Source organism: Arachis stenosperma, chromosome 3 (assembly GCF_014773155.1).
Source record: "Arachis stenosperma cultivar V10309 chromosome 3, arast.V10309.gnm1.PFL2, whole genome shotgun sequence".
Taxonomy (NCBI): domain Eukaryota; kingdom Viridiplantae; phylum Streptophyta; class Magnoliopsida; order Fabales; family Fabaceae; genus Arachis; species Arachis stenosperma.
Window position 1 is genome coordinate 147815017 of NC_080379.1, and position 72089 is coordinate 147887105.

At 37.8% G+C, this 72089-nt stretch overlaps 3 protein-coding genes and 2 non-coding genes across 6 annotated transcripts; 4 read left to right on the top strand and 1 right to left on the bottom strand.

Annotated features, from left to right (window-relative positions):
• Positions 1–12442: 12442 nt before the first annotated feature.
• LOC130972027 (small nucleolar RNA R71) lies at positions 12443–12550 on the top strand. The gene has a single exon (XR_009083230.1). It is a non-coding gene; the product is annotated as a small nucleolar RNA R71 (small nucleolar RNA).
• A 7790-nt stretch (positions 12551–20340) lies between these two features.
• Positions 20341–20448, top strand: LOC130972009 (small nucleolar RNA R71). The gene has a single exon (XR_009083213.1). It is a non-coding gene; the product is annotated as a small nucleolar RNA R71 (small nucleolar RNA).
• Positions 20449–27969: 7521 nt separating this feature from the next.
• LOC130968846 (ethylene-responsive transcription factor ABR1-like) lies at positions 27970–29986 on the top strand. Of its 2 annotated transcripts, XM_057894322.1 has the most exons (4): positions 27970–28158; positions 28264–28569; positions 28988–29644; positions 29750–29986. In XM_057894322.1, the coding sequence occupies exons 2-4, from the start codon at positions 28317–28319 to the stop codon at positions 29902–29904; spliced, it is 1065 nt and encodes a 354-aa protein (XP_057750305.1). In that variant the 5' UTR covers positions 27970–28158; positions 28264–28316; the 3' UTR covers positions 29905–29986. The 2 variants fall into 2 exon arrangements, with proteins under 2 accessions (XP_057750305.1, XP_057750306.1); XM_057894323.1 differs by lacking the exon at positions 27970–28158 and having other exon boundaries at positions 28168–28569; positions 29754–29986.
• Positions 29987–30880: 894 nt separating this feature from the next.
• LOC130968845 (26S proteasome non-ATPase regulatory subunit 12 homolog A-like) lies at positions 30881–35870 on the bottom strand. The gene is made up of 12 exons (XM_057894321.1): positions 35686–35870; positions 35229–35423; positions 34560–34667; positions 34361–34465; positions 34205–34261; positions 33901–34097; positions 33076–33175; positions 32869–32981; positions 32633–32783; positions 32459–32536; positions 31269–31520; positions 30881–31161 (listed from the first exon to the last, which is right to left on the bottom strand). The coding sequence occupies exons 1-11, from the start codon at positions 35686–35688 to the stop codon at positions 31302–31304; spliced, it is 1326 nt and encodes a 441-aa protein (XP_057750304.1). The 5' UTR covers positions 35689–35870; the 3' UTR covers positions 30881–31161; positions 31269–31301.
• LOC130968844 (ubiquitin carboxyl-terminal hydrolase 27) lies at positions 35780–40006 on the top strand. The gene is made up of 11 exons (XM_057894320.1): positions 35780–36285; positions 36434–36696; positions 36819–36936; positions 37135–37235; positions 37320–37550; positions 37882–37947; positions 38069–38197; positions 38304–38441; positions 38543–38605; positions 38767–39087; positions 39230–40006. The coding sequence occupies exons 2-11, from the start codon at positions 36436–36438 to the stop codon at positions 39500–39502; spliced, it is 1701 nt and encodes a 566-aa protein (XP_057750303.1). The 5' UTR covers positions 35780–36285; positions 36434–36435; the 3' UTR covers positions 39503–40006.
• Positions 40007–72089: the final 32083 nt, after the last annotated feature.

Consider the following 72089-nt stretch of genomic DNA (forward strand, 5'->3'; position numbering starts at 1 on the left):
AACTTAAAAAAAGCAAACAATATATATATATATATATATATATATATATATATATATATATATATATATATATAATATAATATAATATAATATAATGTATTCATGTGAATATTAATGTAAATGTTAATCTATATATCTAATCTTAATATCAATGTACATATCTAATGTTAGTATTTTTATCTTATTCAAGATGGATTATCCCTTGTCCCGTTAGTCTGAGATGTTAATTTATATATCTGTTGGATATGTCTGGCTGCTGTTTTGTTCTAGATTCATAGTGAATGGAATCAGGGTATTTATTAAGATATTACGAACCCCAAAAAACACAGTGAATCGAAATTAATACACTGGATGAACAGAAAATTTGCATATATCAATATAGTAGAAAGCTAACCATAAAAAATGTTTCTATCAGTATTCCATTTTAGAAACACCTGAACTCTTTGACATAGCACAATAAATTCACTATTCAATAAAGAAAAAAAAGTAACTTTTGAATAAAGAATTTCACAAAACCTAATATCAAAAACAAAAAGTTACTATTCATTAAAGACTAACAACAGTAAGAAATTAACCATCCTATAACATCAGTGAACCAAAATTTGATCATGGATGAAAAGAAATTTATATTAATAAAAAGTAAAACTCGTATAATCCTCTCTTGGATAATTCATATCCGGTGCATTGTAAAGGCTAGAGCTTGACTGAATAGTTGATCTGCCGTCTAAAAGGTTCAACTGCAAAAGACATAATAAATCATATATTAGCAAAATGCACAAATGAATTTTTCCCTAATCGAAAGAAAATCAATTTTACCTCGCTTGGATCTGTCTTTTTCTTTTTCTTCGTGGTGTTTGAGATTTTTTTTTCCAGGTTTGATCCAAGTCTGTTCTTGGGTCGGCCTCTTGTTTTGATGCGCAGCGGGCTTTGAAGGTCGTTCATGTCACTCAACGTCGCTTCTTCGTGGGATAACGAACTTTTTTTTTGCTTCTCTCTTGATATTCTTGCATCTCGGCCATGACCTTGTCAAAAGTCCGGTGCAGAATTCCGGTCAACTCCTCGGACTTGGATTCAAATTCGCATATATTGTGCGACCAAAACACCAAATCGTCGAATCTCTTGCTTCTCGGCTCTAGTTGAGGCTCGTCTTGGCTACTCTTGATGTGTGTGTGCCTCCTCTTTATGTTCTTGCTCCACCGTTCCAGTATGTATTTCGGTGCCACGTTATCCACTCGCTCGAATCTTAGGACGCTCAGGGAATGGCGGCACAGTATGCCCCTTGACTCGAACAGCAAGCACTGGCACTTTACCTCTCGTGATACTGCGTCGTAGGTGACGAAAAACTTGTTGAATGTGGAGTTGGAAACCTGCTCTACAACTTCGTATGTTATGAATCCTAAGGTGGAATGCACTTGTGATGCAATTCACTTTACCTCTGAATTGTGCTTGAACTTCCCTGAACTTTTCGTGGGTATACACGTGCTGAAACTAGGCCTCTATTACTGATTTTGTTGCACACGGTATCACGGTGTGAAAATCTGTAGCATCAAATTCTCTCTTTTTTTGCTTTCTGCTTGCTAGGCAATTGTCGTATTGCTTCACAAATTATCTCAGGGAGCTGTTGCATATGATGAACTTATTGAAAAATGCGTGCATGCTCTTGCTCCTTTGTGCGCTTCTCATCCCGGTCCAGAAGTGGTGATCCAGGTAAACTAGAATCCATATATGCCAATCCTCGTATAGCTCTACAGAATGAACCGAACTGATTAGCTGTACTAAACCGAACTTTGTGCATGTTTTGACACAAAAGGTAAAGGCATGAAAATAATTTGAATTAAAACCTTGGTTACCTGAGAGCCACTTGTTGCCTCCAAGACCGAACTTTGTGATAAAATCGTTCCAATTTCTGTCGAATGCATCTTTTGTGAAAGAGTTCCAAACGACATGGCTCATCTCTTGTTTGATTTCTTCATCTCGTTTGTAGCTGTTGGTGCATGAAATTGAACTCCGCACAACTGAACCGGCAAGTGCACCGGGTCGTCCAAGTAATACCTCCAGTGAGTGAGGATCGAATCCCATGGAGGTTGTTGGATTGAGCAAGCAATGGCTATCTTGTAAATCTTAGTCAGGCGATTAGAAAAGATGGTTGTTTATTTGAAAGCATAAATGAAATAGTAAAGAACGAAATACCATATTGATGCAAAAATAATGATAAAGATTCAGTTAAGGCTTCGGAGATGTGTATTCTTTCCGGATTATCTTTTCTTACTGTCTACATCAATAACGAATAATTCATTCAATGGCAGCCGTAAGTGGCTAACTCATGTCCTCTCATCAAGTTAATCTCTTCAAAACCACAGCAGTCCACCATATCCGAGTAACTTATGTCCTCTCATTAAGTTGACTTATGGCTTCTCAATGTAGCCGAAGATAAAGCTCTAAGCAATTTACTCTTCTTCGCGATCCTACTCAAAATGCCACAGACAACGTTGGATCTTTTGGATCAGAGAGTGCTGCTTATCTGACTCTAGTTTTAGTGCCACAGAGACCTCAGTAACCCACGATCAACAGAATTTGATGTCACGTATCAAAAGTTGCCCAGGCACGCGCTTGGAATCCGCAATACATTCTCTAGCTTTAGTTCAATGCTATCCGGGTCTGGACTCGCACGGAATCCATGTAGAACAAGGATGAATGTCACGGTTCACCCCCATATCATTGAGATTGAAGAACGAGAACGCATAAGAGAATAGAATAAGACATATTGAAATAGAACCAGTAATATTATTAATCCATGAGAATCAGCAGAGCTCCTGACCCTAACTTAGGAGGTTTAGTTGCTCATAGCTTACAGAAAATAGTAATATAATTAGAAAATAGTCTGGAAGAAGATCCTAAACATGGGTGATCTTCTCTTTTAAATACTAATCTAATAACTAGAGATTACAGAAATAAGATAGACTTGACTCTTAGTGCGAAAATCCACTTCTTCGGCCCACTTGGTGAGTATTTGGGGTGACTCCACGTGATGGAACTCCTCTTGGGGCATTGGATGCCAAGCTTGCTCCCTTTTGGGCGTCCGAACGCTATCTTGGTTCTTCTGGGGCATTGAAATGCCAGGAAGGGGGTCAGATGGGCGTTCAACGCCCGTTTTGGGCCTTCATTTCCAAAAATAATTATAAAATATTATATATTACTGGAAAGCCCTGGATGTTAGCTTTCCAACATCATTGAGAGTGCGTCAATTGGAACTTTGTAACTCCAGAAATGCTCGTTTGAATGCACGGAGGTAAGAATCTGACAACATCTGCAGCCCTTTCTCTGTCTCTGAATCAGGTTTTCCAAAACTTGCCAGAATCACCCAAAAATTACCTAAAAACATAAGAAAAATACAAAAACTCAAAGTATCATCCAAAAAGTGATTTTAGCACAAAAACCTACTAAAACTTAACAAAACATAACAAAAACACTATGAAAATAATGCCAAAAAGCATATAAAATATCCGCTCATCAGCCGTTTAGTTTGTTTGGAATCTTCTTCATGATATGCCAGATGCACCAGCGGTGAATTGTTGTTGGCATGCACATCTCAATGGCCCTTTGCATCAATGCGCATTGGTTAGTGAGAATGCCTTTTGGTGCCTTGGCTCCCATGCAAAGGAGCCAACACTCGAATAGCCATTTGAAGGATTGGATGTCCTCATTTTTCATCAGCGCGCATCCCAGAAGTGTCGACTGACCGTGGCGATTCACGCCCACAAAAGAACCAAAAACCATATTGTACCTGCATAAATGGACACTCTCACGAATTGGTGAACCGAAATGTGTACATAGGGTGAACGTACATACTTACTTTGGGTGAATCGAATACCTGTTTGTGTTGTACGTGGTGTCAAATGAAAAGACATCTCCAAAATACTCGCATGCCACCCTGCTTCTTGCGTTAGCCCAGAATGCATGTTTGATGGAGTGATCACTGGTGCGCGAAATTGTGATCACTACACAACTTTGCACAACTAACCAGCAAGTGCACTGGGTCGTCCAAGTAATACCTTACGTGAGTAAGGGTCGATCCCACGGAGATTGTTGGTATGAAGCAAGCTATGGTCACCTTGTAAATCTTAGTCAGGCAGACTCAATTGGGTATAGATGATGAATAAAACATAAAGATAAAGATAGAGATACTTATGTATATCATTGGTGAGAGCTTCAGATAAGCGTATGAAGATGTCTTCCCTTCCGTCTCTTTGCTTTCCTACTGTCTTCATCCAATCCTTCTTACTCCTTTCCATGGCAAGCTTATGCAAGGGTTTCACTGTTGTCAGTGGCTACCTCCCATCCTCTCAGTGGAAATGTTCAACGCACCCTGTCACGGCACGGCTATCCATCTGTCGGTTCTCGTTCAGGCCGGAATAGAATCCACTGATTCTTTTGCGTCTGTCACTAACGCCCCGCCTGCTAGGAGTTTGAAGCACGTCACAGTCATTCAATCATTGAATCCTACTCAGAATACCACAGACAAGGTTAGACCTTCCGGATTCTCTTGAATGCCGCCATCAGTTCTTGCCTATACCACGAAGACTCCGGTTAAAGAATCCAAGAGATAAACACTAGAGCCTCATATGCTTGTAGAACAAGAGTGGTTGTCAGTCACTTTGTTCATGAGTGAGAATGATGATGAGTGTCACGGATCATCACATTCATCAAGTTGAAGAACAAGTGATATCTTGGACAAAGAACAAGCGGAATTGAATAGAAGAACAATAGTAATTGCATTAATACTCGAGGTACAGCAGAGCTCCACACCTTAATCTATGGTGTGTAGAAACTCCACCGTTGAAAATACATAAGAACAAGGTCTAGGCATGGCCGTGAGGCCAGCCTCCCAAAGTGATCAAAAGATCTAAAGATCAAAAGATTCCAAAGATCAGAAGATGATCAGAAGATGAAAAATACAATAGTAAAAGGTCCTACTTATAGGAAACTAGTAGCCTAGGGTGTACAGAGATGAGTAAATGACATAAAAATCCTCTTCCGGGCCCACTTGGTGTGTGCTTGGGCTGAGCAATGAAGCATTTTCGTGTAGAGACTCTTCTTGGAGTTAAACGCCAGCTTTTATGCCAGTTTGGGAGTTCAACTCCCATTTTGGTGCCAGTTCCGGCGTTTAACGCTGGGAATTCTGAGGGTGACTTTGAACGCCGGTTTGGGCCATCAAATCTTGGGCAAAGTATGGACTATCATATATTGCTGGAAAGCCCAGGATGTCTAATTTCCAACGCCGTTGAGAGCGTGCCAATTGGGCTTCTGTAGCTCCAGAAAATCCACTTCGAGTGCAGGGAGGTCAGAATCCAACAGCATCTGCAGTCCTTTTCAGTCTCTGGATCAGATTTTTGCTCAGGTCCCTCAATTTCAGCCAGAAAATACCTGAAATCACAGAAAAACACACAAACTCATAGTAAAGTCCAGAAAAGTGAATTTTAATTAAAAACTAATAAAAATATACTAAAAACTAACTAGATCATACTAAAAACATACTAAAAACAATGCCAAAAAGCGTACAAATTATCCGCTCATCACAACACCAAACTTAAATTGTTGCTTGTCCCCAAGCAACTGAAGATCAAATAAGATAAAAAGAAGAGAATATGCAATGAATTCCAAAAACATCTATGAAGATCAGTATTAATTAGATGAGCGGGGCTTTTAGCTTTTTGCCCCTGAACAGTTTTGGCATCTCACTCTATCCTTTGAAAATCAGAATGATTGGCTTCTTTAGGAACTCAGAATCCAGATAGTGTTATTGATTCTCCTAGTTAAGTATGATGATTCTCGAACACAGTTATTTATTGAGTCTTGGCCGTGGCCCAAAGCACTCTGTCTTCCAGTATTACCACCGGATACATACATGCCACAGACACATAATTGGGTGAACCTTTTCAGATTGTGACTCAGCTTTGCTAGAGTCCCCAATTAGAGGTGTCCAGGGTTCTTAAGCACACTCTTTTTGCCTTGGATCACAACTTTATTTCTTTCTTTTTCTTTCTTTTTCTTTTTCTCCCTTTTTTTCGTTTTTTTTTTCACTGCTTTTTCTTGCTTCAAGAATCATTTTTATGATTTTTCAGATCCTCAGTAACATGTCTCCTTTTTCATCATTCTTTCAAGAGCCAACATTCATGAACCACAAATTCAAAAGATATATGCACTGTTTAAGCATACATTCAGAAAACAAAAGTGTTGCCACCATGGTGCGCGAAATTGTGAACAATACTTTTTCACAACTCAAATAATCCCCGGTAATGGCCCCAAGAACTTGGTGGCTCAATACCATGGCATTACACAACTTCGCACAACTAACCAGCAAGTGCACTGGGTCGTCCAAGTAATAAACCTTACGTGAGTAAGGGTCGATCCCACGGAGATTGTTAGTATTGAAGCAAGCTATGGTCATCTTGTAAATCTTAGTCAGGCAAACTCAGATGTATATGGTGATGAACGAAAATAACATAGAAGATAAGGATAGAGATACTTATGTATATCATTGGTGTAAGAGCTTCAGACAAGTGTATGAAGATGCCTTCCCTTCCGTCTCTCTGCTTTCCTACTGTCTTCATCCAATCCTTCTTACTCCTTTCCATGGCAAGTTTGTGTAAGGTTTCACTGTTGTCAGCAGCTACCTCCCATCCGCGCAGTGAAAGCTAATGCACACACTCTGTCACAGTGCTGCCAATCACCGGTTTGGTTCCCTCCCCTACCGGAATAGAATAACTCTTTTGCGTCTGTCACTAACGCCCAGTAGGTTACAGGTTTGAAGCACGTCACAGTCATTCAATCATTGAATCCTACTCAGAATACCACAGACAAGGTTAGACCTTCCGGATTCTCTTGAATGCTGCCATCAGGTCCTGCCTATACCACGAAGATTCCGAAGAATCCAAGAGATATTCACTAAGCCTCAGATGCTTGTAGAACAAGAATGGTTGTCAGTCACCTTGTTCATGGGTGAGAATGGTGATGGGCGTCAATCATCACCTTCATCATGTTGAAGAACAAGTGATATCTTGGATAACGAACAAGCGGAATTGAATGGAAGAACAATAGTAATTGCATTAATACTCGAGGTACAGCAGAGCTCCACACCTTAATCTATGGTGTGTAGAAACTCCACCGTTGAAAATACATAAGCATAAGGTCTAGGCATGGCCAAATGGCCAGCCTCCCAATGATCTAAGATAGCATAAAACTCAAAGATAGCTACCAAGATGTTCCTAATACAATAGTAAAAGGTCCTACTTATAGAAAACTAGTACATAGATGAGTAAATGACATAAAAATCCACTTCCGGGCCCACTTGGTGTGTGCTTGGGCTGAGCAATGAAGAAATTTCGTATAGAGACTCTCCTTGGAGTTAAACGCCAGCTTTAGTGCCAGTTTGGGCGTTTAACTCCCATTTGGGTGCCAGTTCCAGCGTTTAACGCTGGGATTTCTTGAGGTGACTTTGAACGCCGGTTTGGGCCATCAAATCTTGGGCAAAGTATGGACTATCATATATTGCTGGAAAGCCCAGGATGTCTACTTTCCAACGCCGTTGAGAGCGCGCCAATTGGGCTTCTGTAGCTCCAGAAAATCCGCTTCGAGTGCAGGGAGGTCAGAATCCAACAGCATCTGCAGTCCTTTTGAGTCTCTGGATCAGATTTTTGCTCAGGTCCCTCAATTTCAGCCAGAAAATACCTGAAATCACAGAAAAACACACAAACTCATAGTAAAGTCCAGAAAAGTGAATTTTAACTAAAAACTAATAAAAATATACTAAAAACTAACTAGATCATATCAAAAACATACTAAAAACAATGCCAAAAAGTATACAAATTATCCGCTCATCACAACACCAAACTTAAATTGTTGCTTGTCCCCAAGCAACTGAAAATCAAATAAGATAAAAGGAAGAGAATATGCAATGAATTCCAAAAACATCTGTGAAGATCAGTATTAATTAGATGAGCGGGGCTTTTAACTTTTTGCCTCTGAACAGTTTTGGCATCTCAATCTATCCTTTGAAATTCAGAATGGTTGGCTTCTTTAGGAACTTAGAATCCAGATAGTGTTAATGATTCTCCTAGTAAAGTATGATGATTCTTGAACATAGCTATTTATTGAGTCTTGGCTGTGGCCCAAAGCACTCTGTCTTTCCAGTATTACCACCGGATACATACATGCCACAGACACATAATTGGGTGAACCTTTTCAGATTGTGACTTAGCTTTGCTAAAGTCCCCAATTAGAGGTGTCCAGGGTTCTTAAGCACACTCTTATTTGCCTTGGATCACAACTCTTATTATTATTATTTTTTTTTCGTTTTTTTTTTTTCGGTTTTTTTTTTTTGAATAGCAATGCTTTTTCTTGCTTCAAGAATCATTTTATTGATATTTCAGATCTTCAATAACATGTCTCCTTTTTCATCATTCTTTCAAGAGCCAACATTCATGAACCACAAATTCAAGATACATATGCACTGTTTAAGCATACATTCAGAGAACAAAGATATTGCCACCACATCAAAATAATTAAACTATTATAAAATTCAAAATTCATGCAATTCTTCCTTTTTCAATTAAGCACATTTTTATTCAAGAAAGGTGATGGATTCATAGGACATTCATAACTTTAAGGCATAGACACTAAGACACTAATGATCATAAGACACAAGCATGGATAACATAAAGCATAAAAATCGAAAAACATGAGAATAAAGAACAAGGAAATCAAGGAATGGGTCCACCTCAGTGATGGCGGCTCTTCCTTGCTTTTGAAGGTCCTATGGAGTGCTTGAGCTCCTCAATGTCTCTTTCTTGCCTTTGTTGCTCCTCTCTCATGATTCTTTGTTCTTCTCTAATTTCATGGAGGAGAATGGAGTGTTCTTGGTGCTCCACCCTTAGTTGTCCCATATTGGAACTCAACTCTCATAGGGAGGTGTTTAGTTGCCCCCAATAGTCTTGTGGAGGAAAATTCATCCCTTGAGGAATCTCAGGGATCTCATGATGAGTGGGATCTCTTGTGTACTCCATCCTTTTCTTAGTGATGGGCTTGTCCTCATCAATGGTGATGTCTCCCTCTATGTCAACTCCCACTGAATAACAGAGGTGACAAATGAGGTGAGGAAAGGCTAACCTTGCCAAGGTAGAGGTCTTGTCCGCCACCCTATAGAGTTCTTGGGCTATAACCTCATGAACCTCTATTTCTTCTCCAATCATGATGCTATGAATCATGATGGCCCGGTCTATGGTAACTTCGGACCGGTTGCTAGTGGGAATGATTGAGCGTTGTATGAACTCTAACCATCCTCTAGCCACGGGTTTGAGGTCATGCCTTCTCAATTGGACCGGCTTTCCTCTTGAATCTTGCTTCCATTGTGCGCCCTCTTCACATGTGACTGTGAGGACTTGGTCCAACCTTTGATCAAAGTTGACCCTTCTAGTGTAAGGATGCTCATCTCCTTGCATCATAGGCAAGTTGAACGCCACCCTCACACTTTCCGGACTAAAATCCAAGTATTTCCCCCGAACCATAGTAAGATAATTCTTTGGATCCGGGTTCACACTTTGGTCATGGTTCTTGTTGATCCATGCATTGGCATAGAACTCTTGAACCATCAAGATTCCGACTTGTTGAATGGGGTTGGTAAGTACTTCCCAACCTCTTCTTCGGATCTCATGGCGGATCTCCGGATATTCACCCTTTTTGAGTGAAAAGGGGACTTCGGGGATCACCTTCTTCAAGGCCACAACTTCATAGAAGTGGACTTGATGCACCCTTGAGAGGAATCTATCCATCTCCCATGACTCGGAGGTGGAAGCCTTTGCCTTCCCTTTCCTCTTTCTAGAGGTTTCTCCGGCCTTGGATGCCATAAATGGTTATGAAAAAGCAACGCTTTTACCACACCAAACTTAAAATGTTTGCTCGTCCTCGAGCAAAAGAAGAAAGAAGAGAGTAGAAGAAGAAGAAATGAGGAAGAGGGAGATGGTAGTATGTTCGGCCAAGAAGGGAAGAAAGGGTGTTTAGGTTGTGGGAAATGAAGGGGTAAAGAGGGGTTTATATAGGAAAGAGGGGGATGAGGGTTCGGCCATTTGAGGGTGGGTTTGGGAGGGAAAGTGGTTTGAATTTGAAGGGTGAGGTTGGTGGGGTTTTATGAAGGATGGATGTGAGTGGTGAAGAGAAAGATGGGATTTGATAGGTGAGGGGTTTTTGGGGAAGAGGTGTTGAGGTGATTGGTGAATGGGGGAAGAAGAGAGAGAGTGATGGTAGGGTCCTGTGGGGTCCACAGATCCTGTAGTGTCAAGGAAAAGGCATCCTTGCACCAAATGGCATCAAAATCCACGTTTTGAGCCTTTTCTGGCGTTAAACGCCGGGCTGGTGCCCATTCCTGGCGTTTAACGCCAGGTTTTTACCCTTTACTGGCGTTTAACGCCAGTCTGGTGCCCCTTTCTGGCGTTAAACGCCCAGAATGGTGCCAGACTGGGCGTTAAACGCCCAACAGCTAGCATTACTGGTGTTTGAACGCCAGCTTCTTCTTCTCCAGGGTGTGCTATTTTTCTTCCTGTTTTTCATTTTGTTTTTGCTTTTTTCATTGTTTTTGTGACTTCTTATGATCATCAACCTACAAAAAAGATAAAATAAGAAAATAATTAATTATAAAACATTGGGTTACCTCCCAACAAGCGCTTCTTTACTGTCATTAGCTTGACAGAGGACTCTCGTGGAGCCTCAGAGCTGTTCAGAACCGTGTTGGGACCTCCCAACACCAAACTTAGAGTTTGAATGTGGGGGTTCAACACCAAACTTAGAGTTTGGTTGTGGCCTCCCAACACCAAACTTAGAGTTTGACTGTGGGGGCTCTGCTTGGCTCTGTTTTGAGAGAAGCTCTTCATGCTTCTTCTCCATGATGACAGAGGGATATCCTTGGGCCTTAAACACCAAGGATTCTTCATTCACTTGAATGATCAACTCTCCTCTATCAACATCAATCACAGCCTTTGCTGTGGCTAGGAAGGGTCTGCCAAGGATGATGGATTCATCCATGCACTTCCCAGTCTCTAGGACTATGAAATCAGTAGGAATGTAATGGTCTTCAACCTTAACCAGAACATCCTCTATAAGTCTATAGGCTTGTTTTCTTGAGTTGTCTGCCATCTCTAGTGAGATTTTTGCAGCTTGCACCTCAAAAATCCCTAATTTCTCCATTACAGAGAGGGGCATGAGGTTTACACTTGACCCCAAGTCACACAAGGCCTTCTTGAAGGTCATGGTGCCTATGGTACAAGGTATAGAAAACTTCCCAGGATCTTGCCTCTTTTGAGGCAATTGCTGCCTAGACAAGTCATTCAGTTCTTTGGTGAGCAAGGGTGGTTCTTCCTCCCAAGTCTCATTTCCAAATAACTTGTCATTCAGTTTCATGATTGCTCCAAGGTATTTAGCAACTTGCTCTTCAGTGACATACTCATCCTCTTCAGAGGAAGAATACTCATCAGAGCTCATGAATGGCAGAAGTAAGTCCAATGGAATCTCTATGGTCTCATTTTGAGCCTCAGATTCCCATTGGTCCTCATTGAGGAACTCAGAGGAGATTGGTACACGCCCACTGAGGTCTTCCTCAGTGGCGTCCTCCTCCTCTCTTTCCTCTCCATATTCGGCCATGTCTATGGCTTTGCACTCTCCTTTTGGATTTTCTTCTGTATTACTTGGGAGAGTGCTAGGAGGGAGTTCAGTGACTTTCTTGCTCAGCTGACCCACTTGTCCTTCCAAATTTCTGATGGAGGACCTTGTTTCATTCATGAAACTTTGAGTGGTCTTTATTAGATCAGAGACCATTGTTGCTAAGTCAGAAGTATTCTGCTTAGAACTCTCTGTCTGTTGCTGAGAAGATGATGGAAAAGGCTTGCCATTGCTAAACCTGTTTCTTCCACCATTATTATTGAAACCTTGTTGAGGTCTCTCTTGATTCTTCCATGAGAGATTTGGGTGATTTCTCCATGAAGAATTGTAGGTGTTTCCATAGGGTTCTCCTAGGGAATTCACCTCTTCCATGGAAGGGTTCTCAGGATCATAAGCTTCTTCCTCAGATGAAGCATCCTTAGTACTGTTTGGTGCATTTTGCATTCCAGACAGACTTTGAGAAATCAAATTGACTTGTTGAGTCAATATCTTATTCTGAGCCAATATGGCATTCAGAGTGTCAATCTCAAGAACTCCTTTCTTCTGACTAGTCCATTGTTCACAGGATTCCTTTCAGAAGTGTACATGAATTGGTTATTGCAACCATTTCAATCAATTCTTGAGCTTCTGCAGGCGTCTTCTTCAGATGAAGAGATCCTCCAGCCGAGCTATCCAAAGACATCTTGGATAGTTCAGAGAGACCATCATAGAAAATACCTATGATGCTCCATTCAGAAAGCATGTCTGAGGGACATCTTCTGATTAATTGTTTGTATCTTTCCCAAGCTTCATAGAGGGATTCTCCATCCTTCTGTCTGAAGGTTTGGACTTCCACTCTAAGCTTACTCCATCTTTGTGGTGGAAAGAACTTTGCCAAGAAGGCATTGACTAGCTTTTCCCAAGAGTCCAGGCTTCTTTAGGTTGAGAATCCAACCATATTCTAGCTCTGTCTCTTACAGCAAAAGGGAATAGCATCAGTCTATAGACCTCAGGGTTAACCCCATTAGTCTTGACTGTGTCACAGATTTGTAAGAACTCAGCTAAAACTGATGAGGATCTTCCATTGGAAGTCCATGAAACTTGCAATTCTGTTGCATTAGAGAAACTAATTGAGGCTTAAGCTCAAAGTTGTTTGCTCCAATGGCAGGGATAGAGATGCTTCTCCCATAGAAATCAGGAGTAGGTGCAGTAAAGTCACCCAGCACCTTCCTTGCATTGTTTGCATTGTTGTTGTTTTCGGCTGCCATGTGTTCTTCTTCCTTGAAGAATTCGGTCAGGTCCTCTAAAGAGAGTTGTGCCTTGGCTTCTCTTAGCTTTCGCTTCAAGGTCCTCTCAGGTTCAGGGTCAGCTTCAACAAGAATGCCTTTGTCTCTGCTCCTGCTCATATGAAAGAGAAGAGAAACAGAAAGTGTGGAATCCTCTATGTCACAGTATAGAGATTCCTTGAAATGTCAGAGGAAAAGAGAAATAGAAAGAAGAAGGAGAAGATGAATTCGAACTTTAATTAGATAAGGTTCGAATTGTGCATTTAGAAGGAGTGGTACTCCATAAATAGAAGGATGTGGGAAGGAGGGAAGAGAATTTTCGAAAATTCAATTAAGAGATTTTAAAAACATTTTGAAAATTTGATTGATAATTTTCAAAAATAAAAAGTGAAAAAGAAATCAAGTGATTTTTGAAAAAGATTTTGAAATTAGAAATTAAAAAGATTTGATTGAAAACTAATTTGAAAAAGATGTGGTTAAAAAGATTTAATTGAAAAGTTATGGTCTTAAAAAGATGTGATTGAGAATATATGATTTGAAAACAATTTTAAAAGATATGATTTGAAAACAATTTGAAAAAGATTTGATTTAAAAAATTAATGACTTGCCTAACAAGAAAAGATATGATTCAAACATAAAACCTTTCTCAACAGAAAAGGCAACAAATTTGAGATGTTCAATCAAATCATTAATTGTTAGTAAGTATCTTTTAAAAAGGAAAGAAATTGATTTTGAAAACATTTGATTGAAAAGATTTGATTTGAAAAAGATTTGATTTTGAAAAACTAAGAAAAAAATTGATTTGAAAACAAAATCTTCCCCCTAGCACCATCCTGGCGTTAAACGCCCAGAATGGTATACATTCTGGCGTTTAACGCCCAAAATGCTACCTCTTTGGGCGTTAAACGCCCAACCAGGTGCCCTGGCTGGCGTTTAAACGCCAGTCTGCCTTCTTCACTGGGCATTTTTGAATGCTCAGCTTTTTCTGTGTAATTCCTCTGCAGTATGTTCTGAATCTTCAATTCTTTGTATCATTGACTTGAAAAGACACAAATTAAAAATATTTTTGGATTTTTTTTCTAATAATCAAAATGCGACAAGAATCAAATAACAATGCATGCAAGACACCAAACTTAGCAGTTTGTGTACTACTGACACTAACAATATGAAAATGCATATGAGACACACAAAATACTTCAAGTCAATAGAATTCAAAGATCAAAACAAAGAAATATATGCATGGATTCGAAAATTATAACAAAAACATGCATTTGACACCAAACTTAGGATGAGACACTAAACTTAAGCAAGAAACATCAAATATTTTTGGTCTTTTTATGATTTTGTAAATTTTTTTTTTGTGTTTTTCGAAAATTAAATGGGAAAAGGTATCAAAATTCTTAATGAGAATTCCAGGAATCAGTGCAGTGCTAGTCTAAGACTCCGGTCCAGGAATTAGACATGGCTTCTCAGCCAGCCAAGCTTTCAAAGAAAGCTTCGGTCCAAAACACTAGACATGACCAAAGGTCAGCCAAATCTTAGCAGATCACTGCTCCAAGAGCAAAATTGATGAGAATCAACAAGCTCTTGTGGTGATAAGTTGAAACCTCGGTCCAATCAGATTAGACATGGCTTCTCAGCCAGCCAGATTTCAACAAATCATCATGAAACTCTAGAATTCATCTTCAAGAATTTCGAAAAAAATAATACCTAATCTAAGCAACAAGATGAACCGTCAGTTGTCCAGCCTAAACAATCCCGGGCAATAACACCAAAAACTTGATGTTGTTGCCGGATCTTGGCACTGATGTTACCAAAAGCTTGCTCAAAACTTGAACAATCCCCGGCAACGGCGCCAAAAACTTGAACAATCCCCGGCAACGGCGCCAAAAACTTGGTGCGCGAAATTGTGAACAATACTTTTTCACAACTCAAATAATCCCCGGTAATGGCCCCAAGAACTTGGTGGCTCAATACCATGGCATTACACAACTTCGCACAACTAACCAGCAAGTGCACTGGGTCGTCCAAGTAATAAACCTTACGTGAGTAAGGGTCGATCCCACGGAGATTGTTAGTATTAAAGCAAGCTATGGTCATCTTGTAAATCTTAGTCAGGCAAACTCAGATGTATATGGTGATGAACGAAAATAACATAGAAGATAAGGATAGAGATACTTATGTATATCATTGGTGTAAGAGCTTCAGACAAGTGTATGAAGATGCCTTCCCTTCCGTCTCTCTGCTTTCCTACTGTCTTCATCCAATCCTTCTTACTCCTTTCCATGGCAAGCTCGTGTAAGGTTTCACTGTTGTCAGCAGCTACCTCCCATCCGCGCAGTGAAAGCTAATGCACACACTCTGTCACAGTGCTGCCAATCACCGGTTTGGTTCCCTCCCCTACCGGAATAGAATAACTCTTTTGCGTCTGTCACTAACGCCCAGTAGGTTACAGGTTTGAAGCACGTCACAGTCATTCAATCATTGAATCCTACTCAGAATACCACAGACAAGGTTAGACCTTCCGGATTCTCTTGAATGCTGCCATCAGGTCCTGCCTATACACGAAGATTCCGAAGAATCCAAGAGATATTCACTAAGCCTCAGATGCTTGTAGAACAAGAATGGTTGTCAGTCACCTTGTTCATGGGTGAGAATGGTGATGGGCGTCAATCATCACCTTCATCATGTTGAAGAACAAGTGATATCTTGGATAACGAACAAGCGGAATTGAATGGAAGAACAATAGTAATTGCATTAATACTCGAGGTACAGCAGAGCTCCACACCTTAATCTATGGTGTGTAGAAACTCCACCGTTGAAAATACATAAACATAAGGTCTAGGCATGGCCGAATGGCCAGCCTCCCAATGATCTAAGATAGCATAAAACTCAAAGATAGCTACCAAGATGTTCCTAATACAATAGTAAAAGGTCCTACTTATAGAAAACTAGTACATAGATGAGTAAATGACATAAAAATCCACTTCCGGGCCCACTTGGTGTGTGCTTGGGCTGAGCAATGAAGAAATTTCGTGTAGAGACTCTCCTTGGAGTTAAACGCCAGCTTTAGTGCCAGTTTGGGCGTTTAACTCCCATTTGGGTGCCAGTTCCAGCGTTTAACGCTGGGATTTCTTGAGGTGACTTTGAACGCCGGTTTGGGCCATCAAATCTTGGGCAAAGTATGGACTATCATATATTGCTGGAAAGCCCAGGATGTCTACTTTCCAACGCCGTTGAGAGCGCGCCAATTGGGCTTCTGTAGCTCCAGAAAATCCGCTTCGAGTGCAGGGAGGTCAGAATCCAACAGCATCTGCAGTCCTTTTGAGTCTCTGGATCAGATTTTTGCTCAGGTCCCTCAATTTCAGCCAGAAAATACCTGAAATCACAGAAAAACACACAAACTCATAGTAAAGTCCAGAAAAGTGAATTTTAACTAAAAACTAATAAAAATATACTAAAAACTAACTAGATCATATCAAAAACATACTAAAAACAATGCCAAAAAGTATACAAATTATCCGCTCATCACACCACATCAAAATAATTAAACTGTATAAAATTCAAAACTCATGCAATTCTTTTCTTTTTCAATTAAGAACATTTGTTTAAGAAAGGTGATGGATTCATAGGACATTCATAACTTTAAGGCATAGACACTAAGACACTAATGATCATAAGACACAAACATAGATAAACATAAGCACTAAAATTCGAAAAACAAGAAAATAAAGAACAAGGAGATTAAAGAACGGGTCCACCTTAGTGATGGCGGCTTGTTCTTCCTCTTGAAGGTCTTATGGAGTGCTTGAGCTCCTCAATGTCTCTTCCCTGTCTTTGTTGCTCATCTCTCATGATTCTTTGATCTTCTCTAATTTCATGGAGGAGGATGGAATGTTCTTAGTGCTCCACCCTTAGTTGTCCCATGTTGGAACTCAATTCTCCTTGGGAGGTGTTTAGATGCTCCCAATAGTCTTGTGGAGGAAAGTGCATCCCTTGAGGTATCTCAGGGATCTCATGATGAGAGGGGTCTCTTGTTTGCTCCATCCTTTTCTTAGTGATGGGGTTGTCCTCATCAATGGGGATGTCTCCCTCTATGTCAACTCCCACTGAATAACAGAGGTGACAAATGAGATGAGGAAAGGCTAACCTTGCCAAGGTAGAGGACTTGTCCGCCACCTTATAGAGTTCTTGGGCTATAACCTCATGAACTTCCACTTCTTCTCCAATCATGATGCTATGAATCATGATGGCCCGGTCTAGAGTAACTTCGGACCGGTTGCTAGTGGGAATGATTGAGCGTTGGATAAACTCCAACCATCCTCTAGCCACGGGCTTGAGGTCATGCCTTCTTAATTGAACCGGCTTCCCTCTTGAATCTCTCTTCCATTGGGCGCCCTCTTCACAAATGTCAGTGAGGACTTGGTCCAACCTTTGATCAAAGTTGACCCTTCTAGTGTAAGGATGTTCATCTCCTTGCATCATAGGCAAGTTGAATGCCAACCTTACATTTTCCGGACTAAAATCCAAGTATTTCCCCCGAACCATAGTAAGCCAATTCTTTGGATCCGGGTTCACACTTTGATCATGGTTCTTGGTGATCCATGCATTGGCATAGAACTCTTGAACCATTAAGATTCCGACTTGTTGAATGGGGTTGGTAAGAACTTCCCAACCTCTTCTTCGGATCTCATGTCGGATCTCCGGATATTCACTCTTTTTGAGTGAAAAAGGGACCTCGGGGATCACCTTCTTCAAGGCCACAACTTCATAGAAGTGGTCTTGATGCACCCTTGAGATGAATCTCTCTATCTCCCATGACTCGGAGGTGGAAGCTTTTGCCTTCCCTTTCCTCTTTCTAGAGGTTTCTCCGGCCTTGGATGCCATAAATGGTTATGGAAAAACGAAAAAGCAACGCTTTTACCACACCAAACTTAAAAGGTTTGCTCGTCCTCGAGCAAAAGAAGAAAGAAGAGAGTAGAAGAAGAAGAAATGAGGAAGAAGGGAGTGGCGTTGTGTTCGGCCAAAGAGGGTGAGAAGTGGTGTTTAGGTGGGAAAGTGGTTTGAATTGGAATGGTGAGGTAGGTGGGGTTATATGAAGGATGGATGTGAGTGGTGAAGAGAAAGATGGGATTTGATAGGTGAAGGGTTTTTGGGGAAGAGGTATTGAGGTGATTGGTGAATGGGTGAAGAAGAGAGAGAGTGGTGGGGTTGGTTGGGATCCTGTGGGGTCCACAGATCCTGAGGTGTCAAGGAAAAGTCATCCCTGCACCAAATGGCATGCAAAATCACGTTTTGAGCCAATTCTGGCGTTAAACGCCGGGCTGGTGCCCCTTTCTGGCGTTTAACGCCAGGTTCTTGCCCTTTTCTGGCGTTTAACGCCAGTCTGGTGCCCCTTTCTGGCGTTAAACTCCCAGAATGGTGCCAGACTGGGCGTTAAACTCCCACCTGCTAGTCTTACTGGCGTTTAAACGCCAGTAAGTTCTTCCTCCAGGGTGTGCTATTTTTCTTCCTGTTTTTCATTCTGTTTTTGCTTTTTCAATTGTTTTTGTGACTTCTCATGATCATCAACCTGCAAAAAACATAAAATAACAAAAGAAAATAGATAAAATATAACATTGGGTTGCCTCCCAACAAGCGCTTCTTTAATGTCAGTAGCTTGACAGAGGGCTCTCATGGAGCCTCACAGATACTCAGAGCAATGTTGGAACCTCCCAACACCAAACTTAGAGTTTGAATGTGGGGGTTCAACACCAAACTTAGAGTTTGGTTGTGGCCTCCCAACACCAAACTTAGAGTTTGACTGTGGGGGCTCTGCTTGACTCTGATTTGAGAGAAGCTCTTCATGCTTCCTCTCCATGGTGACAGAGGGATATCCTTGAGCCTTAAACACAAAGGATTCTTCATTCACTTGAATGATCAGTTCACCTCCATCAACATCAATCACAGCCTTTGCTGTGGCTAGGAAGGGTCTGCCAAGGATGATAGATTCATCCATGCACTTCCCAGTCTCTAGGACTATGAAATCAGCAGGGATGTAATGGTCTTCAATCTTCACCAGAACATCCTCTACAAGTCCATAAGCTTGTTTCTTTGAATTGTCTGCCATCTCTAGTGAGATTCTTGCAGCTTGTACCTCAAAGATCCCTAGCTTCTCCATTACAGAGAGAGGCATGAGGTTTACACTTGACCCTAAGTCACACAGAGTCTTCTTGAAGGTCATGGTGCCTATGGTACAAGGTATTGAAAACTTCCCAGGATCTTGTCTCTTTTGAGGTAATTTCTGCCTAGACAAGTCATCCAGTTCTTTGGTGAGCAAAGGGGGTTTATCCTCCCAAGTCTCATTTCCAAATAACTTGTCATTTAGCTTCATGATTGCTCCAAGATATTTAGCAACTTGCTCTTCAGTGACATACTCATCCTCTTTAGAGGAAGAATACTCAATAGAGCTCATGAAAGGCAGAAGTAAGTCCAATGGAATCTCTATGGTCTCATTTTGAGCCTCAGATTCCCATGGTTCCTCATTGGGGAACTTATTGGAGGTCAGTGCACGCCCATTGAGGTCTTCCTCAGTGGCGTTCACTTCCTCTCCTTCCTCTCCAAATTCGGCCATGTTGATGGCCTTGCACTCTCCTTTTGGATTTTCTTCTGTATTGCTTGGAAGAGTACTTGGAGGGAGTTCAGTAACTTTCTTGCTCAGCTGTCCCACTTGTGCCTCCAAATTCCTAATGGAGGACCTTGTTTCAGTCATGAAACTTTGAGTGGTTTTGATTAGATCAGAGACCATGGTTGCTAAGTCAGAGGTGTTCTGCTTAGAACTCTCTGTCTGTTGCTGAGAAGATGATGGAAGAGGCTTGCCATTGCTAAACCTATTTCTTCCACCATTATTGTTGAAACCTTGTTGAGGTCTCTCTTGACTCTTCCATGAGAAATTTGGGTGATTTCTTCATGAAGAATTATAGGTGTTTCCATAGGGTTCTCCCAGGTAATTCACCTCTTCCATTGAAGGGTTCTCAGGATCATAAGCTTCTTCTTCAGATGAAGCATCCTTAGTACTGCTTGGTGCATTTTGCATTCCAGACAGACTTTGAGAAATCAAATTGACTTGTTGAGTCAATATCTTGTTCTGAGCCAAAATGGCATTCAGAGTATCAATCTCAAGAACTCCTTTCTTCTGATTTGTCCCATTGTTCACAGGATTCCTTTCAGAAGTGTACATGAATTGGTTATTTGCAACCATTTCAATTAGCTCTTGAGCCTCTGTAGGCGTCTTCTTCAGATGAAGAGATCCTCCAGCAGAGCTATCCAAAGACATCTTGGATAGTTCAGAGAGACCATCATAGAAAATACCTATGATGCTCCATTCAGGAAGCATGTCAGAAGGACATTTTCTGATTAATTGTTTGTAGCTTTCCCAAGCTTCATAGAGGGATTCTCCATCCTTCTGTCTGAAAGTTTGGACTTCCACTCTAAGCTTACTCAATTTTTGAGGTGGAAAGAACTTTGCCAAGAAGGCATTGACTAGCTTTTCCCATGAGTCCAGGCTTTCTTTAGGTTGTGAGTCCAACCATGTCCTAGCTCTGTCTCTTACAGCAAAAAGGAATAGCATTAGTCTGTAGACCTCAGGGTCAACCCCATTAGTCTTGACAGTGTCACAGATTTGCAAGAATTCAGCTAAGAACTGATGAGGATCTTCCAATGGAAGTCCATGGAACTTGCAATTCTGTTGCATTAGAGAAACTAATTGAGGCTTAAGCTCAAAGTTGTTTGCTCCAATGGCAGGGATAGAGATGCTTCTCCCATAGAAGTCGAGAGTAGGTGCAGTAAAGTCACCCAGCACCTTCCTTGCATTGTTGGCATTGTTGTTGTTTTCGGCTGCCATGGGTTCTTCTTCTTTGAAGAATTCGATCAGGTCCTCAACAGAGAGTTGTGCCTTAGCTTCTCTTAGCTTTCGCTTCAAGGTCCTTTCAGGTTCAGGGTCAGCTTCAACAAGAATGCCTTTGTCTTTGCTCCTGCTCATATGAAAGAGAAGAGAACAAGAAAATATGGAATCCTCTATGTCACAGTATAGAGATTCCTTGAGGTGTCAGAGGAACAGAAAAAATAGAAAGAAGAGGTAGAAGAATTCGAACTTAATTAGATAGAGTTCAAATTGTGCATTGAGAAGGAGTAGTACTCCATAAATAGAAGGATGTGGGAAGAGAGGAAGAAATTTTCGAAAATCAAGTGAAATATTTTGAAAACATTTTTGAAAAACTCTAATTGATTTTCGAAAATCAAGAGTGGAAAAGGAATCAAGTAATTTTTGAAAAAGATTTTTGAAATTAGAAATTAAAAAGATATGATTAAAAACTGTTTTGAAAAAAGATGTGATTAAAAAGATATGATAAAAAAAATTATGCTTTTTAAAGAGATATGATTGAAAAGATATGATTTGAAAACAATTTTAAAAAGATTTGATTTTAAAAATTAATGACTTGCCTAACAAGAAAAGATATGATTCAAACATTAAACCTTTCTCAACAGAAAAGGCAACATACTTAAAATGTTCAATCAAATCATTAATTGTTAGTAAGTATCTTTGAAAAAGGAAAGAAATTGATTTTGAAAACATTTGATTGAAAAGATTTGATTTGAAAAAGATTTGATTTTGAAAAACTTTAAAAACTTGAAAAAAATTGATTTTGAAAACAAAATCCTCCCCCTTGTGCCATCCTGGCGTTAAACGCCCAGAATGGTGCACATTCTGGCGTTTAACGCCCAATGCACTACCTTTTTGGGCGTTAAACGCCCAACCATGCACCCTGGCTGGCGTTTAAACGCCAGTCTGTCTTTCTTCACTGGGCGTTTTGAACGCCCAGCTTTTTCTGTGTAATTCCTCTGCTGCATGTTCTGAATCTTCAGTCCCCTGTACTATTGACTTGAAAATAGAACCAAGATCAAATAAACAAGGCATGCAAGACACCAAACTTAAAATTTAGACACTATACTCAAACAAGAAACATAAAATATTTTTTTGTTTTTATGATTTTTATAATTTTTTTTTGTGCTTTTTTCGAAAATTATATGGAAATAGAAAATAAAGGTTTCAGAATTCTCAATTTGGATTCCAGGAATCATTGCAATGTTAGTCTAAGACTCCGGTCCAGGAATTAGACATGGCTTCACAGCCAGCCAAGCTTTCAAAGAAAGCTTCGGTCCAAAACACTAGACATGGCCAATGGCCAGCCAAGCCTTAGCAGATCATTGCTCCAACAGCAAGATTGATAGAAATCAACAAGCTCTTGTGATGATAAGTTGAAACCTCGGTCCAATAAGATTAGACATGGCTTCTCAGCCAGCCAGACTTCAACAGATCATCATGAAACACTAGAATTTATTCTTAAGAACTCTGAAGAAAAAATACCTAATCTAAGCAACAAGATGAACCGTCAGTTGTCCATACTCAAACAATCCCCGGCAACGGCGCCAAAAACTTGGTGTTGTTGCCGGATCAAAACTTGGCACTGTTATTGCAGGGAACAAATGCGAAACCATAGTTAGGACATTTAATTCCCCGGCAACGGCGCCAAAAACTTGGTGCGCGAAATTGTGATCACTACACAACTTTGCACAACTAACCAGCAAGTGCACTGGGTCGTCCAAGTAATACCTTACGTGAGTAAGGGTCGATCCCACGGAGATTGTTGGTATGAAGCAAGCTATGGTCACCTTGTAAATCTTAGTCAGGCAGACTCAATTGGGTATAGATGATGAATAAAACATAAAGATAAAGATAGAGATACTTATGTATATCATTGGTGAGAGCTTCAGATAAGCGTATGAAGATGCCTTCCCTTCCGTCTCTTTGCTTTCCTACTGTCTTCATCCAATCCTTCTTACTCCTTTCCATGACAAGCTTATGCAAGGGTTTCACCGTTGTCAGTGGCTACCTCCCATCCTCTCAGTGGAAATGTTCAACGCACCCTGTCACGGCACGGCTATCCATCTGTCGGTTCTCGTTCAGGCCGGAATAGAATCCAGTGATTCTTTTGCGTCTGTCACTAACGCCCCGCCTGCTAGGAGTTTGAAGCACGTCACAGTCATTCAATCATTGAATCCTACTCAGAATACCACAGACAAGGTTAGACCTTCCGGATTCTCTTGAATGCCGTCATCAGTTCTTGCCTATACCACGAAGACTCCGGTTAAAGAATCCAAGAGATAAACACTAGAGCCTCATATGCTTGTAGAACAAGAGTGGTTGTCAGTCACTTTGTTCATGAGTGAGAATGATGATGAGTGTCACGGATCATCACATTCATCAAGTTGAAGAACAAGTGATATCTTGGACAAAGAACAAGCGGAATTGAATAGAAGAACAATAGTAATTGCATTAATACTCGAGGTACAGCAGAGCTCCACACCTTAATCTATGGTGTGTAGAAACTCCACCGTTGAAAATACATAAGAACAAGGTCTAGGCATGGCCGTGAGGCCAGCCTCCCAAAGTGATCAAAAGATCTAAAGATCAAAAGATTCCAAAGATCAGAAGATGATCAGAAGATGAAAAATACAATAGTAAAAGGTCCTACTTATAGGAAACTAGTAGCCTAGGGTGTACAGAGATGAGTAAATGACATAAAAATCCTCTTCCGGGCCCACTTGGTGTGTGCTTGGGCTGAGCAATGAAGCATTTTCGTGTAGAGACTCTTCTTGGAGTTAAACGCCAGCTTTTATGCCAGTTTGGGCGTTTAACTCCCATTTTGGTGCCAGTTCCGGCGTTTAACGCTGGGAATTCTGAGGGTGACTTTGAACGCCGGTTTGGGCCATCAAATCTTGGGCAAAGTATAGACTATCATATATTGCTGGAAAGCCCAGGATGTCTACTTTCCAACGCCGTTGAGAGCGCGCCAATTGGGCTTCTGTAGCTTCAGAAAATTCACTTCGAGTGCAGGGAGGTCAGAATCCAACAGCATCTGCAGTCCTTTTCAGCCTCTGGATCAGATTTTTGCTCAGGTCCCTCAATTTCAGCCAGAAAATACCTGAAATCACAGAAAAACACACAAACTCATAGTAAAGTCCAGAAAAGTGAATTTTAATTAAAAACTAATAAAAATATACTAAAAACTAACTAGATCATACTAAAAACATACTAAAAACAATGCCAAAAAGCGTACAAATTTTCCGCTCATCAATCACCTTTGATGTTGAGCTCGAAAAAGAAATTTTGGTTCTTCTCTTTCATTCTTAATAGGTACATCCCGAATTCTTCGGCGTCGTCTTGTTCGGACACATTGCGTACTTCCCGCGTGATGTAATTCCTCACATCTTTTTCTATAAAACTTAGTTCACGGTGACTGCCGGCTGCTGCTATGAATGATTGGTAAGTTTTGCTAGGTCTAATTTTGGCTTCCTCATTGGTTTCAATGGTGCGACGCACGAATATGCTTAGCTCCCTGTGTTGTTTGAGCATCTCTATCCGGTCTGGATAGCAAGGGTGTGAGTGATTCAAAACAACTTTGGAAATTGTCCAAAGACCTACGTCCTTCAATATGGGTACATATATCCGGGATGGACAGTTTAAGCCGGCTGAGGGATTTGTCTTCAGAGTAGGAGATATCTTGGATTTCCACCTCTCCTCTCTGCTGCATACAATTAGTCGATTCTTAATCTTATCTCCGCCCCGATTCATGTTCCTTATTTTCATAGAAAAACCGGCAAGTTTGGAATAATTTTTGTAGAACTTTCCGGCTTCTTCTAATGTCTTAAAAATCATCCCGACTTTTGGCACAAATTGTTCATCCACAACACACCTGGTCTGCAAAGTGAACCGAACATGTTGTTATGGTGAAATAATAGTATAAAACTAGATGAATGACATATCATCCATTATATAAATTCAAATTCAAATAGCTTTCTGCATAATGAACCGAAAACGTCATTATGGTGAAACAATTCTATAGTACTGAGTGAACAAAACATAATCCATTATACAAAATCAAATTCAAAATATCTCTGTCTACAATTTAGATATTATCAATTCAATTCAGATTCAGAACACTTCCATCCATTCAATTTAATTCAAATAAAATTAGCAGTTGCATTACATTGAATTCGATTCAAAATTGAATAATCCAAACCTCATCAGCTTGATTCGTTTTAGAAGAATAATCCAAATCGCTTTCATTCAACTGATTTGAAGTTGATTCATTCATTGTTTCAATTCAGAAGTTCAGATCGAAGAAGAAAAACGAAGAAGAACAAGAACGACCAAGCTTATTACGTTGAAGTCAATCCAGATCTATCACGAAGAACACAAGTAAAAAAGAAGAAGAACAAGAAAGAAAACGCAAGAAAGGAGAACGATGAAGCCTATGACGTGAGCAGAGGAAAAGAAGAAGAAGAAGAAAGAAAGAAAGAAAGAAAGAAAGAAAGAAAGAAAACGCAAACAGAGAAGGAAGTTTACATGGTAACAGTAGGTTTATATTGAATAAAAGTTATACAAGATTTACGTTATATTAAGCACATGAATCACAAACAATTTGAAAATTAGAGGACGTGCGTATAACAATAAAGATTTGGATAACATCCATGTATTTTTTACATTTTATTATTAAAAAAAATCAGCTAATTCTTTCCCACCTTAATTTGTGTTAAATGTGTTATTTATTAAACAACGCTACTTAACAAAAACCGTAGCAATACGCCAATACCGTTTGATCACGTGGCCCCCAATTTTATCCAATCCGCGAGAGATAGCGCGTGTACGGTTCAACTGTTTGACTGAAACTAGCGCTGACTTAGTCTCACACCTTCATTTTGCTTACTCAAACCCTTCCATCCAAGAGTCAAAGACAATGACTCCAATATTTTTTAAATGAATTCCTTTGTTTTTCTTTGAAATCATATTTTTAAGTATGCTGTTTTATCAATTCATCCTTACATATTTTTTTATATTATATAAATGGTATTATACTTTTATTAATTAGATAAATTTTTGTTCTCTATTTTATTTTGTTTATATGAATAATTAAAATTTAAAACAATAACTTGATAATTAGGTTAACTATACTTTTTTAAAAAACTCCAAATAGGTTATATATATTATTTAAATAAAAGGAAAACAAAAATTCAAAGCTCATAACCTCTTATTTTATTTATTACTTCTAATAAAATTTTATTTTTTAAAAATACTACCTTCTTTATTCTATCTGAAATGTATTTACATCAACTATTATTTTATTATATATTTTTTAAAATAAAATAAAGAAAAAGATGTGGAAATTGATATTATATAATAAAATACTATAATTGACAGCATCAATTAAAATAAAAAATTGAAAAAAAATCATTCTCAATATTTTTAGAGTTAAAACAGGACGTATGGAACATTCCTTTTTAAAAGTAAACAATTAGATATCAAATTATACTATTTAGAGATTATAAATGTTTTCATCATTAATTCTGTTTGGGTCGTATGATTTCTGTTTAACAATATTTTTTACAATTTTAAAATTAAAAGAAAAGAACTTAGTTGAATTTTATATTTTTATCTTCAATGTTTATATGAGAATATATACGCTTCTATTATTAGTAATAAAATAGAATAAAAATCCCTTCTTATCTGTAGATAGGTTTTTTAATTACAGTTATTAATTAAAGAAAAAATTACATAAAATCAAGTTGAATTAGTCTAATAATTATCTCTTTAGTCAGCTTAAATAAGTGTTGAGAATTCGAATTTTATTTTATGCATGCAGCAACTTATTAATTAACAGCAAACTCTTAAATAGATACTGAAAGAAAAAAATGAAACATATAAACTTTTACTTTATACTTCGTAGTTATTAGAATTAACTGTTTCATTTTAATTGTACATGTATATATTAAGAAAATAGCTAAAATATTAATGTTCAAGTGACTTAGATTTATTCTATAAATTACTCATGACATATCTTTTAGTTTCTCTGATGTTTTTCTACTATTCTATGAAAGTATTAATTCTAGAGTAATATTTTTTTAGGAACAAATATTATCTCCTCAAAAGTTTATTACGTACAAAGAATTCCTAAATAGTGACTAGTTTAACAATTCTTATTTGCCACATACATTAATAGTTAGTGGAACTTATGTAAGGTATCTTGATTAAAGTTGGTAAATCGAAATTTACTTTGAGTATATTCAGATGTGACGTTAAAATTTGTGTTCCTTTTTAAAACAAATTTGTATTCTAGTTTAATTATGCCTTCTTCCTTTTTATTCTTTTTTTTTTAATAATAATGAATGGACGTGAATTAAGAAAAGGGAGTGCTAGGTAAATAATAACTACCTTGAACAATATGAACAACCACTAATTAAATAAAAGTATCTTACACATTTATTTAATGCTATTAATTAAATTTATTCTTTTAATCCTATTAATTCACATTGTTCATACATTATTCAAAAATGTTGTTGGTTACCTATAATTTTCTATTAAGAAAAAGTTGGACAAATGAATTGTTGCGGCTGCAACTTGCAACTTGCAACCTGCGACTTGCCTATTAACTGTTGATACACACCAAGGATTAAGCATCGAACTGAAAGTAGTTTTCTTTTGCTGAAGCAACTTGCCAATGTCACACCGAAAATAATTGAAATTAAACACATATAAATTTGTGGGTGCAATGCAACTTGCCTAATTAAATCAACCCGTGTCGATACAAAATAATAATATACAACCCTATCCAATATGCTCAACAGCTCCTTTTATTTATACAATCATAAGGTTTGGGAATAACGTGACAGAATTATTCAGGTGAAGTTTTGATTTACACCTCAAGTGGACGGATCTATGGCCTTATTTTCATAATTAAAAAACATCTCATCTTATATTATTATAATAAATAAATCAAACTAAGAAGATGATGATGGATATTTTGATGTCGGCTCCTTCCTTTTCACCACCGACTTAGTTTGGTTCTTCAAGTTGGTTACCTCCACACCATGTTTCTCTCCTTTCACACCTTAATAGTGTAAGAGTTTTGACCTATCTTTATTACCCATCAATTATCAATTATTTATTCTTCTAAGCTACATGCATTTGATCTGTTTCATCAACTTGATGGTATGTATATATATTACATATTTCATATAATAATAATAATAATAAGGAGCAAGGGACAAAGGAAAAGAAAAGCATTTTCCCCGTGCGGCTTATATATAGGTACATTTATATCAATGTTCAGAGGGAGTTCTAGTTCTAAGTTCTATGTTCAGATTAGAATCTTTGCATAATATATAGTTGAGTAAGTTACTTATTTGCATGCAGAAGAAACAAGAGGTGATTTTGATATACAGAGATAGATAGATGATGTTTTGGGGATGCAACCAATGATTATGTTTCCCGGTCTGAATAAAGAGGAGGAGATGTATACTATGGTTGAGGCTTTGACTCATGTTGTTCGTGGAGAAATACCTCAAGAAGCTGCTGATGTTGCTGTGACATCTAACATGGCTTCTGTGTCTGCAACACCATCTACGTCCTCTTCATCTTATGGACTCAATTCTAATCTCAAAAGAAGTAGGGAAGATGATATACCCTTTCTTGCTTCATCCTCTGCTGCTATTCCACCAAGTAAGTACTACATGTATTAGTCTTTATAATTCTTAATATTTTATAAATATCCAATTTATTTTGGGTCATAGCTAGATATGTTAATGGGTCCCTGCATAAAGAATAAATGTTCCTCAAGTGTTTTTTTTATATTTTTTTCATTTTTTTTTTGACATAACTAGACCTAATAGTTGAACAGAACTCAAAAAAAAAAAAAAAAAACAGAACATAACCGCTAGAGTTTGGGGTAGGACCCTCTTTTGAAGATTAATATTAAATGAAATGTATTAGCAAGTATGCCCCTGTTGGGAAAAAGATATTAGAGAATGAGAATTTATATCATTCATTTTTATAGCAATGACATGACAATATACACACACTTTGACTGAGAGAGAAAGTCATGATAGCACATGGCAATGATTGGGATTTCATTATACAGTTTCAGAGCTTGCAATCAACGGGAAAACAAGAAGCGAAAGAAGCGAAATGGGAGATGATGCAATAGTGTACGAATACAGAACAGATCTAAAGAAGAATGATGAGGAGAAGAGGAACAATGAAGGGAAGAGAAAATACAGAGGAGTGAGGCAGAGGCCATGGGGGAAGTGGGCTGCAGAGATCCGAGATCCATTCAAAGCAGCAAGAGTGTGGTTAGGAACCTTCAACACTGCAGAGGCTGCTGCCATTGCTTACGACCAAGCCTCTCTCCGCTTCAGAGGCAACAAAGCCAAACTCAACTTCCCTGAAAATGTTAGGGTGAAGCAACCACCACCACCAACCGCTTTCACCATTTCTCATACTGCTTCTTCTTCTTCTTCTGGTGCATATGTGCCCCTTCCACCTTCCACTGTGGAGGCTTCACCACCCAAGTTTTATGACTTCTCCTCAGAGTTTTCAGACTTCCCCATCAGTTTATATGATCAGATGTTTGTGTCGTCTGCAATGGCTTCTCATATTCAAGCTTCTTCGGCTTCATCGCCAGCGGCATCGAATTCTTCCTCTTCTTCAGTGTTTGCTTATTCTGTAACTTCTGCTCCACAGGCAACTCCAATTCCTTCTGTTTATTCTGCTAAGCTGCCGCCATGGTCTTCTTCTGGTAATAGCTCCTCTCCTTCTAGATGATTTATTCCACGAGCACCACAAAAATGCGAATTTATGAATTAGATTTTGTATGTTGATCTCATGTGTTGTTATTCTTGAGAAAGAGAGAGGGTCCAAGGGTTGACCGAAGATGCAGTGGTTGACTATGTAAGATCAGCGTACGTCACGCAACACGCAAGCATAAAAAATTACTGGAATAAGACATTTCTCGATTACGGAACGACTCACAAAAACAAATCTCAAAAGGTTGGATAGGTTTCCAACAAAGAAACGAATTGATAAATTTCTCAATCAAATTTCTACATCCGTCTGAAACAAGTAACATTATTTTATTTAATTCTGTTATTCTTGCTTGCAAGCATTCCTTCGCAGTCATCGTCCTTAAAACTACAAAACCAAAAGCACATCTAAGTTACACGTTCGCAATTAATTTTATTTGTATAGGAAATAAATAAGGAAATACATAATATTGCCAGTGGCGTAGGCCAACAGCCAACAGCCAACAGCCAACAGCCAACGGGGAAGGCATATTGTGGAGGGTTATATAGGGATCGGATGTAGTTATGTCTGTTTTTTATTAACATCATTTTATTGTTAATTGAGCTCTCTGCCAAAAATATTGCTTTCTAAATGTCATAGATGGTAATTATTTTCAATTGTTTGTTCATCATATCTCAACCTCATTCCTCTGATAATGCAAATGCAACAGGTTTTGTTGCTAGTACTTTAATAGGTAACTACGACAACCTTAAAAACTAGAAATTAATTGTTAGATTCAGACCAAATTTATCACTTATGTAAAAATTTCTTAATATCATAATTTAATCATTCAACATTTCTTTAAAAGAAAAACTGTTAACAAATGATAACAACTTTCCATCATTCACTTAACAAGCATTTTGTTTTGATTGGGCAACATTCCAACGAGTCAACAATACAATAACGATTTTTTATTAAGTATTTTCCTAGTTTTTCCCTTTCCTATAATTCTTTCTTTTTGCTTTTTGTCTCATGAATATTGCCCAATCCCATAAACTAAAGACTCATCCGAAATTCCATTTAAAGATTTGTATTTAAGGATTTGGCGATCGGTTCTTATAATCATTTCTTTCATATAGTATTGGATGCAAACACAAATTAACACCATAGGAAATTGCACGACAAACAATAAGTAGAAAAACAGAAATTGCGACCGGAAAGTACAATAGAACATTATCAGGTCAAAAGAATATAAATGAACAAGCACTCAATTTCTCAATTTCTTACCACTGCCATAACAAAGGCCATTTAGAATCCTGTCAAACGTCAGCGGTAAGGTACTATTGTTCGAGTAGTATACAACAAAGCTACTTTCAATACTAAGATGCATATATCCGGCTCTCCCCTAAACGCATGAATGAGAAAATGCAAAGTGAAAAAAGGGATCCTTGTTTACTGCAGTTCCTGACCAACCCATTCGGCGACAATTCAAACGAAAGGTAAACTCCAGTCCAAAATCACATAGGAGTTGTCCTGCAATACATCAGAAACAAACATTATGATAATACAGGAAATACCAAAAATGACAACGAGATTTGAGGGAACAACAGACTGGAGAAAAGGAAGGTGAAAAGCTTTACCAGTGACTATAATTGTGATATGGAACATGACTGTTAAACCTTCAAAGCAGCTTTGTGCACCATGGTTTCCTTGTGTATTTGATGACAGCTCTTCTCCACAAGATCAAGCAGTTTCTCCAAGTTTGCTGCCCATGAGTTAAGAATATCATTGCTATCTTTTTCTGTTTGGAAACAAACTATTCCCATTGGTCTATCAATCTTAGCGATCAGTGCTTTTGACACAACCATATCCGAGAGATGCTTCTCAGCTTCCTGAATTTTGACAAGAAAATTTGTTGGGGTCATCACACCGAAAGAAATCATTACAAATGCTAAATTCTTGTAAGTCACTTTGGTTTCAAAATATCCATATTAAAAATTTAAAATGCACATAGCAGCTCAGCATGCAACTGTAGAAGAACCAGATTAACATGATGTCGTGAACTTCGGCTGTGTTTGACATAGACACTAAAGATATGGACACAATATTTGTGCATTGTGTTTCACAAAATAGATAGACAATACACAACTTTAAAAAGTCTATATTACCCCTTTTATTTATTTATTTTTTCTAAACAAAATTTCTCCTCTTCTGTGTCCACCTCACTGTCCCCCTCCCCATTTCCTTCATCTTCCATGTTCTTTCTTTTCCTTCCAACAACCTCCAGCCAAACAAATTGAAATAAAACATAAAAGAAACCAAAAAAATCAATTAAAAAAAATCAGATTCACAAAGTAGATGGAGAAGATGGAGGCATAAGGAAGAGAGAGAGAGAGAGAGAGAGAGAGAGAGAGAGAGAGAGAGAATGACGGTGGTGAGAGAAAAGGGTATTGAGAGACACAGAAGGAAGCTGGTGAGGGAGAGAGAAGGGTAGTATGTGAGAGAGAAGGATGGTGCTGTCTCTATGAAGAAGACTTGGGGAGATGATGATGTTATGAAGAGGAGGGTGGTCTTCGAATTAACTTTCTACAAGGATAAAGTTGCAAAAATTCGTGTATCACTTCTTGTGTCTCAGTGTCTCGGCTATTTGGTAGTATACAAATTGTGTCCCAATGTACATTTGTGTGTAACCATGTCCTAAAATCATTTGTCTCAGCAAACAATACCAGTGTCCATGGACACTAACCACGTGCTGGAACCAACACTAGCATCCAGTGAGATATTTTTGAACACTCCAAAATAGCACATAATCATAAATAGCATTACAAACCTGTACACTGAGGCACAGAAGCTCAGCAAGTCTCTTCAAAGTAATTCTTGCGTAGTATTTTGATACAACAAGAATATTCTGCAAGATAATGGAAGTACACCAAATCAACAATTCCATGATATCAACCAACCAAATTAATGGGATTAAGAAATTAATATAACACCGGGTGATTACGTGTTCAATTATCCTTTGCTTCAGGTCCTCTGCTGCTTTTTCACCCAAAGATGACCCAGAGATATTTTCATTCTCAAAGTCATTCTTATATGTCTCCCATAAAGTGTTCCATTGGATAACCTCCATGGTGACCAGCTGTTTCAATAGGTGCCTATGGCACAACATTTAACAATGAAATCACAACAAAATATTTGAACATGAATAAGAAGACATGAGAGCAGCATTAGGTAACATACTTAAAGCTTGGAATTTCAGATAGATTCTTGTCTTCCAAGGTGGAATTGAGAAGGCTTGACTGCATGGGATCATGTGGTGCCAAAACCAAGTACCAACATATTTTTCTCAAGATCTATAATAAAGATATTTGTCAGAAGAAAGTAATGTCATGTAACATAATAAAATTTCTCACAGTAAAAAAGTAGCCAAAAGAAAGAAGAGCCTACAGGAGTCCAGTCAGCTGGGTTTTCCTTGACAGATGGTATCTCATATATAGCCTTGTAGCAACGGCAAATTTCAAGATAGTCATTGTTATGGGAATAATACCTTCACACACAAACATAAAACATCATAAGAAAATTAATGTTTTAAGATCAGCAGAAAACAACAGATATAGGTATTTTTAAAAAATTGTTGCAACATAGTAAAATAAAAAACCACTTATCAACACCACTCTACATTACTAAAGTGATATAATCCACTGTTAGATTCCAGCATGGTCCATATAATTTTAGTATCCTAGATCATCCTATATCGATTGGCACAGTTTCGATGTCAGACTGCATGAACCATCAATTTTGCACAAGGCTATTGACTTCAAAATATTAGAAATAGCATTTTGCAAACATTAATGAAAGAAGAAAGCAATTTTTTTAAAAAAAATGATGATTGCCATAAAATTAGGACGAATATACAAGTGATTGCCAAATAAAATACTAATTAATTAAATTCCGATATTAATCAATTATACAACTAAAGAGATTAAGGTGCATCTATTGTCACAAGTATAATTAAGAGAACCTGAGGAAATCCTACAGGATAGACAAAGATAGATAGTCAGTACACACAATTAATTTATGGAGACTAATACCACTATGCCTTATTCTGGGAAATTCAAAATCAAGAATTAATACAAGAATTTAGTTGATAGTAAATTCATTCAAAATCAAATGGATTATGGATGAAGAGATGAAAGATGCAAGGTTCAACAACAGCATTTACAACTATATCTGGGTAAAACAAGACAAGGCAACAAGAAGGAACTTATTTACCGAATCATCAATTCATAATAGATTCGCTTTAGCTCCAACAGAGATGGTATATCTGCAGGAGCCTCTTCAACAACATTATCACCTTCTTTAGGCTTCTTCTTTTCTTTAGATGGATCAACATCAAATACTCTTGGACTAATCTTTCTTGAGAGAATTTGAGCACGAACATAATCCTGCCGGTCTAGGCACAATCGTACCTACATAATTCAATATATAAGACTATAAACTCAGGCAAATGAATTGAAACACATGATATTTAGCTAATACTGATATCACAAATGTAAGAAGGTATAGTATCTCATACTTGCTCGAGAATGAATGCAATTTTCTCAGTTTTGGCCATCGCACCAAAAGTTTCAACCTGATCGTATAACCATCAGATCAGACAAGTGAATTGAAGTACAAAATGAATAAATAGTCATAAAAAAATCCATCAAATTAAAACAAGTCAAACACCAACCGCAATTTCTTGCATTAAATCAGCAGCTTCAGCTATAAGGCCTTGTTCTTCCTTAATCTTTGCAAGTTTCTTGATCAATCGAGCTCTCTCAATCTCAACGTATATCTATTAAAAGGTACAACATATTAAGTATACATACATCTTATAAGATGGATATCATAGATCAACAGAATGGAAAGCAGATATACTGTACGCTTACCTTCCCTGCAGATACACTGTTCAATGTTTTGATGAGCTCTATACGAGTTTCAATGTCAGGTGTCTTGTCAATAAATTGCATAGCCTGCTGGACCATAGCTGTTACAGCCTGTGAGCATAATTTAAGCTTGTTAACAACAGGCCACATCGTGTCTCTTGTACTACTTACAAATTGCAAGAGAGGAATGTAAATATTAGCTATCATAGGCAAAAGTTATTATATAGAGGCTAAATCAACAACAATTCTACAGGTCAAGGATCTTTTGTTCTTGTATAGCAGCAAGGATTTACAAAATGTTGCACATGTTAGGCTAATAGCACGCTTGCATTTAACTCCATGGACTGGAATTAGAATTCTCATGTTCCTAATATGCTGATCAAAAGCAACATTATATTGTTGAAGATCAAATAACCTAAAATAGTCTTTCTTTAACAGGCACAAGGACAGTCTTTAACCGGAACATTGGATACCAAACTACATCATAGAACATTATCATATACTGAATTTCCATTACAAACAAACAGCAACAAGTTAGTTTATAAGCAAGCTAAAACCCTAAACCTCTGTATAAACCACACTGAAATAGAGAGAACCACGTAACCAAAGGGTTTCTTCCGCATACATTTAAAAAAAATAAAATAAAATAAAAGGAAATTGTTGAGCAATTACCTGCTTAAGCTGGCCGCGTCGTTTGGATAGAACGACAATCTGGTCGTTGAGGGTTTTCCATGCTCGAGCTTCAAAGCAGAGCTGCAAAATGTCGGTTACGGCCTTTCTGGTACCGGCGACGTCACCGGCGAGCCTCATCTGCTTCTCCACATTCAGCAACTGCTCTATCGAGGCGTCTAAATTCCCCGTATTCGCCTACAGAAAACCGAATTCAGAAAAATGACCAAATTCCAACTCAAAACATGGCAAGAAATTAAAAACCCTACGGTATAGTCATTTTTAGTTTTTTTTTTGGGGGGGAGGGGGGACAAAAAAACAGCAAGAAATACTTAGAATTGGAAATTAAAAGTGGAAGTAGAGAAGACATGCAGATAAAAAAAAGGGAGATCTGAAAGGGCGTAGATCGATTATTATGAACGAAGATTAGTGAATGAAGCAGTGACAGAAAGATGCATACCATGGTTTGGGGTTTGGGGACGAGGGAGAGAGAGAGATCTCTTCGAATGAGTCGTTCGATTATTGAAAATTGAATTAAAAAAAGTTGGAGGAGGAGGAGGTATAACTGCAGTGCCGATTAAGAGTGCAGGAGTTAAATAGGGCCCTCTTTTTCATTGTGTACGTAGGCCTGCAGCGAGTTTCATGGGCCTAGTAACCACCACTGCCTTTCGTGGCCCGAAATTTTACTGCCCTAGCCGGCCCGACGGGACCACATTCCTTTCTTAGAAGGGCTTTTTTTTCTGACAAAAATTTTAAAAATATGTAAAAAAAATGCTTAATTTAAATAAAATAATATCCTTTTCCTTTTTCTCTGTTGTGTCAAGGCTTTTATAAATAGGATGTGTTTCAGACCAAAAACATAGAAAGAGAAATGGGCTTTTCACGATTTTGTAGTTCGAACTTGGAAGTTGCCCCATGCCGATTGCGCTCTATCTTTGTCGGCTCCCCATGTCCACCTTCGTTTTTCTAAGCAAGTAGCGGGAGGAACTGAAAGTCTGAAACATCACCGAAAGGGTTCAATTCCCACGAAGAACCAATTTTGAATCAACTTCTTTGAAAGGTAAAGTTGCAGCAACCACATCACCAACCCAAACGGGTCTTAACCGTTAATCTAAAAGGGTTCCCACATACCCACTGAACCCCACCTTTCGTTCTTCTTTCCTCACACTTAACATTAGTTCCGATTTGTTGTTTGTTTTTTTGCTCAGCTATGTTGGGTCAAAGTAATGGGAACCAAGCTTCTTATCTCATGTATTGGGCACTACCCTCTACGGTTCTTGCTGGTCTTGTTGGTGCTGTTTTGGCACTTAAAGATGGCAAATTCGCCATTCCAGCTACTCTACCATGGTCATATTCCTTCCGTACAGATACTACCACTAATAACAACAATAATAATAGCTTGGAGAAACCGCTGCTGGTTCCTGGGTTGCAGAACCTCGAGAACAATTGTTTCCTCAATGTGGTTTTGCAGGTAAAGTCTTGTTCTTATTGGGTTGTTGGAACTCGTGGTGTTCCATAGAGTAAAATGTCCTAGATGCAAATGTTGCATTTTTTCTTCTATGAATTTGAGTTGAATAGTTGAATTTGTTGCAGGCTCTTGCGAGCTGTTTTTGCTTTCAGAGTTTTCTTCATAGGGTGATTTCAGAATGTGGGACTCAGGACTTGGATGAAAGCATGCCTCTTGCACTTTCTTTAGCTTCTTTATTACAAGGTAGCACCATGTTAAGTTTATTTCTCAGCCCATTGTATTTCATTTTGTATTTTATGCAAATTGAAATAACCTGAATGCCTAAATGACTGGTAGATGTTTGGTCAAGGTTTTTTGATATTGATTTTACCTAGTAAGATATTTTATACGATTTTTGCATCAAGCACCATTGTATAGCTTGTCCATGTTATGTATTTGCAGAGCTTGGTTCAGTTTGTGAAGAAAAGGTTACTCTTAGTCCACGAAAGGTGATGCTTACCATGGCTCATTACATTCCAAACTTTAATCTGACAAACCAGCAGGTAGAATTTTGATTCTTAGATGCTGTAATGACTGAATGATGCTTTAGGTTTCTGTTGATTTATTCTTAGTTGTGTGTCTTGTAGGATGCCGCTGAAGCATTTCTACATCTGTTGTGCTCATTGAGAGAAGAAATCGGAGGTTGTTATGCTCCAAAGATGAGTTCTTTAGCAGACATTTTTGCTTCTAATAATAGAATTCTTACTCGAATACATAGGGACTGGCAGAGTGAGCATGAAAGATGGCACCAACTCTACCTTGGACCCTTTGATGGGATTCTTAGTAGCAGCTTGACCTGTCAGAGTTGCTCATCCCAGGTATAGAAGGCTTTCAATGCAGTTCTCTTACCTTTGCTGTTAATTGTGTGTACACTTTATGTATTGTCCAACAGTTTTGATTTGACACTGTTGCATTAGGAGGAGAAAGGTTCCAAGGTAATCGAAATGGCTAAAATAGGAGAAATGTTAGAATTAACTAATTGATTTTGTATGATGACATGGGTTAGATTTGAGAAGCTAAGAAAAGACTCAGTTGTAGCTCTATCTAAAGATAATGGTACTCCTAACCTTTATTTCTAATGTAAACGTTTTCTTGTATCTGTCTGGAATTTTAATTTAATTTCAAACTGTATATTTGTTTGTTTTGCAGATCTCAATTAACTTAGAACAATTTGATTGTTTGCCTCTTTCACCTGTACTTAGTGGTTCCACCCTGGTGAGTTTCAAAAATTCAGTGCCAATTATATTGTTGTTTTAATTTCAATATTATTTCTTGGGTAACTGAAATTCTGCAAGCCTTCATGAGCTCTCTGATTAGTTGATGTCTCTCGCTTCAGATATTTGGATGTGCATTGCTGGATTGCCTGAAGCAATTCATTGTTGCTGAGCATGTTGAGAACTATCATTGCCACTACTGTTGGCATAATGCTGCGATCAAGTATCTTTCATTAATGGAACGAAATGAGGTAATTGTTTCGAGAGGGTACAGGCAGCTTCGGGATGCATAAACAGTGGTCAGAATCTTGCAATTGACTGCTTTTCGTGTTGTAAATTTGTGGCTTTATTAATCAGGTAGAACTTGAAAAGCTTAGGAGATGCTCTGACCAAGAATTATGTGACTGCCGGGAGATGTGTAATCTTGGAAACCTACCTTGGTCAAATAGGTTTTCTCATACTCTGAAGCAGCTAAGTATTGCTCGATGTCCAAGGGTATGTGTTCCGTTTCTTCGATCAGCTAGACATACTTGTTCAATGATACAGTTAGCTTTGGATTTCCCAGTTGCTTGAAATGTTTGGATCTCTGTTTGCAGATTTTATGCATTCAGTTGAAAAGAGTTCATATGAATAACTTTGGAGAACCTATCAAACTGCAGGTATTTTTAATGTTCAGTGAATCATGATGTTTACGGGCTGGAAATATCCTTTCCTATTGTTTAAATCTGCAGAAATTTTACAGGATACAAAAACAAAAAATAGCATATAAATGGTCATGAAAGAGTTTTTGTGTTATGATGATGGATTGATGGTGTTACAGGGTCATATTTCTTTTCCATTGATTTTGGATCTGTCTCCATTCATGACAACTAGGCTGGGAGTAAAGATACCAGATAAATATGGACAAAGTCTGCCATTAAATCTACGGCATAGCAGAAGAATCCCTCTACCATCAGAGGGGAAGATGTTGAGTTTCAGTGGAGATTGTGAGGAAGCAACAGAACAAATCAATTCAAATGATATTAGTGATGTTGGATTTGTCTCAAATAGACAGGCACTTCCTAGTGACACGTTGTTTCCCTGCTCTGAAGGCTCTTCGGAAGGGATTTGGCTGGACACACATATGCAGCCCATTAACAAGGTTGGTCCAATGTTGCGCGCACTCGTGTGTGATTTATTTTTTTAAATGTACCTGTATTTTCTTCTTAAATAATGCTAAAATGGAAGGTTGAGTTGGCATTTGCAGTTACTTTCATCTGCTCATTGTCTAAGGCTATATGCAGGTGAACATTTCTCAACGTTCAGTTTCTCAAGAAACATGTTTGTATCGACTTGTTTCTGTCGTGGAACACTTTGGAAAAGCTGGAAGTGGGCATTACACTGTTTATAGATGTGCAAGGGCGGAATCCTCAGGAGATGTCTCCAATGATTCCTCAAATCAAACTCCAATGCGCTGGTATTGTGTTTCGGATTCTCAAGTGAATGCTGTTTCAGAGTTGGATGTTCTTTCCTCCGAGGCCAGCATGCTTTTCTATGAGAGAATTCCAACAAACTGAAAGCTTAGATAATTTCAGTTGAACAGTTTTTTATTGGGGGAGTGCAATGACCTGTGTTCCAAGTCAAAAGAACTTATGGTGTGTCATTTATCCCGACTAGGAGCAGCATAAGGGACTTGTGGTCCAAAATGCAAGACCTTAAAAAATGGAAGCCTATATTTGAAGGTTTGAGAAGTGTAATTTACAAGGATGGAATCCAAGCATGATCCCTCGAGAGTGGTTATTTGCTTTCATCTAAAGAAAATGAAGATACAAACAGCAACAGTTGCAGTGTAAATTATTGCTTGCATGAAACTAATCTTTGTTATTCAATTGTTACATAACTGTAAGAGGGGTGCTTAAGTTTTCACTGAAATTATAGAAATGGATTCATGTAACTTAGATCTTAGAGCTCAAGCTAAATGCTAGCTAGCTGCTGCAATCTTTTACGTGGTGATGTACTTGAATCAAACGACAGCCAAATGCTTTGAAATAAAAAAAGGAGTTTGCAGATTTTTCATATTATTGACGCAACAGTGTGTATCATTATTGATTTATTAGTTATTACTATTTAAACTGCGATTTTCATGAGCTTTTTTGAATAACTTGTACTGTGAAAGTGGAGAATATTAGGGGTGTTCGCGGTGCGGTTTGGATCGGTTTTGAGTCAAAAACTCATCCGATCCGAAGACTAATTTTACTTGCGGTGCGGTTTGGATTGGATGATGTTTTAAAAAAAATCCGATCCGATCCGATCCAATTTCAAGCGGTTTGGATTGGATTGGATTTGCGGTTTTGTAAATTAAAAAAATTAAATACATATAACAAGTCTTAACATCAAATTTTAAATAATTAACAATGACATAATAAGTCTCAACAATATCTTAAAAAACTAACGATAACATAATATAGAAATAAAATTATAGGTTAGTTAAAATAAATAATAAATAACATTTTGAACATAAACTATTTATTAAATAATAATAATACATGAATAATATAAAAATATATAATAAATTAAACATGTTATAAGTATAATTATAAATATAATAATAAAATAATAATATTATAGTACATTGTGCGGTTTGGATTGGATTGGATCGGTTTTGAAAAGTAGATCCAAAATCCGATCCGATCCAGCGGTTTGTAAAAAATAAAATCCAATCAGATCCAAATTAGTGCGGTTTTAATCGGTTTCGGTTTGGATTGGATTGGATGAGCGGTTTAATTTGGATCGGTTTGGATTTGAACACCCCTAGAGAATATACTCATACACCTGCATCACTACGTAAAAAGTTTGGATTGGTTTAATTTTAAATTAGAAACAAATTAAACATAAATTGTGTTATTTTCATAAGTAGAATGGAATTCTTTTCTACGTGATGAAAATAAAATAAGGATGGATAACAGATTAACTTTCAAAGAAAGAAAAAGTTGTACGAAACAATTTAAATAAAAAAGTTCCATCTGTTGAGGTGCATAAAAATGACCATCATTTCTCTACACACCCACACAGATATCTCAACCAAAGTTTAATCTTTTGGTATCTCTAATATATAATTAATTCCTGTAGCAAAAGATAGGGTGTTTATGGGTTCGAGTAACTCGATTATCTGTCCGAATCCAAATCAAACCGATTAAATTGGTTCTAGAACTAATGAGTAATTGGATATAATTGAACCCGACTCGATGAAACCTGATCATGATTGGTTCGGATATTGGTTTTGAAAAAACGGAATCTAAACTACCCGCAAACGCGATTGTCCTTTTATTAAATAAAAAATATAAATTCTAATAATATATATAACTTTTACACTAATTAACCTAACTCTATTATAATTGTGAGTTAATGAGTATTTTTTATTGTTAAAATATTATTAACTTGTTAGTTGATATTACATATATATCATATTTACATAATTTTTCTAAAAAAATTATTTTTAAATATTTTTTTTAATTTCTATTTTATCGAGTACCTAATTATCTGAATGAAATCTATTTTTAATCCGTTTAATTTATGAGTACACAATATATATATATATATATATATATATATATATAATATCAAACCAATCCGAAGTAATTACAATTTAATTGGTTCGATTCTCATCTTATTCCTAACCAATCCGACTAGTAAACACCCCTAGCGAAAGACGTTTGTTTATGATATAGGAAAGTGGAATATTTTATTATTGTCTATAGCAGATAATTTACAATGCTAAAACAATTTAAGTTGTGTAAACTAACCTAAATATAACACAAAATTGTAAAACAAAAGAGTTCAATTATGAATCGGGGGCTTCCTACTAGCTGGAGTGTAATCCATTGCGAAAACTTCGCCGCTGCTGCCATTTCCTTCATCTTCTTTTGGCTTAAATTTATCATCACCATGATGATCATGACCTATATTTGCATCCTTAGTAGTGCCACCCACGTTGCTTCTTTCTTTAAGTGTTCTTGCTGCACATGCCAACAAACAAACAAACAAATTAATAAAATTGAAAATCATGGAAGAAATGTTAATTTCATATATGATCCTATGATAACCAACAATAAAGTACCTCTAGCTTGTATTGTGATGAAGCAGAGGAGGATGAGAACCACAATTAGAGTGCAATTCTTTTGTACACCAGCCATCTCTGATCTTAAAATTTGTGTGTGCTGTATAAGAAGAAGATCTTGAATTCTTGATGATCTGAATATAGCTATGCATGTGCTTATATTATAGGCCTTTATATAGAAACAAGATTATAGGAGAGCCAATGGTGGCAAAGATTTATTGGGTATGCATATATTGCTATAATGCTATAGTAGTGGTAGCTAAGCATGGTGGTCTACGAGGGTCACATCACTGTTTTTTTATGTCTGCCTTGAAATAGACATCTATGTATGTGACTCTAATTGGGAAAGACTTGAACCGAGAAAACCAGAAATCCCACTATCCTCTCAATGAATGTCAACCTGCACTATTAAGTGTAATTTGGGCCATCTTAGTTTCCCTTTTATGTCAACTGCTTCCTCTATAGTAATATCATTAACATTATTACGACCCCACATACATTTTCAGTATATAATAAACTTGTTAATTCTATATTCCACAAAGATTTAAATTTAATCCTTTGATGGTTAAATACTTGTTACTGTCGTTATCATATTTTAAATTTGATTGAGGAAATGTCTACAATGTTGAGCTGGGACAATTAAACATGTGCCTCAATTTGCAGACAAAGCAATACCTTTGAGAATGCAAGATTATTTATGCAGAGCCATATATGCATCTCTAAGGCCTGCTAATGTGAAGCATGAAAGCTTGCCTTGTCGATACCCACAAACACATACAATGTGATGTGAAAAGGTTTAGTGAAACATTAGTGTTTATGCTGCCACCTACCATGTATGTACATTATATTGTTTTTTGGCAGTTAGTTATCGACAATACCCTTCTTTCGAATTCAGTTGCTGCATGCCCTTGTACACACTTATGTAAACAAAAAATGCTAGAGTCAACATTTTTAATTGTTTATCCAAATTTATTTGATTTGTATAGCGGATCCCACTTGGTAGGAAGATATATGGTTATTTTTCACTAATGCATGCATATTTGTTAATTAAGAAATAAAGCTTAAATTTGGTGAATTATTTGAGAGCAAGTGGCAATCATTCAAATGGCTTGGTATTTAAGAGGATGCCAATCATGGCTTAATTAACACTATTGCTTTGTCATAATAATATAATAATAATGGTGGTTGTTTTGTTGTGTTGTGGTTGTATTCTTGCAGTTAGAGTGCATTAGGAAGGAGATTTGATTAATTAGTTAATGATGGATGGATGGATGGATGGAGGAGGGGTAGCTAGGCATTAATATTAATGAATGGAGGGAGTAAAACCGACATTGGTGAGAGTAGCATCGTTTTCAGATCGGACGATGGACAATGTTATTTGTTTGTTTGGAGGAGTAAGACAATAGACAGTGTTCTTTGGGTCACATGGGACGATCTACTAGGTAGGGCTGCCTGTGTCCCTCACAAATTGCACATGATTAATGATTTGGAAGGATATATTTAAGGCTATGACATGGACACAGTAACGGTAACCTAAGGGCTAAAGAGAATGCTACAGTTAACTAGTTAAGCAATCAACTAATTTGGGCTAGTCGATTAGTCAATTCACTCGTTTGCTTAAACAAGTGTTTGAAAGTTTGAATCTCAACTTATACATGCAACAATTTATTAACTAATGACAAATTCTTAAACAGAATTTAGATGTACGATAAATTAGTCCTTATCTATCAAGTTATCATCACAGAAAAAGAAAATTAAAACTAGTTAAGTAATCATCAATCAAAATTGCATTGGGCTAATTAAGGCTGATATATATGATCTAACCTAAATTTGTATCTTTAGCTCTTTACAATTTGTGTGTCTTTATTAAAATAATGATGAAAATTGATTTGTGACAATTTTTTGGCAGAATATGACGTAAGACTACTTTGCTTAATAATATTGAGAATTGATTTGATAACTAAAATTTGTTAAAAATTAAAATATTTAATTAAATTTTTTATGGACTAATTTAATATATTTTTAAAAAATAATTGTGCAAAACATTTGTGTATTACTTGATTCAGTTGTCTTTAGAGAATTCTTTGTTTGTTTATTCTTTTTCAACGGAACATATTAAATCACTCTTTTACCTCAGCCTATGACAACAATAAAGACGTCTCACGGCCCACAAATTCATCCCAATAGAATACACAAATTCAATTATAATTTTAGTCTTTATCTTATCTTATAGTTATCTTTATCTTTATCTCTATTTTATCTTTATCTTATCTTTTATCTTTCATAGACTAATGCTCTATATATACTTAGTTTTATCTTCATAGTGAACAATTCAATCAATCAACAAACAATAAAATTTCTTCATCTTTTCTTTTCTTTCATTATTATTCTTTCACATTTTTATTATCTTTGTATACTCTTTTCGTTTTGTTATGGTATCAAAGCTCCTCTTGAGCTCTGCTGACATCCATGGATCAAGGAGAAAGGGCACAACAGCAACTTCATCCAAAGCCTCTTTTGGACCTTTCGTCAACCCAACACTTTTCTTTCATGGCACTTCCTTTCAATGAAGAAGCTCGTCCTTCAAACAAACTTGAGCTTTTGCCAAGTCCAACTACTCATTATCTTTGTTCTTTCAATACTTTTTCTATTGTTAACAATTCTTCAAATCGAGATTCATTCTTGAATACTTGGATCATTGATTCTGGTGCCACAGATCACATTGCATCAAATTTGTCTTGGTTTATTTCTTGCACACAAATTTCTCCTATTATTGTTCATTTACCAAATGGTTCTCAAGCTACTGTTTCTTATAAAGGCATCGTTCAATTTTCACCATCCTTGGTTCTTCATGATGTTCTTTATTTACCTCATTTCAACTTTAATATTATCTCTGTTTCAAAAATTACTTCAGCACTCACATGTAAACTCACTTTTTCATCTTCTTCTTGCACTTTACAGAGCAACAATTTGGGGACGATTGATTTGGCCAGAATGAGAGAGAGATTATATGTCTTTGAACCCAATTTCGGTAAAAATTCATTCACTACACACTCCATAAATTCCATCCAATCTCCACCTATTACACCTTCCAATATATGGCATTTTTGTTTAGGACACCCTTCTGGGCAAAGACTTAATCATTTACATAAACAATTTCCTTTTATCTCTATGCATCATGATGAGGCTTGTGACATTTGTCATCTTTCTAAACAAAAGAAACTTTCATTTTCTCAAAGTTTTAACAAAGCCAATGCAAGTTTTGATTTATTACATTTTGATATTTGGGGTCCGTTTCGACAAAGTTCTATTCATAATCATAAATATTTTTTTACTATTGTTGATGATTTTAGCCGCTTTACATGGGTTACTTTATTAAAATCAAAAGGAGAAGTGCAAAATCAAATAAAAAATTTTATTACTTTAATTGAAACACAATTCAACTCAAAAGTCAAAACTATTCGTTCTGATAATGGACCAGAATTTATTTTACCTGATTTTTATGCTTCAAAGGGCATTATTCATCAACGTAGTTGTGTTGAAACTCCTCAACAAAATGGAAGGGTAGAACGCAAGCATCAACATATTTTGAATATAGCTCGTGCTCTTATGTTTCAATCTAATTTACCATCATCTTTTTGGTCTTATGCTGTTAGACATGCTGTTTATCTACTTAACAGAGTTCCATCATCCGCAATTGATTTTAAAACACCATTTGAGATTATATTCAATCATCCACCAAATTATCATGACCTTAAAGTTTTTGGATGCTTATTGGTGGACGAAATTGTGATCACTTGTTATTTGTTTATAAAGGATGTATACTCTTATGGCACTGTTTATTTTCTTCACAACTCCGTTCAACTAACCAGCAAGTGTACTGGGTCGTCCAAGTAATACCTTACGTGAGTAAGGGTCGAATCCACAGAGATTGTTGGTATGAAGCAAGCTATGGTCACCTTGTAAATCTCAGTTAGGGAGATTAAAGGGTAATTGTGATTATTAGAATAATAAATAAATAATAAACTAAATAATAAAAAGGATAGAAATACTTATGCAGATTCATTAGTAGAGGTATCAGTTAAGTATATGCAGATGCTGTATGGCTCAAGGACGCCTGCTCTCCCACTGCTTCTACTCAATCCTTCTTACTCCTTTCCATGGCAAGCTTTGTATAGGGGTTCACCATCAGCTGTGGCTACTTTCATTCCTCTCGGGGAAATAACCTGTACGGCTGTCACTCGCACAGCTAACCAGTCTGGAGGCATCACCCATGGTTGATAGCTACATCCCATCCTCGCAGTGAAAGCTAATGCACGCACTCTGTCACAGTACGGCCAATCACCGGTTGGTTCCCGCTCCTACTGGAATAGAATCCCTCTTTTGCGTTTGTCACTAACGCCCAGCAGGTTAAAGTTTGAAGCACGTCACAGTCATTCATGAACGGAATCCTACTTGGAATACCACAGACAAGGTGAGACTTTCCGGATTCCCAGGACCCTACTCGGAACACCACAGACAAGGTTGGACTTTCCGGATCCAGATGAATGCCGCCATCTATCTAGCTTATACCACGAAGATTCTGTTGGGGAATCTAAGAGATACACATTCAAGCTTGTGTTGCATGTAGAACGTAAGTGGTTGTCAGTCACGCGCGCTCATAAGTGAGAATGATGATGAGAGTTATTAGCTCATCACATTCATCATGTTCTTGGGTACGAATGAATATCTTGGAATAAGAATAAGATAGAGAATTGAATAAAAGAAAATAGAACTTCATTAATCTTTGAGGTACAGCAGAGCTCCACACCCTTAATCTATGGTGTGCAGAAACTCCACCGTTGAAAATACATAAGTAAAAGAAGGTTCAGGCATGGCCGAATGGCCAGCCCTCTCCACGATCAAGTGACCGAATGATTAGAGACTTAAAGTGGTCAAAAGATCGTCAAAAGATGTCTAATACAATAGATAAGTGTCCTATATATACTAGACTAGCTACTAGGGTTTACATGAGTAAGTAATTGATGCATAAATCCACTTCCGGGGCCCACTTGGTGTGTGCTTGGGCTGAGCTTGATCAATCCACGTGTAGAGGCATTTCTTGGCGTCAAACTTCAGGTTATGACGTGTTTTGGGCGTTCAACTCTGGATAATGACGTTTTTCTGGCGTTTAACTCCAGACAGCAGCGTGTACTTGGCGTTTAACGCCAAGTTACGTCGTCATTCTTCGAACAAAGTATGGACTATTATATATTGCTGGAAAGCCCTGGATGTCTACTTTCCAACGCCGTTGAGAGCGCGCCATTTAGAGTTCTGTAGCTCCAGAAAATCCATTTCGAGTGCAGGGAGGTCAGAATCCAACAGCATCAGCAGTCCTTTTGTCAGCCTTTTTCAGAGTTTTGCTCAAATCCCTCAATTTCAGTCAGAATTTACCTGAAATCACAGAAAAACACACAAACTCATAGTAAAGTCCAGAAATGTGAATTTAACATAAAAACTAATGAAAACATCCCTAAAAGTAGCTTAAACTTACTAAAAACTATGTAAAAACTATGCCAAAAAGCGTATAAATTATCCGCTCATCACAACACCAAACTTAAATTGTTGCTTGTCCCCAAGCAACTGAAAATCAAATAGGATAAAAAGAAGAGAATATACTATAAAGTCCAAAATATCAATGAATATTAATTTAATTACATGAGCGGGACTTATAGCTTTTTGCTTCTGAACAGTTTTGGCATCTCACTTTTTCCTTTGAAGTTTATGAATGATTGGCTTCTCTAGGAACTTAGAATTTCGGATAGTGTTATTGACTTTCCTAGTTAAGCATGTTGATTCTTGAACACAGCTACTTATGAGTCTTGGCTGTGGCCCTAAGCACTTTGTCTTCCAGTATTACCACCGGATACACAAATGCCACAGACACATAACTGGGTGAACCTTTTCAGATTGTGACTTAGCTTTGCTAAAGTCCCCAGTTAGTGGTGTCCAGAGCTCTTAAGCACACTCTTTTGCTTTGGATCACGACTTTAACCACTCAGTCTCAAGCTTTTCACTTGGACCTTCATGACACAAGCACATGGTTAGGGACAGCTTGATTTAGCCGCTTAGGCCTGGATTTAATTTCCTTAGGCCCTCCTATCCATTGATGCTCAAAGCCTTGGATCCTTTTTACCCTTGCCTTTTGGTTTTAAGGGCTATTGGCTTTTTCTACTGCTCCTTCTTTTTTTTTTTTTCGCCATTTTTTTCTTTTTTTTTCGCAAGCTTTCTTTTTCACTGCTTTTTCTTGCTTCAAGAATCAATTTCATGATTTTTCAGATCCTCAATAACATTTCTCTTTGTTCATCATTCTTTCAAGAGCCAACAATTTTAACATTCATAAACAACAAGATCCAAAGACATATGCACTGTTCAAACATTCATTCAGAGAACAAAGAGTATTGTCACCACATCAATATAATTAAACTAAATTCAAGGATAAATTCGAAATTCATGTACTTCTTGTTCTTTTGAATTAAAACATTTTTCTTTTAAGAGAGGTGAAGGACTAATGGATTTTATTCATAGCTTTAAGGCATGGTTTACATACTAATGATCATGAAGTAGAAACACAAAAACATAAATAAACATAGCATTAAAAACCGAAAACAGAAAGAAATAAAGAACAAGGAATGAATCCACCTTAGTGGCGTCTTCTTCTTGAAGGACCAATGATGTTCTTCAACTCTTCTATGTCCCTTCCTTGCCTTTGTTGCTCCTCCCTCATTGCTCTTTGATCTTCTCTTATTTCTTGGAGAATGATGGAGTGCTCATGATGTTCCACCCTTAGTTGTTCAACATTATGACTCAAATCCTCTAAGGAGGTGTTGAGTTGCTCCCAATAGTTGTTGGGAGGAAAGTGCATTCCTTGAGGCATTTGTTGATAATGCACTTCCTCATGTTCTCCTTGGAGGCCGTGAGGAGCTTCCCTTGTTTGCTCCATCTTTTTCTTGGTAATGGGCTTGTCTTCTTCAATGGAGACATCTCCTTCTATGATAACTCCAGCTGAGTAACATAGATGGCATATAAGGTGGGGGAAGGCTAACCGTGCCATGTATGAAGGCTTGTCAGCTATTTTGTAGAGTTCATTGGAGATGACTTCATGAACCTCTACTTCTTCACCAATCATGATGCTATGAACCATGATGGCCCGATCCACAGTGACTTCAGATCGGTTGCTTGTAGGAATGATGGACCTTTGGATGAATTCCAACCATCCTCTAGCTACAGGCTTGAGGTCCAGTCTTCTTAGTTGGACTGGATTACCTTTGGAGTCTACTCTCCATTGGGCGCCTTCCACACATATGTTCGTAAGGACTTGGTCCAACCTTTGGTTAAAGTTGACCCTTCTTGTGTAGGGGTGTTCATCACCTTGCATCATAGGCAAATGAAACGCCAACCTCACATTCTCCGGACTAAAATCCAAGTATTTCCCCCTAACCATGGTGATATAGTTTTTCGGACTTGGGTTCATACCTTGGTCATGGTTTCTAGTGATCCATGCATTGGCATAGAACTCTTGAACCATTAAAATTCCAACTTGTTGTATGGGGTTGGCTATGACTTCCCAACCTCTTCTTTGAATTTCAAGTCGGATTTCCGGATACTCATTCTTCTTGAGTTTGAAAGGGACCTCATGGATCACTTTCTTCTTTGCCACAACATCATAGAAGTGGTCTTGGTGGCTCTTGGAGATGAATCTCTCCTTCTCCCATGACTCGGAAGTGGAAGCTTTTGCCTTCCCTTTTCCTTTTCTTGAGGAGACTCCGGTCTTGGGTGCCATTGATGGTGAATGAAAAACAAAAAGCTTAGGCTTTTTTACCACACCAAACTTAAAAATTTGCTTGTCCCCAAGCAAAAAGAAAAGAAGAGTAGAAGAAGAAGAAAATATGGTAGAGAGGGTTCGGCTATGTGGGAGAATGTGGGTTTGAGTTGTGTGGAAATGTAAAAGAAAAGAAGGGTATTTATAGGGAGAGGGGAGGGTATAGGTTCGGCCATATTGGGTGGGAAAGGGTGGGAAATTGAATTTGAAAGTAGTGGGGGTAGGTGGGGTGTATGGGGAAGTGGGGTTGATGTGAATGGTGAATGGGGAAGTTGGGAAGAGGAATTGAGGTGATTGGTGAAGGTTTTTGGGAAGTGTGACATTGAGAATGAGATTTGGATTAGGAGAGTGTGAATAGGATTAAAAGAAATGTGGTAGGTGGGGATCCTGTGGGGTCCACAGATCCTGAGGTGAAAAGAAATACCATTCCTTCACCCTATAGGCATGTAACATGCCTTCATGCATCATTCTGGCGTTCAAACGCCCCTTGATGCACGTTCTGGGCGTTAAACGCCCATGTTATGCATGTTTCTGGCGTTGAACGCCAGTTTCATGCTTGTTTCTGGCGTTCAGCGCCAGATTGTCCTCTGTGTGCGCATCCTGGCGTTAAACGCCAGGTTGTTGCTTGTTTTGGGCGTTCAGCGCCAGAATGGTGCTCTGTTCTGGCGTTGAACGCCAGAAAGATGCTCCTTCTGGGCGTTGAACGCCAGCCCGTGCGTCCTCCAGGGTGAAAAATTTTTTTTCTTCTGTTTTTGACTCTGTTTTTAATTTTTTTGATTTTTTTCGTGACTCCTCATGATCATGTACCTAATAAAACACAAAAATAACAAAGAAACGAAATAAAATAAAATTAGATAAATAAAATTGGGTTGCCTCCCAACAAGCGCTTCTTTAATGTCACTAGCTTGACAATGCTCCATAAGGTGATCAGGTCAATTTAAGTGTGGTATTCCCAACACCAAACTTAGAGTTTGGATATGGGGTTTGGACACCAAACTTAGAGTTTGGTTGTGGCCTCACAACACCAAACTTAGAGTTTGACTGTGTGGGCTCTTCTTGACTCTGAACTGAGAGAAGCTCTTCATGCTTGCTCTCTTTTGTCACAGAGGGATAGCCATGTGCTTGAAACACAAGATATTCTCCATTCAATTGAAGGACTAATTCACCTCTGTTGACATCTATCACAGCTCCTGCTGTGGCTAGGAAAGGTCTTCCTAGGATGATGCATTCATCATCTTCCTTCCTAGTGTCTAGGATTATGAAATCAGTAGGGATGTAAAGGCCTTCAACCTTTACTAGCACGTCCTCTACTAACCCATAAGCTTGTCTTATGGACTTATCTGCCAATTGTAATGAGAACAAGGCAGGTTGTACCTCAATGATCCCCATCTTCTCCATTACAGAGAGTGGCATAAGATTTATCCCTGACCCCAGGTCACATAGAGCTTTTTCAAAGCTCATGGTGCCAATGGTACAAGGTATTAAGAACTTGCCAGGATCTTGTTTCTTTTGAGGTAGAGTTTTCTGAATCCAAGTATCTAGTTCACTAATGAGCAAGGGAGGTTTACTTTCCCAAGTCTCATTACCAAACAGCTTGGCATTCAGCTTCATGATAGCTCCCAAATATAGAGCAGCTTGCTCTCCAGTCACATCTTCATCCTCTTCTGAGGATGAATAGTCTTCAGAGCTCATGAATGGCAGAAGGAGGTTTAATGGAATCTCTATGGTCTCTAGATGAGCCTCAGATTCCTTTGGATCCTTAATAGGAAACTCCTTCTTGCTTAAGGGACGTCCCAGGAGGTCTTCCTCATTAGGATTTTCGTCCTCCTCCTCCCTAGTGCATTCGGCCTCTTTGATTAAATCAATGGCCTTGCACTCTCCTTTTGGATTTTCTTCAGTATTGCTTGGGAGAGTACTGGGAGGGGTTTCAATAACTTTCTTACTCAGCTGGCCCACTTGTGCTTCCAGATTTCTGATGGAAGATCTGGTTTCATTCATGAAACTGAAAGTGGCCTTTGACAGATCAGAGACTATATTGGCTAAATTAGAATTATTTTGTTCAGAGTTCTCTGTCTGTTGCTAAGAAGATGATGGATATGGCTTACTATTGTTCAGCCTGTTGCGTCCACCATTGTTAAAACCTTGTTGAGGTTTTTGTTGATCCTTCCAGGAGAAATTTGGATGATTTCTCCATGATGAGTTATAGGTGTTTCCATAAGGTTCACCTAAGTAATTAACCTCTGCCATGGCAGGGTTTTCAGGATCATAAGCTTCTTCAGAAGCTGCCTCTCTATTACTGTTGGATGCATGTTGCAATCCATTCAGATTCTGAGAGATCATGTTGACCTGTTGAGTCAACACTTTGCTCTGAGCCAATATGGCATTCAGAGCATCAATTTCAAGAACTCCTTTCTTCTGAGGTACCCCATTGTTCACGGAATTCCTCTCAGAAGTATACATGAACTGGTTGTTTGCAACCATGTCAATGAGTTCTTGAGCCTCTTCAGGCGTTTTCTTCAGGTGAATAGATCCGCCTGCAGAATGGTCCAATGACATTTTCGAAAATTCAGAGAGACCATAATAGAATATATCTAATATGGTCCATTCTGAAAACATGTCAGATGGACATCTCTTGGTCAGCTGCTTGTATCTTTCCCAAGCTTCATAGAGGGATTCACCATCTTTTTGTTTGAAGGTTTGAACATCCACTCTCAGCTTGCTCAGCTTTTGAGGAGGAAAGAACTTATCCAAGAATGCAGTGACAAGCTTATCCCATGAGTCCAGGCTATCCTTGGTTTGAGAATCCAACCATACTCTAGCTCTGTCTCTTACAGCAAAAGGGAAAAGCAAGAGTCTGTAGACTTCAGGATTAACTCCATTTGTCTTTACAGTGTCACAGATCTGCAAGAACTCAGTTAAAAACTGGTAAGGATCTTCAGATGGAAGTCCATAAAACTTGCAGTTTTGTTGCATTAAAGCAACTAGTTGAGGCTTAAGCTCAAAGTTATTGGCTCCAATGGCAGGAATGGAGATGCTTCTTCCATCAAATTTGGATGTTGGCTTAGTGAAGTCACCAAGCATTCTCCTTGCATCATTATTATTATTTTCTTCTGCCATCTCTTTCTCTTGTTCGAAAATTTCTGAAAGGTTGTTTCTCTTAAAGATGTTTTTGGATTGTTGTAATTTAGCTTCTCTTAATCTTCTCTTCAGAGTCCTTTCAGGTTCTGGATCAACTTCAACAAGAGTGCCTTTATCCCTGTTCCTGCTCATATGAAGGAGAAGAAAACAAGAATAGAAAGAGGAATCTTCTATGTCACAGTATAGAGATTCCTTTATGTTAGTAGAAGAAGAAAGGGGTAGAAGAAGAGGGATGGAATCGGATTTTGGATGAAGAGAGGTGAAGAGAAGTGTTAGTAATTAAATAATTAAATAGGATAAGAAAGAGAAAAGAAAATTCGAAAATAATTTTTGAAAAGGGGTTAGTGATTTTCGAAAATTAGAGATAAAATGTAATTAAAATTAAAACATGAAACAATTAATTAATTAAAAAGAATTTTTGAAAAAGAGAGAGATATTTTCGAAAATAGGAAAGAGAAAAGTAGTTAGGTGGTTTTGAAAAAGATAAGAAACAAACAAAAAGTTAGTTAGTTAATTGAAAAAGATTTGAAATCAAATTTGAAAAAGATAAGAAGATAGTAAGTTAGATAAGATATTTTGAAATCAAATTTTGAAAAATATAAAATTTTTGAAAAAGATAAATTAAAAGATAAAAAGATTTAATTCAAAAATAATTTGAAATTATTTATTTCACTAACAAGAAACTACAAGATAAGATTCTAGAACTTAAAGATTGAACCTTTCTTAACAAGAAAGTAACAAACTTCAAATTTTTGAACCAATCACATTAATTATTAGTGAATTTTCGAAAATTACATATAAAGATAAGAAAAATATTTTGAAAATATTTTGAAAAATATTTTTGAAATAAAAAATTTTGAGAAAGATATGATTTTGAAAAAGATTTTGAAAAGATAAGATTTTTAAAATTGAAATTTTGACTTGACTTGTAAGAAACAACTAATTTTGAAAATTTTTGACCAAGTCAACCCAAAATTTCGAAAATTTGGAGGAAAATAAGGAAAAGATATTTTTGATTTTTAAATTTTTAAAGAAAAACACAAAAATGACCCAAAACATGAAAATTTTGGATCAAGACACAAGATGCATGCAAGAATGCTATGAATGTCAAGATGAACACCAAGAACACTATGAAGATCATGATGAACATCAAGAACATAATTTTGAAAATTTTGATGCAAAGAAAATATGCAAGACACCAAACTTAGAAATTTTTAATGCATGGAAAATATGAATGAAAAAATGCACATGAAAAACAAGAAAAGACACAAAACAAGAAATCATCAAGATCAAACAAGAAGACTTATCAAGAACAACTTGAAGATCATGAAGAACACTATGAATGCATGAGATTTTCGAAAAAATGCAAGAAAAAATTTTTAAAGCATGCAATTGACACCAAACTTAAAAATTAACACAAGACTCAAACAAGAAACACAAAATATTTTTGGATTTTATGATTTTCTAATTTTTTTTTTTGGATTTTTATTAATTATTTTCGAAAATAATGTGAAGAAAAACGAAAAATAAAAAGAAAAATTTTGAAAAAGATTTTTTGAAAAGAAAATTACCTAATCTGAGCAACAAGATGAACCGTCAGTTGTCCAGACTCGAACAATCCCCGGCAACGGCGCCAAAAACTTGGTGGACGAAATTGTGATCACTTGTTATTTGTTTATAAAGGATGTATACTCTTATGGCACTGTTTATTTTCTTCACAACTCCGTTCAACTAACCAGCAAGTGTACTGGGTCGTCCAAGTAATACCTTACGTGAGTAAGGGTCGAATCCACAGAGATTGTTGGTATGAAGCAAGCTATGGTCACCTTGTAAATCTCAGTTAGGGAGATTAAAGGGTAATTGTGATTATTAGAATAATAAATAAATAATAAACTAAATAATAAAAAGGATAGAAATACTTATGCAGATTCATTAGTAGAGGTATCAGTTAAGTATATGCAGATGCTGTATGGCTCAAGGACGCCTGCTCTCCCACTGCTTCTACTCAATCCTTCTTACTCCTTTCCATGGCAAGCTTTGTATAGGGGTTCACCATCAGCTGTGGCTACTTTCATTCCTCTCGGGGAAATAACCTGTACGGCTGTCACTCGCACAGCTAACCAGTCTGGAGGCATCACCCATGGTTGATAGCTACATCCCATCCTCGCAGTGAAAGCTAATGCACGCACTCTGTCACAGTACGGCCAATCACCGGTTGGTTCCCGCTCCTACTGGAATAGAATCCCTCTTTTGCGTTTGTCACTAACGCCCAGCAGGTTAAAGTTTGAAGCACGTCACAGTCATTCATGAACGGAATCCTACTTGGAATACCACAGACAAGGTGAGACTTTCCGGATTCCCAGGACCCTACTCGGAACACCACAGACAAGGTTGGACTTTCCGGATCCAGATGAATGCCGCCATCTATCTAGCTTATACCACGAAGATTCTGTTGGGGAATCTAAGAGATACACATTCAAGCTTGTGTTGCATGTAGAACGTAAGTGGTTGTCAGTCACGCGCGCTCATAAGTGAGAATGATGATGAGAGTTATTAGCTCATCACATTCATCATGTTCTTGGGTACGAATGAATATCTTGGAATAAGAATAAGATAGAGAATTGAATAAAAGAAAATAGAACTTCATTAATCTTTGAGGTACAGCAGAGCTCCACACCCTTAATCTATGGTGTGCAGAAACTCCACCGTTGAAAATACATAAGTAAAGAAGGTTCAGGCATGGCCGAATGGCCAGCCCTCTCCACGATCAAGTGACCGAATGATTAGAGACTTAAAGTGGTCAAAAGATCGTCAAAAGATGTCTAATACAATAGATAAGTGTCCTATATATACTAGACTAGCTACTAGGGTTTACATGAGTAAGTAATTGATGCATAAATCCACTTCCGGGGCCCACTTGGTGTGTGCTTGGGCTGAGCTTGATCAATCCACGTGTAGAGGCATTTCTTGGCGTCAAACTTCAGGTTATGACGTGTTTTGGGCGTTCAACTCCGGATAATGACGTTTTTCTGGCGTTTAACTCCAGACAGCAGCGTGTACTTGGCGTTTAACGCCAAGTTACGTCGTCATTCTTCGAACAAAGTATGGACTATTATATATTGCTGGAAAGCCCTGGATGTCTACTTTCCAACGCCGTTGAGAGCGCGCCATTTAGAGTTCTGTAGCTCCAGAAAATCTATTTCGAGTGCAGGGAGGTCAGAATCCAACAGCATCAGCAGTCCTTTTGTCAGCCTTTTTCAGAGTTTTGCTCAAATCCCTCAATTTCAGTCAGAATTTACCTGAAATCACAGAAAAACACACAAACTCATAGTAAAGTCCAGAAATGTGAATTTAACATAAAAACTAATGAAAACATCCCTAAAAGTAGCTTAAACTTACTAAAAACTATGTAAAAACTATGCCAAAAAGCGTATAAATTATCCGCTCATCACTTATGTTTTGTTTCTACCATAAAGGCAAATAGATCAAAATTTGATCCAAGAGCCAAAAAGGCTGTATTTATTGGCTTTCAAAGTGGTTTTAAAGGATATATTGTTTATGTTTTAGAAGATAAAAGAATTGAGATTTCTAGAAACGTGATTTTTTATGAAATGATCTTGCCCTTAGTCACAAAAAATGTCCAATTCCATACACTCAGCCCAACATTGCCAAACACACCTTCTCAAAAACAAGATTCAGATAGTCTTTCAGTTGAACCCTCACCTATACCCATTGACCCAACTCCACCTAGTTCTTTATTTTCTCCAACAACCTCTTCCTCTTCCTCACTTCGTTACCTAGCCAAGTTGAACCCATGACCACCGAATCACTTTTAACACAGACACCCATCTCTCCTTCCGCACTAGACACCAGTCCACCATCACCTTCTCATCCCCCGTCACCTTCTTCACCACCTGAGCAACCCCATCCTCGTCATTCCGACCGGCCTCACCGACCTCCAGCATATCTCTCTGATTACTTGTGTAATTCCTCTTTCATCTCTACAAATCAATCTCCCTCAAAGTGCAAGTATCCTTTATCTTCAGTCATGTCTTTTTCTTCTCTTTCATCTTCACATAAAATGTTTCTTTTATCTCTACATTCTGATGTTGAGTCAAAGTCTTTTAAGGACGCCAATCAACACTCTAATTGGCGTAGTGCTATGAAAGATGAGTTGGATGCTCTTGAGCTGAACAAAACTTGGCGTCTTGTTGATTGCCCTGCAGGGGTTAAGCCGGTTGGCTGTAAATGGGTCTATCGCATCAAACGCAAGCCTGATGGTTCAGTTGATCGATATAAAGCACGTCTTGTGGCTAAAGGGTTCACTCAAACTGAAGGTGTTGATTTTTTAGAAACTTTCTCCCCTGTTGTCAAGCCTGCCACCATCAGATTAGTTTTGGCATTGGCCTATATGAAGCGTTGGCCCATACATCAGTTGGATGTCAATAATACTTTCTTACATGGGGATCTTTCTGAAGATGTTTATATGACTCTGCCACCCGGATTTACATCTCCTCAACCGAATCAATGCTGTAAGCTACTAAAGTCACTGTATAGTTTACGACAATCTAGTCATATGTGGTATGACAAACTTTCTCATCTTTTGCTATCTCATGGATATCAGCAGACCTCATCTGATTATAGCCTATTTGTTAAATTCATTGGTGATCAAATTTCTATCCTTCTAGTCTATGTTGACGACATTGTTCTCACTGGTAATTCCATTTCTGAACTTGCTACCATTAAGTCTATTTTGCACCAACACTTCCGAATTAAAGACTTGGGCCCATTAAAATATTTTTTGGGTATTGAAGTTGCTCAATCAGAAAAGGGAATTTGCTTATCTCAAAGAAAATACTGTCTTGATCTTTTAGAGGATTCTGGTTTATTAGGTGCTAAACCTGCTTCTGTTCCAATGGATAATACCACAAGACTATATCAAGACAAAAGTCCCCTGACCCTTTTGTATATCGCCGTTTGGTTGGCCGTCTTATCTATCTCACCACTATTCGACCGGACATCATGTATGCAACCCAACAATTAAGTCAATTCATGGCATCTCCTACTGAATCTCATCTTCAAGCTGCCAAGCATGTGTTACGATATTTGAAAACTAGTCCCGGCAAAGGACTTTTCTTTCCAAGGGAATCAGAAATTCAGCTTCTTGGCTTCAGTGACTCTGATTGGGCTGGATGTCTTGACACTCGACGATCTTTAACAGGTTATTGTTTCTTCTTAGGCAATTCTTTAGTCTCTTGGAAGACCAAGAAACAAACCACCGTTGCCCGCTCATCCACGGAAGCAGAATATCGTGCACTTGCCAACACAACTTGTGAACTTCAATGGATACTAAATGTGTTACAATTTTTACGCATCTCCCCTATCCGCCCACCAGTTTTATATTGTGATAATCAGAGTGCTCTTCATATTGCTGCTAACCCGGTTTTTCATGAACGAACCAAACATTTAGAGGTTGATTGTCACTTGGTTCGACAAAAAGCTCAAGCTGGAGTGATGAAACTTCTCCCAATTCCCTGCAACTAGCCGACATCTTCACCAAGCCTTTGTCTCCTCAACCCTTCCATCTTAATCTAAATAAGCTTAGTATTCTTGACATCTTTCATCCTCCAGCTTGCGGGGGCGTATTAAATCACTCTTCTACCTCAGCCCATGACAACAATAAAGACGTCTCACGATCCACAAATTCAGCCCAACAGAATACACAAATTCAATTATAATTTTAGTCTTTACCTTATCTTATAGTTATCTTTATCTTTATCTCTATTTTATCTTTATCTTATCTTTTATCTTTCATAGACTAATGTTCTATATATACTTAGTTTTATCTTCATAGTGAACAATTCAATCAATCAACAATCAATAAAATTTTTTCATCTTTTCTTTTCTTTCATTATTATTTTTTCACATTTTTATTATCTTTGTATACTCTTTTCGTTTTGTTAGAACACGTTTTTTCATTTTTGTTTTCTATTTTCCATTTTTCTTATTTTTTTCATTTGGTCTTGTATCTATGCAATCTCTGCAATGCAAGTATTTTTTTTTTCCCTTCTCCCAGTAGACCTCTGCCAGATCTTGTGTTATTCAAAACCGCCAACTTATTTAGATTTTTAGCTGAAATTTAACTAACTGGACTTGACTAATACTGAGGTTTTTGCAGTTCAACCAATTCCATATGATTCTATGCAAGTTTGTTGATGCACACTTTTGTTTGGGAATGTATGTTTATAGATCGGATAACCCCAGTATTGCGGTCCCGGTTGCTCAATGATCTCTCTAGTCTATTCCAAATTAAAATATAAAAGAATCCCAACCTATTCAAAGTACAAAGAATCTAAAAAGTTAATATTTAATCACTTCTTCTATTCGGATTTCCCCTATATGTTTTTATCAAATATATACTCCAGCTGCTTGTACTTATTAGTCCGTAATGGCTGGATGGATATTCAATTGAGTTTTTGATTAATAAATAATTGAATTACGAAACTGACTTGTTTGGAATCATGAAAGAAACTTCAAACCAATAATATATTCCTGTTAGAACCTTTTTTCTGTTTTATATATAAGTAACCAACACGTCTAGTCAATAATAAGTTAATAAGTATTTTTAAATTGCACTCTATATTAATAATTAATTATTATTAATTAGTGATTATTTAAAATTTATTTTTTTTAAAATATAAAATTAATAATAATTAATTACAGTTGTTTAAAATTAATTAGTTAAAAATTATTTACTTATATTTTCTCTATATATATTGATAAGAGATTAGAATATACAGTAGTTTATTAGCCAACAACAAATTTTTAAAGAAAATTTTAATTTGCAGTGAATTAACTCTTAATCTCTTAAATTAAAAATAACGTGAAAAATAAAAAAAATATTAGATAAATAAGTTAATTTTATAATTAAATCCAACAAAGTCTTTCTTTTTCTTTCTTTATTTTTCTTCTTCCTCTTTCTCCTTCTTTAACTAGGATTTTTTTATTATCAATTTTTAAATTATTGGTTACCTAGCATAATTTTACTAGGTGTGTGGATAATTATTCTAATATCAACAATGTTAAGGAACCAAGAGGTATCAACCAAAAATCAGCCAAATGCCCCTCTACTTAAATGGTGCTTATATTAGGCATTAAGATGTTTCTTATCAGAATATTTCTTTTTCATACTAAATAGATGTTCTTTTATATATTTTATAAATTTTTTTATATACCAAAAATCAGGATTGATTCAGAATTTTAATTTGGGGTGAGAAACAATTAATATCAAATATTATAAATTAAAAACAAATAAAATTAATTAAATATAATTATAAATTAATTAAATTGTTTACTTTTTGGCTGATCACCTTTTGGTTCCATATACTTTTTTTTCTTATATTAAAATTTAGGTAGGTAATTTAGAAATATAGTGTGTTTTAATTTGATTAATAGTTGTTCATGTTGTTCAAGAAAATTATTGATTACCTATCATAACCCTTATCAAATTAATCATTTTATCATGTAGTATTCCCGAACCAAAAATACCCAAAACAGGTCTGTTACACACAACAGAATCTTCTGTTACTAAGCAATTTAACTACTTAATAGAACAACTGTCTTTCCCCTTCCTGTAAGAAGTAATTATCTGTTATAGTTAAAATAGAAATTCTGTTAAGATAGTTTAGCAATATATATATATATATATATATATATATATAAACCAGCAATGAGAATACACAACACAATTTGTACAACAGAATCTTCTGTTACTAAGCAATTTAACTACTTAATAGAACAACTGTCTTTCCCCTTCCTGTAAGAAGTAATTATCTGTTATAGTTAAAATAGAAATTCTGTTAAGATATATATAAACCAGCAATGAGAATACACAACACAATTTGTAGTTTCTTCTTCAACCCCTTCTCTATTCTCCTAAGTCTTCACTAACAGAATCTGTTGGATATACACTAATATAGCATCCAGTCATCTCTTATATTTATTACCATTCAGGCGACAAGCTTCTTGGTTGGATTATTATTAAATTAAACCTGAAATAGTAGCATGAATCATGCATGGGACATACATCTAGGCTATAATAATTTAGTTATAGAATTGTTTATGCATGCCTTGTTGATTTTAAAGCATTCTTATAATCAGATTTATATTATTGAACTTTTGTGACATGTCTTGTCTCCGTCCATATCCTAGTCTACAGTGTCTATATAGTGGTTGACGGCTAAAGAAGCACTTATTTTTATTCTAAATATGTCACTCTTCTATTTACCACAATCATCCATAATATAATATGATAAAACGTAATTTTATTAAAATTCGACTTGTAAAAAAAAGTTGAGTAATCTCACATCATTAGATATAGTTTTACACTATAAAAAATATTAATAATAGCTAATTAATGACTACAAATTATAAAATCTACTGATTTCTTAACACTCCTCTATAATACCAGCTACTTTAATAAAATGTAAAACAATTGATATAGTGCCTAAAAAATGATGAAAATTTTTAAGAATTAGTAAAATTTATTGTATTTGACTAATATTTTTAGCTAACAACTTAATATTTTTAGTTTAATGTTCACTAATATATTTTTAGTCTATATTTTTAAATATTTTTTATTAATTATTAGTCAAAAATAATAAATGTTATTAATATTTTAGTAATTTTTAAAGATGTTATCTTACTTGTTAAATAAGTTAAAAAATAATATTTAATTTAAAATATAAAAATAAATCATTTTTAAATATTTAAAATTTATTATAAAAAATAAGTGAAACAAAAATCAGATATTAAATAGAATTGACTAAAATATAAATAAGGTTTGTTAATTAAATAAATAATAAAAAAAGTGTATGTACAAATTCAAAAATATATCTTTATCATAATAAAGATTATGTTACCAATATTTTTTAATATTTATCTTGAAATTAAGGCAATATTATTCAACCTTCTAGCTTTTTCCTACTAAAATACAACTCCTAATATTGTCTGAACTCAAAATCTTAGAGATAAGTGTGCAATCTTTTAATCAATCAATCATTGGCAGAAGAACATTTATTAAACCCTAAATCTTAAACTTTCTAAAAGAAATATATATATATATATATATATATATATATATATATATATATATATATAAATTAATAGATGTTGGCTGAATTATTGATTTTTTTTTAAAGTTAGAAGTGGAATTCGAAATCAAAACTTTTAGATAAAGATGAAAAGACTGTGCTATTTGAATTATATCTCGTTGGCTAAATTATTGACTGTTTATCATTTATTGAAGTTCAAAGTTCATATGCATAATGTATCATATACGAACCCGCCGGCGGTGGATGAAAAAGATTAACATTTTTGCGAAAGAATAATACATTACAAGACTTGCAAAATATATATTAATTAAGCATCTGTTTCTGGTGACATCAAATTTCAATACCTGATGGTGAAATTAAAATTCCTGTCGATGGAGGTATATATCTATACTCCCCTTATACCTAGCCAACTTCAAAAGCTATATATATAATATATAGGGATCAATATAATGCATGTATAATGTACATGTATGTAGCTAAACATACATACTGTATTTTAATTTGTATTAAAATGCATTGATTAAGAATAGATGTACAAAAAATGACTAGATAAAAGGAATTGAATGGTGGGAACATATATGATAAGGCGCAGCAGTGTTTTCTCAACCAGGGAGGCGCATCAGAATTGAACAATAATAATCTTTGTCTATACCTAAAAGATTTTCTAAAACGAGAAAAAGAGAAAAGAAGAAACTTAATTGGGATAATGGAAATCTAATTATGGATTGGAGGATTCTTCTTTGCAGGCGTGTAGTCCATTGTATCTATGTCACCACTAATAATCTCTTGTGTTCCTTCATGGTTCCGCTTGAACACATTACTTTGATGACCCCTCCCACCATTATCAACTCCATTCTTGGTAGTAGCAATCTCTCGCAAACTTCTTCCTGCAATAACCATATAAGAACCAACACATAAATGATACTCTACTACATACACACTAATCATATATGAACATAAGAATAATAATAAATTAAATTACTCTCACCTCTAGCTGTCATGGACATGAAGCAAAGCAAAAGAAAAGCAACAAGAAGAAGATGCCGATTCATTGGTAACAACATAGCCATGTTATATATAATTCTTACTTAATTAATAATAATAATAAATAATATATACCCTCTTATTACTACTATTATTATTGTTTTGCTATTATTATTATATCTCTATGGTGTAAACTAAGTAATACATACAAAACATGGTTGCGTGTGTATAGTTATATATGCTCTTTATATAGGTAAAGGAGGTTAATAGTATAAGTTGGAAATATATGCGTTAGTGTTTTACTCATATATATCCAGACAAAAAAAGATATTGTTTTGATTTTGGTTCAAATCAGTGTCTCGTGGCTGTATTATCCCCTGAAAATGACAACACTTGCTTGGAATGCGGATTCAACTTAAATTTAATTAAGCACCACATACAAATGGTTCCATTCTCAAGGTTACTTAATTACTTGCCACAATTTGTCCCTTTTCACTCTGCCCTAAACTCGTCTGCAACCAAAAGCAAACCCTTCTAGCCCAACAAAAATATGATATTCTTTTAACATTCGAATCTTGATGATCACTTATATGAAGTTGTCTTCCTAGGAAGATGATAGATAAAAATAAAAATTATTAAATAATTTGATATGTTTGAATAAATTATTATTTATTTAACAATTTTTAACTATTATTTTCGTATAATAATATATATATTATATAATGAATTGATGATAATGAAAAGGCAAACTTATTAAAGAACATGTGTGAAGATCAGAGAGGGAGGGGGGCTCCGTCCATTTTTTGTGGAGATACCCTACGCACATAATGGTTTACATATAATAATGATGGGAGGAGGGAATCGAAAGAAGAACCTTACCCTCTTTTAATTAATTCCTTACACAAGATAGGGTGAATTTCAGTTTTCCCTGCATGTATATACTAACAGGCATTAATTCTTACACATATCATTTGTGACACATCTCTTTCATCCATTCGCTATGTATGTATTTACAGAATAATGACACATTATATTATGCATCTCTATTATTGTATGTACTAGTTTACAGTATGTATGCATGCATGTCATCATATTGTTATTTTGGTCAGATATATATAGATTCGATCGATCAACATCTGAATTCCAAAATAAATCCTGAATTTAGCGTATTAATTAATCAATTAACTAGGATCGGATCGGAGGAGTTGCATGCATCCTGTATGTGCGGCTCTTAATCATAGCAACTTTAATTTCTTGGTCATAAAACTTCAAGGGGTTATATATATCGTATGAAAAACCATGCATTTAATTAATGAACGAATGTAGCTAAGTAGCTAACCGACAGTGATGGGGCTTCGATCGTTTTCAGATAAGGCCTTCAACAATGTTGTGTATGGAAAAAACCACATGATCTATCTAATTGTGGGGCTGCTTTGTCCCTCTCCCTTAATCTCTCATTGTTATCAAAACATTATTGATTTAATTTTCACGCCTTATGGCTGATGAGTGATGCTAAAGTCTCGAGACAAAAGCAATCGTAAAAGAAAATTAGGTAGCAGTGTAGCACCATTTAAAAATATAAAAATATTATTTATACATTGAAATCACTCCCTCTAACTAAGTTTTAATATATATTTTATATTAATAATTGATTTTAATATACATCTAATATAATTGATAAAAATATATTAATTTTAAATAAATAAAAAAATTAAAAACAAACAATATAATATAAAAATAATAGAAAATTATTAAAATTTATTATTTTTATTCATTAGTTAATCATCAATATTTAAAGGTATAAAATAAAATAGAATTCCGTTAGAGAGACAATGAGAAACTTAAACAATATGAACAATAGATTTTGAATTTGGCCTAATATAAAGGAAAAAAAACCAAAAAGTTATTTTAAAAAAATTCCACTAAGAAGGCAATGAAAAATCTAAACAATATAAACAATGAGCTTTAAATTTGGCCCAACACAAGGAATAAAAAAGAAACCTAAAAAGTTATTTCAAAAAATTATCCATTCCAACCCTAATTTACTAAAAAAATTTACCCAAACACCCTCTTCCTCTCCCTCCTGAACCGTCTGGCATTTACTATACCCCCATCCTTATCAATCATCCCACCTCTCCGGTGTTAGAAGCTTCTTCATCGGCCATCAAACAACTATCCACGTAATTATTAAAATAATCATCTGACTACCTAATGAAATAACTATCCAACATTTGTTAATTGTATATAATTAAATTCAATCAAACAAAATAACCATCTAATTAAGAATTAAAATAATCATCTACATACTTAGTGAATTGAACATCCAACATTTAAATTCGTCCGTTAATGTATATAACTTGAAGATGTAAGGGGAGCGAAATCCAAGAAAGTCAAGTTGGCTGGAACCTTTGCAACATCATGAAACAAAGCACTCTCCTTTTTGATATCTTTTCAATCAAATACACCACATTCACCGGAGGCAACTAACTAAACTCCAAATCACCGTACACATCGCGGATGAAGACACTGGGATGGTGAAACCCGTCGGCTGCTGGGGAGCTGCACGACTGCCGTGTTGAGGGCTGCGCTAACCACTTTTTGTGCGCGAATGGGGTGCTCGAACGTCTGCGGTGAGTAGGGCCGCGTTGGCTATTGCTCTACGCGGCAATGGCTTGTGTTGTTTGCGGCGACGGACTAGTGAGAAGAAAAGAAAATAGGCAAGAAAAAGTGAAATTACATGCGGCAAAAAGGGTTGCGTGCGGTCTCCGTAACAGTCCCTGAGACAAATTTTTATTTTATTTTAAATTTAAAATGAGTAATTATTAAAAATTAATTAAATTAATTATCATCTAATCTTAATTTTCTTTTTATTTCTATTATACACAACTGTACACTAAATTCATTGTCTCTTTATACTTTTTCAATAAGATATGTTATTGTTCGGTTAAGCGATTACCGGACGGTTCGGGTGGAGATTTGAGGAGATGGGAATGCTTCGATCGCGATTGTGCTGGGATCGGGCCTGGTGGGTAGCCGAGCTCTCGGTATGGAAGGAGGGGGTGTCACCTGCAAAGACACTCCGACGCTCTAGTCAGTTAGTGCGCAGGTGAGAAAGTGGTTAGGTGGAATGTGTGACGGCCTTGGAGGAGGGGTAGGACCCTCCCCTTATATACTATGGCAGATGTGGGTCCTGCGAGGGCAGAACCCACCTTCTTCGAAGTTTCCTTGTACAGCTGTGGCGGCCAGCTGTCCCGGACGCGTATGCGGGTCCAATATGGGCGCATCATCCAACCGTTCAAGTCGGGTGGTGAGTGGGTCGGATCGGCCCAAGTTCCCTTTTGGGCCAGGCCGTAACAGTGCCCCCAACACGTCAGCAGTAGTCCCGTGGGCTGTTGGTGGCGTGTTACCTCGGGTCTCATGCGTTGTCGCCAAGTCGGCCGTCCGTGGGGGGGACGTGCCTCTTGCGCGCGTGCCTGTTTGTTGCTGGGGCGATCATTCATCGCCTCGTTCTTCGTGTCGAGCATTAAATGCTCTTAAAAACCCTTCGTGCAAAGACTAATATGCCCCTAGGCTTTCGCGTTCCTTTTGGTGGTAGTTTTAAAACACTTTGGTGATGCCTTTGGTGTTCATCTGGCATTTTACCCTTTTGTTTCCAATTCAACTATCCCCATCTTCTTCTCCTTCAGCGATTCCAGGGTATTGTTCTTGTCTTCCTTTCGAATTTCTACAGTTCATACAGGTAATTATGCATCCTTTTTACCTTCTTTCTTTGTTCTTTTGTTTCTGCCGTTGTTTCCTTTGCATGTTATTTGTTTTAACTTTGCATGATGGTTGATTCTTGATCTTAAGTAGGCGCGTTAGGGGGAGGTTGCCGTTTTAGGATGAGTTTTGTTTGGGTTTCACCCTTTGGCCTTGTTTAGTTTTAGTTGCAGAATAGGTTGGGTGTAGTTTCTGCGTTCACTCCGAGCACCCGACCTCTTAGACTAACTGGGTGGTGCCCCCATGTAGGTATGGCTCGCATCGCCTCCCGGGCTTCCCCTTCCCCCGCGGCGTACGATCCCTACGCCGGGTTGTTTCCGATCTAAGGGACTCCCCCAATCAAATGGGCGAGGAGGAGCTCACCGAGTTCCGTCAAAACGAGTATTTATGCGGCGGAACCGACGAGGAGTCCAACTACGATGTCTTCGTCCTGGCTCCCCACGAGCGTTTATACGAGATCAACTTCCACGCTCCCCGAGTTGCCGATTGGATTTGGTTCTACAAATCCATGTTTACTCAAGTGGGGGTCCGAATTCCTTTCTCCGCCTTCCAAATGGCGCTTCTGGGCCGGGTTTCCGTGACACCGTCTCAGCTGCATCCGAACAGTTGGGCTTCAATCCGCTGTTTCGAGATGGTTTGTGAATATCTCGAGCTACCGGTGTCCGTGGATGTTTTTCTTTTCTTTTTCAACCTTACAAACCCTTCGAAGGAAGGGAAACATAAGAAGGGGTTCATGTCCTTCCGATCCGCCCAAGGTCGGAGAATTTTTGGCTTATTCGAGGACTCCTACCATGGGTTCAAAGATAAGTATTTCAAGGTCCGTCCCGTCAAAGGTCGTCATCCTTTTTGGTTGTCGTTAGAGGGGGCACGCCTCATCCCGACCTATTGGAGCTTCGGGGCGGGGTCCAATACCTTTATTAAAGTATCTTATAAGGGTATGTCTGCGGTGGATAGGAAGATTGCCGATGTGTTACTGGCGGTCTTCGGTAGGAATCATGTGAACCCTCACCTCCTCATGGGTGATCGGGAAGTCGGTCGGAACTATATTTGTGAGAAGTTTTAACTTGCCTTGCCTTTAGTTTCTTGTTTTTTTTCCAATATTCCATCGCGACTAAACAATTTTCTTTTCCTGTTACAGTGGGAATGTCTGCCGAGATAATGGGTCTCCCTAACTTGTTCCAGACCTTTTTATGCGCAAGTGACGATGAGGCGGCCAATAAGAAGTCAACTGCTCCCCCGGAGGACAAGAGCAAAGCCACTTCCGAGCAAGTGGGTTGTGGCCGATGAGACCGGTACCTCGGCTCAGGCTGCCCTGGCTCAAAGTGACAAGGAAGTGCGCGTTTCCCCCTTCCGCGAAGTGGTTGGTACTGGGGGTTCGACGTCCAACCCAGCAGCCGACGATAAGGTGGAGGAGGTGCCCAGCCTCAAAAGGAGGAGGGCATCCAGTAGTCCCGAGGGGGTTCTCACTGTGATGGAGAAAAATTTTGACGCCGGGAATTTTATAGATTCTCAATTGATTCCCGGCACTGAAGAGCACTTCCACGAGTCATCTCTTGCTAGGCAAGCGAGGTGGATGTATCGTACCCTCTTGCGTGGCGCAGTGATAGCTCGGAAGGCCGAGTTTGAGTTGTCCGGGATGGAGTCTCTCCGCAGGAGGTTGGAGTCTGCTGGGAAGGCCAATAATGAACTTAAGCGCGAGGTTGAAACTCTTCGGGAACAACTGACCCAATCTGATGAGAAGCTCGATGCTGCCGAGAAGAAAGCCTCCGCTGCCGAGAAGAAAGCCTCTACTGCCGAGAAAAAATTAGAAGAGTCGGACGCCACAGTTTCCCGGCTTGTCGAGCGGGAAATGACTTTAGAGAGTCAGGTTGGCGTGGCTCAAGAGCGGGTGTCCGCATTGGAGAAAGAGAAAGAGGCTGTCGAAAATAAGCTTGCAGGGTTGAAGACAAAGTATAAAGACATCGTTAAGCAGGGGAAGGGCGCGATCCTGGCGACCGAGGAGGCCCTTAAAGCTCAGGTCAAAATTGTTGCTCCTGATTTCGACACGTCGGCCATTGGTGTCTTCAAGGTGATCAAGGACGGCAAGATTGTTGACGTTCCTAAAAAATGATTTCTCTTGTTCTGTATGAAACTTTTGGTTAGCCGTTATGTTTTGGCTTTTGTGAACAGTTGGTTTCTTGGGTCGTTTGCCCGTTTTATTATAGTTAATACTTTCTTATTTGCCTGGTTGTGTTGTCGTTTATGTTCACCGTTATTGGTTTGTAGTTGCCATTCGTTCTACCGTATTGATGATATTCCGGCTGAGCCGGCTGAGCCAGGTCGTGGCTTTTTAGTGTAGCCGTTTGCTATTGTGGTAGTTGATGGGCTCCCGGGGTGATCAGTCCCGGGGCCGTGTATCGCTGTCGCGCTGCGTGGAATTCGTTTGCGCAATGGGTTGTCCAGGAAAAGTGAACAAAACAAAAGAAACAAAACTTTGCACAAGTATATCTTAGTCGGTAATTGCACGAAAGGTCTATAGACCATAGCGAAAAGTACAATTCCATGAATTAAATACTTAGCTCGATTGGTCGGCATGTCGCCTCATGTGCTAGGAGTAAAATCTTCTCAAGTTGCTCGCATTCCACGTTCTTGGGACTTCTTTGCCATCGAGCCTTTCCAACTTGAAAGCGCCTTTGCCCATCGCTTCTTTAACTTTGTAGGGACCTTCCCAATTTGCCGCCAGCTTGCCCTCCCCCGGGGTCGGTAAGCCGATGTCGTTGCGCCTCAGGACGAGGTCGTTTAGTTCAAACTCTCTTTTGAGCACTTTAGTGTTGTAACGTAGGGCCATTCTTTGCTTCAGCGCCGTTTCCGTCAAGTGGGCCATTTCTCTGGCTTCATCTATCAGGTCCTTCTCCACGGCTTCCCCTAATCCCTTCAAAAGTAGTCGTGGGCTTGGTTCTCCGATTTCCACGAGTATTACCGCATCTAGCCCGTATGTTAGTGGGAAGGGGGTCTCCCTGGTGGACGACTGCTCGGTTGTACAGTAGGACCAGAGGACCGAGGCGAGTTCATCGACCCAAGCACCTTTTTTATTATCCAGCCGCTTCTTAAGCCCTAACAAGATGATCTTGTTGGCGGACTCGACCTGTCCGTTTGTTTGGGGGTGTTCCACCGAGGAGAACTTCTGCCTTATACCCAGGCCGGTGAGGAACTCCGTGAACTTCTTGTCGGTAAATTACGTCCCGTTTTCCGAGATAACAATCTCCGGGATGCCGAACCGTGTTATCACTTGCCTCCACATGAACTTCCTGCAATTGGATGAGGATATACTGGCCAGCGGCTCGGCCTCTATCCATTTGGTGTAGTAGTCAATGGCGACTATGAGGTACTTGACTTGTCCAGGACCAACCGGGAAGGGCGCCAAGAGGTCGACTCCCCACTGTGAGAATGGCCGGGAAGACGTTAATAAGCTTAGCTCGGAGGCCGGTGTCTTGTGGAAATTGGCGTTCTCTTGACACTTGGCGCACTTTCTAACAAATTCTTTAGAGTCTGCCATCATTGATGGCCAATAGTATCCAACTCGGATTAATTTTCTCGCTAGGGCCTTGCCCCCTATGTGATGGCCGTAATACCCTTCATGGACTTCCCTAAGAACGTAGTCCGTTTGGTCGGGGTGTAGACATTTCAATAGGGGCTGGTTGAATCCTTTCCTGAACAGTTGACCCTGGATGATCGCGTACTTGGCCGCTTCCCTTCTCAGTTTCTTGGCATCTTTTTTGTCGTCGGGGAGTTTGCCATTTTCTAAAAAGCTGGTGATGGGGTCCAACCATGAAGGGCTTAGCCTTGATAGGTGCAGAGTGACCGCCGACTCCCTCATCATACCTTGGATGAGAGATCGGTTGCCTTCTCCCGGTTTGGTGCTAGCCAATTTTGATAGGAGATCTGCCCGTGTGTTCCTTTCTCTTGGAACGTGGTGGATCGTGACCTCTTCAAACTTCTGGCTCAAATCCTTGACTTTCTCCAAGTATTTTTGTAATAGTGAGTCCCTGGCTTGGTAGCTCCCGTTTACTTGGGAGGTGACGACTTGTGAATCGCTGCATATTTCCAACCTTGTCGCTCCAACCTCCGTTGCTAGGGCTAAGCCCCCTATAAGGGCTTCGTATTATGCTTGGTTGTTCGAGATGGGAAATTCGAACTTGATCGACTGTTCGTACACGACCCCGGCAGAGCTTTCCAGGATTATCCCGGCGCCCCCGGACGTCTGATTGGAGGCTCCGTCCACGTGGAGCTTCCACCGTGTGCGCGTCTCTTCGGTTGGATCCCCCGTCACTTCTACCAGGAAGTCAGCCATCGCTTGCGCCTTGATTGCTTGCCGGGGTTCGTACCGTATGTCATATTGGGAAAGTTCAATGGACCAAGTCATCATCCTTCCCACCAAATCGGGTTTTTGGAGTACTTGTCGGATTCCTTGGTCCGTCCTTACGACAACCTGGTGACCTTGGAAGTATTGTTTTAACCTCCGTGAAGAGGTCAAGAGTGCCAGAGCTAGCTTTTCCAGCTTGCTGTACCTTAGTTCTGCCCCTTGTAGGGCTCTGCTCACAAAATAGACTGGCTGTTGAGCCCTTCCTTCTTCTCGTACCAAAACCGCTGCCAGGGTTTCTCCTGTTATGGCGAGATATAGGTATAACGGCTCCCCGTCCTTTGGCTTCCCGAGCACAGGGGGTGTCGCCAGGATTTCCTTGAAGTGTCTAAAAGCTTCCTCGCATGCGGGCGTCCATTAAAACGCTATCCCTTTCCTCATGAGGTTAAAGAAAGGTAGGGCTTTTGTTGCCGAAGCTCCGAGAAAACGGGATTGATGAGCGGATAATTTATACGCTTTTTGGCATTGTTTTTAGTATGTTTTTAGTATCTTTTAGTTAGTTTTTATTATATTTTTATTAGTTTTTATTTAAAATTCACTTTTCTGGACTTTACTATGAGTTTGTGTGTTTTTCTGTGATTTCAGGTATTTTCTGGCTGAAATTGAAGGTTCTGAGCAAAAATCTGATCCAGAGACTGAAAAGGACTGCAGATGCTGTTGGATTCTGACCTCCCTGCACTCGAAGTGGATTTTCTGGAGCTACAGAAGCCCAAATGGCGCGCTCTCAACGGCGTTGGAAAGTAGACATCCTGGGCTTTCCAGCAATATATAATAGTCCATACTTTGCCCAAGA

Excerpts from the sequence above, each read along its gene's own strand:
- LOC130968845 (XM_057894321.1), bottom strand. Across the intron at positions 34,668-35,228 it reads GACGCGGCCAGCTTAAGCAG|GCTGTAACAGCTATGGTCCA; the intron begins GTAATTGCTCAA and ends TTATGCTCACAG. Across the intron at positions 32,537-32,632 it reads AGCAAAGGATAATTGAACAC|AATATTCTTGTTGTATCAAA; the intron begins GTAATCACCCGG and ends ATTATCTTGCAG.
- LOC130968844 (XM_057894320.1), top strand. The coding sequence starts at position 36,436 with ATGTTGGGTCAAAGTAATGGGAACCAAGCTTCTTATCTCATGTATTGG. Across the intron at positions 37,551-37,881 it reads GTCAGAGTTGCTCATCCCAG|ATCTCAATTAACTTAGAACA; the intron begins GTATAGAAGGCT and ends TTTGTTTTGCAG. Across the intron at positions 38,198-38,303 it reads CATTAATGGAACGAAATGAG|GTAGAACTTGAAAAGCTTAG; the intron begins GTAATTGTTTCG and ends TTTATTAATCAG.
- LOC130968846 (XM_057894322.1), top strand. The coding sequence starts at position 28,317 with ATGCAACCAATGATTATGTTTCCCGGTCTGAATAAAGAGGAGGAGATG. Across the intron at positions 28,570-28,987 it reads CTCTGCTGCTATTCCACCAA|TTTCAGAGCTTGCAATCAAC; the intron begins GTAAGTACTACA and ends TTCATTATACAG. Across the intron at positions 29,645-29,749 it reads GCCGCCATGGTCTTCTTCTG|AAAGAGAGAGGGTCCAAGGG; the intron begins GTAATAGCTCCT and ends GTTATTCTTGAG.